At 48.0% G+C, this 60,948-nt stretch overlaps 2 protein-coding genes and 3 long non-coding RNA genes across 13 annotated transcripts in view; 1 reads left to right on the top strand and 4 right to left on the bottom strand.

Annotated features, from left to right (window-relative positions):
- Positions 1-4,688: 4,688 nt before the first annotated feature.
- Positions 4,689-18,579, bottom strand: LOC307205848. Of its 2 annotated transcripts, XR_013834113.1 has the most exons (6): positions 18,055-18,579; positions 12,901-14,330; positions 11,379-12,652; positions 10,019-10,154; positions 6,971-7,053; positions 4,689-5,096 (listed from the first exon to the last, which is right to left on the bottom strand). It is a non-coding gene; the product is annotated as an uncharacterized lncRNA (long non-coding RNA). The 2 variants fall into 2 exon arrangements; XR_013834114.1 differs by lacking the exons at positions 4,689-5,096; positions 11,379-12,652 and having other exon boundaries at positions 5,978-7,053; positions 13,146-14,330.
- A 2,157-nt stretch (positions 18,580-20,736) lies between these two features.
- LOC307205830 lies at positions 20,737-32,211 on the bottom strand. Its single transcript, XR_013834090.1, has 2 exons — positions 32,163-32,211; positions 20,737-21,046 (listed from the first exon to the last, which is right to left on the bottom strand). It is a non-coding gene; the product is annotated as an uncharacterized lncRNA (long non-coding RNA).
- MUC1 (mucin 1, cell surface associated) lies at positions 20,970-43,670 on the top strand (the record flags this gene model as incomplete). 7 transcript variants are annotated; one of them, XM_079958077.1, is made up of 15 exons in its annotated part: positions 20,970-21,103; positions 21,470-21,546; positions 25,982-26,115; positions 27,294-27,484; positions 27,866-27,939; positions 28,305-28,438; positions 29,665-29,855; positions 30,244-30,317; positions 30,683-30,816; positions 32,029-32,219; positions 32,597-32,670; positions 33,036-33,169; positions 34,344-34,537; positions 35,563-35,638; positions 42,022-43,670. In XM_079958077.1, 15 exons carry the CDS (start codon positions 21,029-21,031, stop codon positions 42,039-42,041), a joined length of 1,773 nt encoding a protein of 590 aa, XP_079814203.1. In that variant the 3' UTR covers positions 42,042-43,670. The 7 variants fall into 7 exon arrangements, with proteins under 7 accessions (XP_079814203.1, XP_079814202.1, XP_079814205.1 ...); XM_079958076.1 differs by having other exon boundaries at positions 35,563-35,709; XM_079958079.1 differs by lacking the exons at positions 25,982-26,115; positions 27,294-27,484; positions 27,866-27,939 and having other exon boundaries at positions 35,563-35,709.
- LOC307205886 lies at positions 33,033-33,923 on the bottom strand. The gene is made up of 2 exons (XR_013834154.1): positions 33,798-33,923; positions 33,033-33,127 (listed from the first exon to the last, which is right to left on the bottom strand). It is a non-coding gene; the product is annotated as an uncharacterized lncRNA (long non-coding RNA).
- Positions 43,671-58,852: 15,182 nt separating the features above from the next.
- The window catches only part of TRIM46 (tripartite motif containing 46), a 29,703-nt gene continuing 27,607 nt past the window's right edge, over positions 58,853-60,948 (bottom strand). For both annotated transcript variants that reach the window (XM_079958018.1, XM_079958019.1), the window contains exon 10: positions 58,853-60,228. In XM_079958018.1, the coding sequence (XP_079814144.1) occupies positions 59,853-60,228 (376 nt within the window). In that variant the 3' untranslated portion in view covers positions 58,853-59,852. The remainder of the gene's footprint in view (positions 60,229-60,948) is intronic.

Genomic DNA, 60,948 nt, shown 5'->3' with positions numbered 1-60,948 from the left:
GGCCTGACAACCATATATCAGGAGTGCTCGATGGCGTCTCCTGTCTGGCAAGGGGGGCTGGTGGCTGACTTAATTTCAGGATAGTTACAACTCTTACAACTATATGAAATAAGAATCTAGCATTTCTTAAATCCTTTGCATAATTATATTTAAGCTAATATATTTAATACATAAATAACCTTTTAAAAGGAAAAGAAATCTTAAAAGGATCTTAGTTTAAGAAAGAAACAGCTTTAGAAAAGACTTCCCAAAAATGTTCTGTTTCTGCCAGCCAGACCAGTTGCTTTTTCACTGCTCTTGACCTTTTTAACCTTAGGAAGAAGATATGGCTCATTTTACTATTTATCCACCCTTAATTTGTAGGGTCAGTGTAACCTTGGCTGTCAGCCTGTAATTCCCTTTTTACGACTTTGAGAATTGTTTTCTGCTATAAATCAGGGGGGCCCCTTGTCTAGGAGAAAAACATTTTGCCAAGGTTCTTAGGCAGCTGGTCTTCTGCCTGGCATAAAACATTTGAAGATCTTTAAGCTCATTTTAAAATACAAGCCCTGATTAAACATATAAGCTTTAATAAAAATGCAAGCTTATGATTAGATGCCTCATTAGAAATGCAATAAAATAAATAAGACACAGGGGAGCAGAGTCTTCTGATTTAGTCCCGGAATGTCCCTATTTGCCCTGCCGGTGCTGCTGCCGCCGAATTTGGAGAGGAGGGTGAGCCAGACTTTGTCCTGAGCAGCGGTGATGATGGAGCATCCCATTGCCTCTACATGGCCGCTGCTGCCGGCCTCCTCCCTTGGCCCCTGGAGACCAGGTGAGAAGGAGGAGAGGTTGATGCTGCCACCCAGGCCCAGGCCCACGTGAAGCACTGGCTCTGAGGGGCATGCAGAGGGCAGGGCCACCCTGAGCAGGAAGAAAGGAGGCGCAGAGCGGAATGCAAGGAGTCAGTGTGGTGTAGTGGTTAAGAGCGGTAGTCTCGTAATCTGGTGAACCGGGTTCGCATCTCCGCTCCTCCACATGCAGCTGCTGGGTGACCTTGGGCCAGTCACACTTCTCTGAAGTCTCTCAGCCTCACTCACCTTACAGAGTGTTTGTTGTGGGGGAGGAAGGGAAAGGAGAATGTTAGCCACTTTGAGACTCCTTAGGGTAGTGATAAAGCGGGATATCAAATCCAAACTCCTCTTCTTGATTTTTTTAAAAAACGCTTTGCGCATCCGCATCTAATCTTGCCCCTTTCTAAAAAAGATTTACAGTGGTACCTCGGGTTACAGACGCTTCAGGTTACAGACACTTCAGGTTACAGACTCCGCTAACCCAGAAATAGTACCTTGGGTTAAGAACTTTGCTTCAGGATGAGAACAGAGATCGCACGACAGCAGCAGGAGGCCCCATTAGTTAAAGTGGTACCTCAGTTTAAGAACAGTTTCAGGTTAAGAACGAACCTCCAGAATGAATTAAGTTCTTAACCTGAGGTACCACTGTATTGGTGTGTGCTTTTCTTTGTATAAATCTACTGAAGTAAAAAAATAACTAATACTGGGATTAAGCGGGTCTTTCTCTAGGACGGCAGAGGGAGTCTGTGCTGTGCCCCATTGGCGCAGTGGCGCTGGCACTTGCCCATCTTCTGATAGGAAATGTTCTGCAGGGAGCTGGGGGGGGGCAAAAATTGGGGGTTGAGGAGGGTCAGTCGGTGGGGAGTGAGAAATGTCACTATTTTAATCTGAGGAATTTTGGAGGGTATGCTGTTCTCTCACCAGAGGCTGCCTTTTCCTTAGAGGTGTGGGAAGTATGGTTCTTGCCAGCGGCGGAGCTTGCCGCTAGGACACCCTGAACAGCACACATGCTGTGCACCCGGGGGCAGGGCGAGCCACCCATGGGGCTGGCCAATCCGCCGGGGGGGCCGATCCCAGCGTGGCGACGTGATCCGCCAGGGGGATTTTGTCACCCCACTCAGGGATGACACCTGGGGCAGACCGCCCCCACCACACACCCCTTCCTATGCCCCTGGTTCTTACATGTTGTTATGTACTGAGTTGAATAGGATCCAAAATGCAGCAGTCTGATTGGTCCTAGAACAATAGGATCCAAAATGCAGCAGTCTGATTGGTCCTAGAACAATAGGATCCAAAATGCAGCAGTCTGATTGGTCCTAGGACAATAGGATTCAGAATGCAGCAGTCTGATTGGTCCTAAAACAATGCAGCAGTATGATTGGTCTGCAGGAGTCATCCAATCCAGCTCCAGATGGAAGTGAATCCACAACCTGATTGGCCTACAGGAGAATTCCAGAATTAGCCAATCATGTGCAGCCCATTGTGTAAATAATGTATATAAAGCAGATACTTTGGGGGGACTTTCATTCCTCCTCACTACTATGAGCTGAATAAAGAGCATGAAATCCACTCTTGACTCCGAGTATATTTCACATGTCATCATCGTACAGTTGGTGCGAGAAAGGGGTGAGGGGCCTCAGGCCTGGGAGGCAAATGTGGCCCTCCAGGCCTTTCCACCTGGCCCTCAGGATTCTCCCCAGGCCACACCCTTCAGCAGCCCTGCTTTTCATCCTCCGTGAGTGTTTCTGCCTGGCTGGAATGTGCCTCTAAACCCCTATCGTGCCACTTTGCTTGCCAGGATGCAGGGCAGAGAGCGCTATGTGGCCTGTTGTATGAAGAGAAAAGTTTGCATTTGATGCAGCTCTCAGGAGGGCTGTCCAGCATGGGCTGCAGCTTGAAGAAAAGATTCACCACCCCGATGCAAAGGAAAAGGCTTTCTGATTGGGTGCTGGACCAATTCAGTTACCTGCGAAGGGACGTTGCTTTGAAATTCTGAACAGAGCAGAGGGTGGATGGTTACTGGTAGCCCAGAAAATTCTATCAAGGTGTGGCAACAGCTACACAAAGCAACACAGATATTTTATCTAGGTGATAGGGAAATAGAAAAAGTGTCCAAAATTCTTCCATGGGGCGTGCCGGCCACAAAGCCATGAAAGACATTTTACACCACCTGTTCCCAGCAATGCTATAAGGAGCTACTGTGTCACATGAACAATAACCTCCCCCCTCCCACAAATGTACCTTTTTGCATGCTCCGTAGAGGCCGGATGAGCAAATAAGGGCCACGCAGCCACAAGGAGGCCTGAGAGCTTTGCCTCAGGTGCCAAATCTGGGCACGATTTAGAGGGGCACCTTTTGGGCAAGGTCACCCGAGGACAGATAGAGGTTGTCAGTGCCAGGCCACCCTCAGCCCAACATGGTCAATGCTGCCCTCGTCCAGTAGCAGTGAAACACTTCCATAAGGACATAAGAAGAGTTTGCTGGATCAGGCCCATCTAGTCCAACATCCTGCTCTCAGAGTGGCCAGCCAGATGCCTGTGGGTAACCCATAAGCAGGATTCGAAGAAAAAAGCCCTCTGCCCTAATGTGGTTTCCAGGAACTGGTACTGAGAAGCATTACTGCCTCTGGCCATCAATAACTATTCCCTCCATGAATTTGTCCAGTCCTCTTTAAGCCCCCCTAGCTGGTGGTTATCACTGCAGTGGCGTAGCAAGCCCAGGTGGTACCCGGTGCGAAAATTTTTTTGTTACCCCGCCCCCACGTCAACAGCTCGGGATAGGCTTGGGAATCACAGGTGGGCGCCAAATGTCCGCCCCCCCTTCCTACGCCTCTGCACACACACACCCCCCGTGATTCCCATGTACCCCAAGCCGTCGGGGGAAGGGGGGGAGCTATGCCACTTTGCTGGGGCGCTGGCAAAGCTGCGTCCTCTCGGGAGCCATGCCTCCCGTCCGTCCCCCTCCCTCCCTCCCCAGCTCGCTGTAAAGCGACAAAGCGGGAGCTGCTTACAGTGAGCCAGGGAGGGAGGGAAGCTGGGAGGAGGGGCCCCGGCTCCTGTCCACCCTTCCTTGGCTCGCTGTGAAGCAGCAAAGCAGGAGCAACCCATCCCGGCTCGCCGTAAGCGGCTCCTGCCGGTGGTGGAGGGATCCCACCGCCATCCATACGGCTCTCAGGCAGTATCAGTATAGCGCATGTGTGGCATTGCTACACACAGCGCATACGTGCGACACTGTGCATGCGTTGTATGTAATGATTTGCTGTCGGCGCCGCTCAAACGCCGTACAGACGGTGGTGGGATCCTCTGCTCACGGCTGCAGCCGCGAATGGAGGCTCCTCCATATGCGGCTGCGGTGGCGCAGTGGCTGCTTGGGCCGTCGTGCCCGGGTGGCAGGGCAAGCACGCCGCGGGGTGCCTTTTTGTCACCCTCCCAAACATGGAACCTGGGGCACACCGCCCCCCCTTGCAACGCCACTGTATCACTGCCTCCTGTGGGAGTGAGTTCCATAGTTTAACTCTCTGCTGCGTGAAGGAGGACTCCAGGAATCTCAGATAAAGATGTGAGTTTGTACATTTAAACAAAGGGGACTTCAACCTCCCCAGGTTGTGACGTGGGAAGCTGTTGGCCCTGCAGTGTCTTGGTATTCATGCACAAACATTTGCATCAGGTCATGTAGAGCTGCCCTTATCCATTTCCCATTTTTGTCCTAGTCCTAGTTTCCCATCACATTCATTATTTTTTTTTAAAGTCCTCATGAAGTCGTATCAGTTTTGTACCAGTGAGATCCCTTTATACTTGCTGTACTTTCAATTTATATTCCTGTAGGGTGGGGTTTAACGGCAGAAGAACGAAAAAGGATTTTGCGTGCCTTTATGGCAGCCAAGGGACTTGTACTTGGAGCCTGGAAGAATAAACATCAACACCTATGAATTTGCAATTAAAAAATCCTCATGAAAATTCATAAGTACCTTGAGTTCCATTGTGCCCGATAAACACCCCCCCCCCTTTTTAGCAAAGTCATTTCTGCATAATATATGGCATTTTGTAGGTTATATTCATTAAGATATATTTTTTTTAATCAACTAATACATGCATGTTTTCTCCTAACATATTCATCTTCATATGCATTACTCGGCTTTGCATTGCAAAATTTCAGAGGAGTGTGGATTTCGAAGAGGGGCTGCATTGCGGTTCGCATCTTGTGTCAAAAAGTATGACTTAAGCAGGTTTGCTTTTAAATGCAGACTAAATTTCTTCCCCGTCCCTAGCAAAGGGACAGGAACTTGCAGGAAATAAGCAATGGTACGAAGGCATACAGGTGTTATGACACTCTTCCAAGAAAACTCCTCCCCACTCCATAAAATTACATTAGTCCATAATTATGTTTATAGCTCAGATTTTCATGGTTGGGCAGTGGTGGGGCATGGGGGTGGGGCAGACATGCCCTTCTTAAATCTCAGCCAGTCTGTAAGCTCCTTATGCAGCCACACTGTTTTCTTTAGGTGCCTCCCAATTTTATTTCTTGTTGGAATTCTCTGCATTTGTGACTTCAATATTTCACCTTTAAGAAACTCCCCTCCATCTTGGGCTCCCTTCTCTTTTGAGTATTTGTGACCATGGGTTCTCACCCTGTACAGTGGTACGTCTGGTTACGTACTTAATTCGTTCCGGAGGTCCGTTCTTAACCTGAAACTGTTCTTAACCTGAAGCACCACTTTAGCTAATGGGGCCTCCTGCTGCCGCTGTGCCGCTGGAGCACGATTTCTGTTCTCATCCTGAAGCAAAGTTCTTAACCTGAGATACTATTTCTGGGTTAGCGGAGTCTGTAACCTGAAGTGTATGTAACCCAAGGTACCACTGTAGTTCCTTAAGCTTTTTTGAAATTGGCCTTCTTAAAGCCCAGAGTGCATGTCTGACCACACTCAGCGTTCCCTTGCCTCTGTAACATGAAACCCAAGAGGACATGAGAGTCCCCTCTTGCGAGGCCCAGAAAACAGGGTGTTTCCCTTATAAGACGGGAGATTTGAAGCACATAGGAGTCTCCTGTTGCGATTTAGGTTCCAGCCAGGGCCGTCTTTAGCAGATGCGGTGCTGGGGTGCAAATATCTGCCCTGCACCCCCAAATTACCATGGATGGGAGGGGGAGTGAAGCTGCACACTGCCAGCCATGGGGGAGGCAAGTCTCCCCCATGCCGCTGCAGGAGAGCAATCCCCACAGAGGCTTGGGAGAGAAGCTGCATACCGGCCAGCAATATGGTTGGCGGGGCGCAGCTTCCATACTAAGAAGAAGAAGAAGAGTTTGGATTTGATATCCCGCTTTATCACTACCCGAAGGAGTCTCAAAGCGGCTAACATTCTCCTTTCCCCTCCTCCCCCACAACAAACACTCTGTGAGGTGAGTGGGGCTGAGAGACTTCAGAGAAGTGTGACTGGCCCAAGGTCACCCAGCAGCTGCATGTGGAGGAGCGGGGACGCGAACCCGGTTCACCAGATTACGAGTCCACCGCTCTTAACCACTACACCACACTGGCTCTCTGCAGGGATTGCTCTCCTCTCACGGAGGCTTGGGAAGGAAGCTGCATGCCCACCAGCCATATGGTTGACGGGGCGCAGCTGGCAGGTGTGCGGGGAAAGGGGAGGCCACTGGCAAAGCCACGCAGCTCCCCCATTCGCTGGGCGCCCCTGAGAGGCCGGCGCCCTGGCGCAATGCACCACTAAGCCCTATGGGAAAGACGGCTCTGGTTCCAACAAAGAATATAAAGGGCATCCCTAAACTGGGACATTTGGAGTGTGTGGGGGGGGGGTCCCTGTTGCAATTTGGGGTTAGAGCAATGCCCTGGCTGCAATGAGGGCGAAGGCTATCGCATTGCAACATTCAGCAGCTCCCGGAGACGCAAGGCAATGGGGAAAGAGTCTCGACAAGGCTTGGACATTGGAACAAAACCACACTGAACTAAAAACACCTACAAACAGCAAGCTGTACTCTGCTTATCAACGTACAGAGAGGCCCTTTGCAGTCTCCAGTTCTGACTTCTGAGATCCCATCACCTTAACCCCCACTGTCAGGGTCAGACACACATGCAGCCCTTGGTTGTTTGGGCTGGGAGTGATAAAGAGTGTGGAATTGACACAACTTACCTGCAGGGCTGAAGCGCAGTTCCCAAGACCAAGGGAGGTTAATGAAGATCTTTCCAAAACGGAGACCAGGATCATTTCCCCCGCTGGCCAAACAGAAAGGGCAGAAAATGAAAAATCCTACTGAGTCCAGCATCCCATTTCATTTCTTTTCAATTTAATCATTTGACAATTATAAGAACAATCAAGAAAGCTGTTCCAGAAGAAGTTACTTCTGCTCATGGTATTCTGCTAGAAAATAAATCCCACTGGAATTTGCTTTCACAGGAGGCAATAATTTTCTTGGCAATATTGTGTAAGAGCCCACCAGTTTCTTCAGAATTATTATTATTATTATTATTATTATTATTATTTGTATACCATGCTTCATCCGTAGATCTCAAGGCGGTATCTATAGTCACTTGCTATTCTTACTCTTAGATGTTACTTTTGCCATTATAGCCAAGTCCAATACTTTATGAAGCCATTTATTCCAATAAGGGAGTGATGCAACTTTCCAGTTTTGAGCCCGTAACATTCTTGCAGGTGTTTACAGATAAGATGTAACTTCCTTATATTCTGTTTATGATAGGTGACATGTACTTCAGTAATGCTTTATTTATTTTTATTATGTATTTTGTATTACTGTATACTTTGTATACTGTAACTTTGAGTTGTGAACCACCCTGAGACCTGCAGGTATCGGGTGGTATAATCATAATCATAATCGATCCAAGGAAACTTCCTACTTTGATATTTTTGCTCTGACTGTCATAAGCATCTTCCAATATTTTAGTGCAGAACTACAGGTCCACCACATAGGATAATTGCAGCAATTGTTAGCAGGCATAGGCAAACTCCAGCCCTCCAGATGTTTCGGACTACAATTCCCATCATCCCTGACCACTGGTCCTGTTAGCTAGGCATGATGGGAATTGTAGTTCCAAACATCTGGAGGGCTGGAGTTTGCCTATGCCTGGTTAAAGGCATTGTGCCTCTGAATACCAGTTGCTGGAAACCGCAGCTGGGGAGAGTTGCTGTCGGGCTCAGGTCCTGCTTTTGGGATTCCCGTTGGTTGGCCATGGTGAGAACAGGATGTGGACTAGATGGGCCACTAGCCTGATCCAACAGGCCCCTCTTCCATTTTCATGTTCCATTGAGCTTTTTGCATCTTTGGCATACTTTCAAATATGATTTATCTGTCGCCCCAAATGTTACATGGCCGTAATCCCATTTCAAACTGCAGCTGGGAATATGCCTTCAAAAAGCCAACAGTCAGGGGAACAAAATATGGTACTAGACGTATGCTTGATGTTTTATTATGCTTTTATATTTGTTGGCAGCCACCCTGAGTGGCTGGGGCAACCCAGTCAGATGGGTGGGGTACAAATAATAAAATTATTCTTCTTCTTCTTCTTCTTCTTCTTCTTCTTAGCTTAGTCAGCAAACCTTTTCAGCAGGGGGCCGGTCCACTGTCCCTCAGACCTTGGGGGGGGGGGCGGACTGTATTTTTTTAAAAAAATAATGAATTAATTCCTATGCCTCACAAATAACCCAGTGATGTATTTTAAATAAAAGGACACATTCTACTTGTGTAAAAACACTCTGATTCCTGGACCGTCCATGGGCCAGATTGAGAAGGCAATTGGGCTGGATCTGACCCCCGGGCCTTAATTTGCCTACCCATGGCTTAGAGGATGATTGCCTTAAAGGGAGACTAGAGAAGTTCACAGGGATGGGCAAATCTGTCTGTTTCAGGTTTTCTAAGTTTCTCATTTTTCCCAATCTCATATTCGGTTCTCCACGTTGCAGCAGAAGTTTGTGGGATTTCGCTTTTTAAAGCAAAATGAAGATCCGTCAGCGTTTCAGTGCTAACTTCTCCTAATATGGACATGGATCACTAGCTTGGCCTTTGGCCTGATCTAGGAAGCCTCTTCTCATGTTCTTATGGGTAACGACATACCCTCCAACATTTCTCCGATGAAAACAGGGACGCCCTAGTCAATAATAATAATAATAATAATAATAATAATAATAATAATAATAACAACAACAACAACAACAACACACCCATCTGACTGGGTTGCGCCAGCCACTCTGGGTAACTTCAAACAAATATTAAAACATAATAAAACATTAAACATTTAAAAAATACTTCAGATGTCTTATAAAGGTTTCATAGTTTCTTATCTCCTTGGCTCAGGGGTTGCATAACCTCATACACTCCAACATTTCTCCGAAGAAAACAGATGTCCTAAGGAAAAGCTGGACATTCCAGTATCAAATTGGAAACTAGGACGGCTTCTGTAAATCCGGGTCTGTCCCTGGAAAATAGGGACACTTGGAGGGTCTGTAACGGTGACGGATGGCTGCTGCTTCCACGCCCGGCCTGTGGAATCTGATTGGCCGCTGTGAGGACAGGATGATGGACTAGCCAGGCCTTTGGGTTTGATCTAGCAGGTCCTTACGTTAATCCCTTCTACAATGAAATGAGATACCGCAGACGGTAAACATTTTGTTGGCCCATCTCTCTTTAAGATTCAGGCCAAGTCCTTTTCATTTCGCTGACCTTTCAGGGTGCGTCAAATGTTCTGTCTGCCCCCGTGGTTGTTTTGTAACTGAGGGCTTAGCCACACTCACCTTTCCTCTTTCAAGGAACAATCCGCCATTGAAAGCTCTGTGTCCGAGTGGCCTTTTATTTCTTTTATTTCTCGAAAAAACCCGCTCTTTAAAGCCCAAAGCTTTGTTGGAGGGGTTGTGGGAACCTTGGGACATATTTTCATGCTTGGTGGGAATGCAAAATTCTGGCCCTCCAACTGCCCCTCTTTTTCCAGGGATAGTCCTGGATTTACAGAGGCTGTCCTGGAGGGTCTTGGTCAAAATGCTTGGGGAGGGGAAACAGGCAAGCAAATGTGAATAATAAGAAACAAGAACTGTTTAATGTGACAGCTTGTTGCGGATCCAATTCAACGCCATTGGTTCAGTTCCCATCAAGAGGCAATAGACAACCAGTGTGTTTTCGGGTGGGTTTGATTCCCTGTCTGCTAAGCCTGCTCTGCAGGCCTGAGGCACCTCTTTGCTTTAATCCAAGGTACCCTGGCAACAGCATCCCTTCCCTGGTTACACCCTCCGCGGCGACAGTGATGTCACCAGCTCCACCTGCTCTGGCATCCTTCTCCTCTCCCTCTTAGCAAACAGGGGTGGTGACCTGATGGGGGGAGAGAGAAAGAGGGAGAAAGAGAAAGAGAGAGAAGGGGATGTTCCTCTTTGGCTTGTCAGGCCTAATGAAAAGGGTGGCATGCCAAAAAAAAAAACTTTCGAGATGGATGAATCTATCAGTTTCAGTTTCTCTCACGCCACGTTCATTCCATACATTTAAAGCGCTACAATATGCTTTAAATGGCCCCCAAAGAAGCCTGGGAGCTGTACAGTGGTACCTCGGGTTACATACGCTTCAGGTTACAGACTCCGCTAACCAAGAAATAGTGCTTCAGGTTAAGAACTTTGCTTCAGGATGAGAACAGAAATTGTGCTCCGGTGGCGTGGCAGCAGCAGGAGGCCCCATTAGCTAAAGTGGTGCTTCAGGTTAAGAACAGTTTCAGGTTAAGTAGGGACCTCCGGAACAAGTTAAGTACTTAACCTGAGGTACCACTGTAGTTTGCTAAAGGTGCTGGCAGTTGTTAGGAGACCCCTCCTTCCCCTCACAGGGCTGCAGTTCTCAGGAGTTTCCTTTGAAGAAAGATTGACTGTTAAAACCAGTGCTATTTTTTGAGAAAAAGAGGTGCCAGAAGTCACAATGAAACCCCCCATGTTCTCTTTTAATGGCAATGGTGCCCACCTGAGAGGTGCCAGAACTGAGTTCTGGTGAGTTCTGGCTAAGCCCTGGTTAAAACCACTCAGCAAATTGTAGCTCTGAGTGTGGAACAGGGGCTTCTGAACAACTCTAAGCACCCTTAACAGCAATCAGGGGTGCCAATTTGAATAAAATATAGGGGTAGTGGGGTTCTTAACCCGAGGTACCACTGTCATTTGTTACAGGTGCTGAGAGTTGTTAGGAAACCCCACCTCCACCTCATTCACCTCACATTTACAGTTCTCTGTTTCCCGCGAAGAGAGATTGGTTGTTAACCTGCTCTCTGCCTGGCTGGACTAAGCTCTTGAACTTTGACTGTCTACTTCAGCTCTTGCTTGCCTGGTTGGAGTCCAGCTGGACGTGCCCTTTTCCAAGATACTCCATTGAGTTTCCCTTCCCTCTTGGTTTTCCATTCCCGGACACCTGCCCCCTCCAACAGCCAGCCACCACTTCATGTCCACTGAGTAGGATCAACTCTGCTGGTTGAGCTCTTTTGAGGCTTCCCGCCCCACCCACCCATAGGATCCCCCCCCCTCCCCGCTGCAAAGTTGCTTTTGTAATCCCCACCCACCCTTGTACCTGGGTCTTGCTTGCCACATCCACAGCAGACATTAAAAGAGCCAGTGTGGTGTAGTGGTTAAGAGCAGTGGACTCGTAATCTGGTGAACCGGGTTTGATTCCCCGCTCCTCCACATGCAGCTGCTGGGTGACCTTGTGCCAGTCACACTTCTCTGAAGTCTCTCAGCCCCACTCACCCCACAGAGTGTTTGTTGTGGGGGAGGAAGGGAAAGGAGAATGTTAGCCACTTTGAGACTCCTTAAAGGGAGTGAAAGGCGGGATATCAAATCCAAACTCTTCTTCTTCTTCTAAAAGGTGATACATCTTTTTTAAACAGTCATGGCTTCCCCCAAGAACCATGGGAACTGTAGTGAGTTAAGGGTGCTGAGGGTGGCTGGGAGACACACCTATTCTCCTCACAGAGATCCCGGGTTCTCCCAAGCACTTTCATGTGTTACAGTGGTACCTCGGGTTAAGAACTTAATTTGTTCTGGAGGTTCGTTCTTAACCTGAAACTGTTTTTAACCTGAAGCACCACTTTAGCTAATGGGGCCTCCTGCTGCCACCGCGCCACCGCTGCACAATTTCTGTTCTCATCCTGAAGCAAAGTTCTTAAACCGAGGTACTATTTCTGGATTAGCGGAGTCTGTAACCTGAAGCATCTGTAACCTGAGGTACCACTGTATTTTCACAAAGATATACATTCTTATGCACACTTTCCCCTAGCATGTACATTCTTTGCACACATTACTTGGCTGGGGAACTGCGCTTCAAGAGAAGTGTGAATTCTGATGGAAGACTGTATTTTAGTTGTTTTGGGAAGTATGAACTGAGAACTCTGCTTTAAATAAGAACAGAGCTGGAATTCTCCCCCACCCGTTAGGAATACAGGAAACTTCTTTCTACCCTGTTAGACCACTGGTCCATCCAGCTAGGTGTTTTCTACACTGACTGGCAGCAGCCTCTCCGGGATTTCAGGCAAATGCTCTGTTGCTGAGCTCTGGTCTTCCCCCTTAAAATAAAGCAATATTCTAGTCCTCAAGGTATGGAGAAGAGGGTTGATTTAAAGCTGATTTATAGCAGGACCACAGGGACATCTAGCTAACCACAGGTATTCAGGCATTCAGGCATCTCCAGCCCTCCCTGGGACTGAAACTTCAACATGCAAAACAGATGCTCTCCCACTGATCTATGTCCCTTTCTATTCTAGAATAATGACATGGAATTGGGATCTAACACTTTGCAGGGTCGCTTTAGTATTCAAATTAAGCTCCCAGCGTGCTGCAGCTCTTGACCTCTCCCGTATTTTATTTTATTTTTTTTAATAAATTTTTATTAAGGTTTTAAAAATTAAATAACAATCAAAGTAAAGAAAAAAGAAAAAACAATACACCCTCAAAAAACAGAAAAAAAGAATAAAGAATAAAGAACAAATCAAACCTATACATCACTTGCTTACATTCACTTATTTCCTTGACCTCCTCACACCTCCCATTTTTGTATTCTAATTCAATTTGTTATTTCAGCAAATCCTTCCAATGACCTCTCCCGTATTTTAGCTCCCCTATGACTCCCCCACAAGGCACCCCCAAATTGAAAGCAAAACTTCCCTTCCCCAGTGCGAAAACAGGTGAGGCAGGAAAGGAGCAGCCTATTCTCTCTTCAAGGAAACAGCTCCCCAGGGGGCCCGTGTTTCCTTCTGAGTGCTCAGCCCAGCCAGTCCTGTGGGAGGTGGCCTCCCTCCCCGCCCCTTACCTGTGCTCAGGTGCTTCGGTTATAAATTCTTACCTGGAGGCGCTCGCTGGCAATCCCTGATCGCCCTGCTGCTCGGTCGACCTGCCTTGGGAGTTTACAAAGCCCGTGACGAAGTGTGCCTCGGACACCTGTCCACCCCACACCCCCAGATCTTCGCCATGGAACGGGATATCCTGCGGACGGTCGCCCTGGCCTTGATGCTCCTGGCATTGTGCCCAGGTGAGCAGATGGCAAAGTGGGTGGCTTGGAGCTTCGGGTGGGGGGGCAAATGGGGAGGGAGATCAGCCCCACAGATATTGTCGGGCAGGGGCAAAACCCCGTGGCAAATCTTGTGCTGGACTTTTGTCAGGCAAGGTGATAACAAAGGGGTGTTGGGCACCTTTTGCAGGTGTGTCAAAAGGGAGAATGGCAGACGGGTGTGGCTGGAGAAGGTGGAAGGAAGGAGAGTCGTTATTCTAGGGAACGGCGTGCTCTTTCTCTGTGGAGGTGGGCTGGATGTTGTGGGGGCCTCGGGGTTAAGACCTGAGGCTCCTTCAGGCTGGGGGGGGGCGTGTTTCGGTGGATGTATCCTGCTACATGTCATTGCCGCAATAATAATTCATTAGCTGTGGATTTATACTGGGCTGTCCGGACATCATTCTGCTTAGTTGTTTTGCAATGCTTGCCCCAGTGCTGGTAGCAGTGCTGGGTTACTTAGGGCACCAGCAAATCAGGGGCACCTCAGAAAAGGAGGGATTTTGGGGGGAAAGAATTTGACATTTGAAGAAGTCACCACGGGAAAAATCAAGACTTGGTTAGACTTCTTTACATTTCCTTCCCTCTTTTTTTCTGCATTTTTCTGCTCTCTTTTGATTACTTATTTCTCACAAAACCAGGGGGGTGTCCTACTACCAGCAATCGAAATACTGCGAGGAAATCAAATCGTAAATCTGTGTTTTGTTTTGCGTCATTTTGCAGATTTTATTTTACGGTTTAGCATTGTTTGTATTTTGAACCGCATATGGTGAGGGGGCACCATAATCATTTCAGTGCTTGGGGCCTCTAAGTGTTTTCATCCCTTCCTGGTTAACATGGGATTGCTGTCCAGAGGGGCTCTAGGCAGAATCATGAAATCCTAGAGTTGGAAGGGACCCCGAGGGTCATCTAGTCCAACCCCCTGCAGTGCGGGAATCTCTTGCCCAAAGTGAGGCCGAAACCCATGACCCTGAGATTAAGAGCCTCATAAAAGAGAGCGAGAGAGAGATTAAGACTGAGCTATTCCACCAATAAAATAAATGCAGACATCTGTGGTATAAAAAGTTTCAGGATTTCAGCAGGTGAAGTTACAGGATGTGTACAAATGGGGGAATGAAGCAGTCTGTCTGCTCAGAAACTCTTCCAGGCGCAGCCGGGACTGGGAGTGGAATCCCGTATAACAGCCGTGTACCAACATAATCATAAACGTACAATTTTTAAAAAATGAGATCTGGAGAGGGTCCAGTTTTGTAAGGAGATCACTTTAATCTCCAGCTCATTTGTTATCGTTCCTGAGCACAGGAATGTAGATGAAAGGAAAACAAATCAGGGGCATGGGAGAGTGGGCAGAGGCCTTTTGAAGTATTGGCCTCTTTTCCAGGAAAACTGATCCTACAATAAATCTGTTGGCCTTCAGGTGCCAACGCTTTAAAGTGTCTCTTTGTTGCTTAGGTTAGGTGGGGTTTTTTTTACATATATATATATATATGGAGGCATAATTCGGGTTCCTTAAGGAATCTGATCTTAGGAAGCAGGTCTTTCTAGCTTGGTGTTGCCTACACGGCTGGCAGCAGCTCTCCAGGTTTGTAGGCAGGAGAGGTTTCCAGCCCTACCTGAAGATTAAATATGGGGTGTTCTGCAGGCAAAGCATGTGCTCTGCCACTGACCTGGAGCGCTTCTTTTAAATAGAATAGTATGATTCTAGTCCTCATGGTTTTGAACAAATTGCTGCTTTTAAACAGGAACATATGAAGCTGCCTTGTACCATCTAGCTCAGCAATGCCTACACTGATTGGCAGCAGTTCTCCAGGGTTTCAGGCAGGAGAGATTCCCAGCCAATGCCGGGAACTTGGGTCCTTCTGCATGCAAAGTAAATACTCTGCTCCTGAGCTATGGGTGCTTGCCAGCTCTAATGCACATCCCTAAGGCACATGAGGAGCGGAACATAGCGATCCATCAAGTTTCGCACTTCCCTGAATGTGGGCATGCAGGTTTCGGCTAAAAAAAGAGTCATTTAAAAATGCTATTTGGAAAGAAAATGTATTTAGAAATGTGGAAGTTGAGATGGTTGTAGCCAATGCTAAATCCTAATCAGAGTAAGCCCATTAAAGTTAATAAACAGGAATGACTTAGGTTGGTTAATTTAAACATGTCTAGTGTGAGAAAATTAGGGTTGCCATATATCCTCTTTTTCCAGGACACACCCTCTTTTTCATGGGTAGAGTTGTCATAGTGATCCATAGTTAAAAGTGGAAGTCGGCAAATACGTCTTCTTTTTTGCTCTTCAAAATATGGCAACGCTAGGCGGAATCTACTTGGATGCAACCCAACATATGTTTAAAAGAAAAATGCATTTCAAACATATCTAAATGTGGATTTTCATCCATTTTAAAACACACAAACACACACACACACACTGTAGATTAATGCAAAAGCAGGAGTGCAGGGATGTCTATGGAGACACCAGAGAAAGGGCTGTAAATCAGACCAATCCCAAGGCCAAACAGATTTTCCTGCTGCAACAAGGAGGAAGGCTTTTCGATAAGGAGAACTGTCCTCCCTTTAGAAGCGGGGGGGGGGGGGGGGGATGGGACACAAATTCTGACTCAACCCAAACTGGGAGTGTGATGGGATTGTCAATAACAAACCTTGTTAAGACAAACAAGCTTTTCTCTGGTACAGTACTCCTGGACGTGGAAGCTCTACCAGCTGGTTGTCTATTAGGGCTGTAATAAAGCAAAGCAAAGGCTGCTTTTTGTGGGGCTGTGGGGAGATTTCCCCTTCCCACTGCTTTCTTCAGAGCCTCCCTAGTGCCCCCTACAGGTGTCCTTTTTTGTGTATTGATGATGATCACCAGGGCCGTTATGCGTGCAGGGGCAGAGGAAGGGGGCGGTGGGGGCGGTCCGCCCCAGGTGTCATCACTTTGGGGGGTGACATTCGACGTGCCGCCCACCTGCGACTCCCAAGCCTACCCTGAGCTGTCGGGGGAGGGGGGAGCTGCACCGCCTAGCTGGAGGCCTTCCCTCCTTCCCCCTTCGTTTTGACAGCTCAGGGGAGGCTTGGGAGTCGCGGGCGGGTGGAACAAATGTCACCCCCCTCAGGGATGACACCCGGGGCAGACCGCCCCTCCATGATGACACCCGGGCTGCTTTCTGGGCGGGGGGAGCCTCCCCTGAGCTGTCAAAAAGAAGAGGGAAGGGAGGAAGGCTATTGGCAAAGCAGCGCAGCCCCCACCCTCCAGGAAGCAGCCTGCCACGGGCGTCTTGCCCCCGGGACGTTGGCCGTGGTGCCCCCCGGGACACTCACCCTGTCGCCATGTGCGACACTTCAGGTGCCAGAGCAGCTAGCTCCGCCTCTTTATGCGTGACCCTGTTTTCTGTCCTGTTTTTTAAGCCTGCAAAGGTTTCGGGGCAGACATCGTCCTTCATTTCCAATCAGTGCATGCCCCTTAAACTTCCTGCTGAAAGCCTGTCACCATGATTGTTTTCCTCTCGGAGTGATGCTGGATGAATTTTTTTTAAAAAACCCCAAAAATCCAGGATTCTTTGTGTGGGGGAGGAAGGGGGGAATGACAAAGGCCCAGGAGGCTGATTCAGAACGTGGGTTCATCTGGCTCAGCCCTGTCAACACAGACTGGCAGCCTCTCTCCAGGGCTTTAGACTGGGGGGTCTTGCATACCTTCCAACATTTCTATGGTGAAAATAGGGACACCCTATTCAACAACACTCCTGCCCATCTAGCAGTTTGAAAGCACGTCAAAGTGCAAGTAGATAAATAGGTACCGCTCCGGCGAGAAGGTAAACGCCGTTTCTGTACACTGCTCTGGTTCGCCAGAAGCAGCTTAGTCATGCTGGCCACATGACCCGGAAGCTGTACGCCGGCTCCCTCGGCCAATAAAGCGAGATGAGCGCCGCAACCCCAGAGTCGGTCACGACTGGACCTAATGGTCAGGGGTCCCTTTACCTTTTATTCAACAACAGTGTGGGACATTCTGCATGCTAAGGCTAAGCAGGTGCTCTGTCACTAATCCACAGCCCATTTCGAACCCAGATTGACAGGTTCTGGCCATTTCCTGCCCTGACGCTGCAAACATGCATGCCAGAATCCCTCCCAATCAAGCCAATTCTGTGGTTTCTTGGCCCCCAAACCACACTTCTGGCAGATGCTCCACATTTGAAGAGGGATTGGGAGAGGCTGGCAATGGTTTTCAGCAGACAGAACCAACTGCGGCCATCTGAGGTTTGATCCATCCTGCTCCCAGACGTGTTGCTGCAATGTGCTGTGCTGAGATGGAAGAACTCTGGAAAGGAAATTGCACAATCCTTGGGTCATTCTCGCCATCAAGGGTATGCCCAGGCCTCTGCCAGAGAGACCAAGCTGACTGCTCTGGACCGGTCTAAGGGTGTAGGTTCCAGAAGAGGCCAGCAAGCAGAAACTGCTTACGTTTCACACTGGAATAGGTACAGTTTCGGTTTCCTATCCAGTTCTCATTTTTCCAATCTTTCATTTGATTTGTTGTATCTCTAGGCCACTTTTCAATCGAGTGAATCTAAAGAGGTTCACAAGCAATAAATAGCAACAACATAATAAGACATAACAAATCATCACGAATACAGCATGAATCATATAAAATAATGAACAAATCATCAATCAAACCAGCACTGTTTTTCTGGAAAGGGAGGTGCTAGAACTCACCATGAACACCTACCTCGTTCTCTTAGTTAGAATGGCAATGACGCCCACCTGAGAGGTGTCTGAACTGAGTTCCAGCAGGTTCCAGCTGGAAAAAAGCCTAGAATAAAACAATTTGAATTTATAAAACACTATTAACAAAACAGCAACTAAAAAATAAGGTAAACATCAAAATTCAGTTCTCTACATTCTTACAACAGTCTTTTTTTTTAAAAAAAAAAGGTCCTGATGAAAATTCATTAGCATTTTAGTGCAAATTTCTCCCAACTTAAACTTTGCCTAAAGTACACATTTTTGCAAAGCAATTTGCTTTTCATACATTTTTCGATTTATTTGCACTAACAGATGCATTTTTATGCAGACCTGATCCTAGTACATGCACTTTTATGCCTATTACTTGCACGGAGATCTGCAAAACTTGAAGAACTACGAATTTCAAAAAGACTCTGGGTTTCGGTTTGCCAATTACTGTGGAAAGTGTGGATTACAAAACTTCACTTTTGAATGCAAACTGAATTTGCATTGCTTGGCCATCCCTTTATGGGAGCATTTAGGGAGCATTCACACGCACACCTACTGTCAGGGACTCAGCGGGAGCGCAGGGAGGAGAGGAGATGGAGAGCGAGGGGGAGCAATCCGAGGGCAGCGTAGGAGAATATGATAGCAGCCCGATAGATTCCATGAGCCTCTCCAGCGAATCGGAAGATTCACAGAAGGGGGCGCCGATGGGCAGGGCAAGGGGCGAGCCAAGGGGGACACCCCAGAAGCAAGGGGCCAGCGGGGACTCCCAGAGCAGCAGTTGGAAATCAGGACCAGCTTCCCCACCAGAGCGCAGTGGCGGGGAGGAGTCCCAGGTGTCAGAGCCCACATATGCACCACCAGCGAGAGAAGATGAGTCAGGGTTGACCACGCCTCCATCGGAGAGCGAGTTAACGGTCAAGAGGAAAGTTGCAGGCTGGGCGCGCGCGCCAAGTTCAAAGGTACAGGCGAGCGGCACAGAAGGTAGCCCGGATAGGGAACCAGGTCCTAAAGCCCGCCGGAAGGAGGGGCAAGAATCGTCAGGGTCAGCGTCAGAGGAGTCCAGGAAGGATGAGACCCTAGCGGGCAGGAGGGCCCAGAGGAGAAAGGAACTTAGGAAGAGGTGGAGCAAGGCGAGAGTCTTAAACTGGTGTGGAAGGGGAGGAGACTCAGACGGGACTTCGCCGGTCTAAGGTCGAGACGTAGAGCTGCACGCTGCGGCTTTAAAATGGAAACTGAATCTCAATAAAGACTTTTATACATAACTACAGCCTAGCGTTGGTCCTCTGTGAGCTGGGACCTGGAGGCAGCTCTGACACCTACGATTGCGCCCGCGGACTGAGGGAACGTGTTTGGCTCCTGCCGGCCTCCACTTGACGCCCCACAGCCTCGACGTTCACGTGGGGCTTTGCGGGCCCGCTCACCTCAGGCAGGTCTGTGGGAAGCCTGTGGGCCCCTCAGGCTGTTCGTGGACTACAACTCCCATCAGCCCCCACCAGCGCAACCTGGTAGCAGTGAATGATGGGAGATGGAGTCTACGAACAGCCCAAGGGCCGCTGGTTCGGCTCCCCAGGGTAGGGGCCGGGATGCTGAAGCAAGGCTTTGTTTGCTGGTTGGATTTTGGGTTCTAGCTAGGCAGGTCTAGCTGGTGGATTGTCGTTTTGGGGAAGGGCTCAGTATGGGCTGTTTTAGCTTTTCGCAGAAAACAAGCAGAAGTGGGGCCTTCTCAGGATTACAATGGGGAAGACAGCACTAAAGGAAAAAGGAGAGGGAGGAGGTAGAAAACCAAACCTATTTCTTCATGACTGAGTTCTTGTAATGAGCAGGTGGAACGAGCCAAAAGCTGCTTGCATCACTCGCTACGACTAGCAGTGACAAATACTGGCCATCTCATTAGCCAAAAGCAGGCCCATACTTCCCATTGAAATACTTATAAGTTTATGTTGATTAAAACTGTTCTTCATTTTAAATATTGCATTGTTTTCCCTGTTTGTTGTTCACCACAAATAAAATATGTGCAGTGTGCATAGGAATTCTTTCATATTTTTTTCAAACTATAGTCTGGTCCCCAACAGTGTCTGAAGGACAGTGAACCCGTTTAAAAAGTTTGAGGACCCCTGGTCTAGGAGATGGGTAGCGATAACAGGCAGGCCTCTTCAGCAGCCACAAATCCCTCAGGTGTTTCCCCAAAGTAGGTTATTAATGAGATTTTTTGCTATCTTCTCTGTGACCTCAAAATCGATCCAGCAAAAGAATCCTCCGCAACAGCAACCACCTTACAGCCAACCACGGAAAGCTCCACAACAATTTCCACATCTGGAATCAAAACAGGAACACCCTCCACAGAATCCTCCCCAACAACAACCCCCTTACAGCCAACCACGGAAAGCTCCACAACAATTTCCACATCTGGAATCACAACAGGAACATCCTCCACAGAATCCTCCCCAACAACAACCACCCCTGGGGGAACCACGGAATCCCCTGAGACGGAAATCTCCACCGCTTCCACGGAACACTACACATCCTCTGGAGAAACGAAAAGCTCCACAACAATTTCCACATCTGGAATCCTAACAGGAACACCCCCCACAGAATCCTCCTCAACAACAACCACCCCTGGGGGAACCACGAATTCCCATGAGACAGAAACCTCCACCACCTCTACAGAAGGATTGAGTGAAATCTCCACATCCACAGAAGAAACGACAAGGTCCACAACAATTTCCACATCTGGAATCCCAACAGGAACATCCCCCACAGAATCCTCCCCAATAACAACCACCTTTGAGGGAACCACGGAATCCCATGAGACGGAAACCTCCACCGCCTCTACAGAGGGACCCGGGGAACATTCCACATCCTCAGGAGAAAATGAACGCTCCACAGCAACTTCCCCACCTGGGACCACCCCAACAGCAGCCCCGACTAAGCCCCCTTTGACAAATTTCAATATCACTTTCCACATCGCAATGGATTTTACTGACGACCTGAATAATCGGTCCTCCGAAGCGTACCAGAACCTGGAGGCGAAAATCAGGAAGATGGTAAGTTTTACAACCTTTCCACCCCCCTGGGGGAGGGGGCACAGGGGAGGGGGAGTGCTGCCCCCCCAGCCTCTCAGTATGGTGAAGGGGTGGGGCCTGCTCATCTGTAAAGAGTAAGGCAGGTATCTCTCCCCTTCCCCGGAGCTATGAAGGAGTCGGGGAGCTGCATCCAAGGTCCCTCTAGACTTTGGCTTAATGGTGATTGTAAACCCCTTTTCGTGCGCGATCTCCTCTAGCTATGGCTGCCCCACACTTTTCCCTCTGTGACTCTGTATCACAGGGGAGGGCAGAACCAGTCAAGGATTGGGCCCTAGAAACTGAGTTTATCTCCTAATACAAAATGCATACCTCCCCTTTCTTCCACAGTATGATGACATTTACAACTGCTCTACGTGCGCTGCTGAATATGGGACATATCTTGGATTCACTGTGAACGGATTCAGGTATGGAAGGTGGATTAAATGAGGGCTGGTGAAAAGTGTCATGTTGGGTTTTCTGGTTCTCACATAAACAAGAGCAGCATAACTGCACCCACCTGCTCCCAACCCTATGTTGACTGCAAGGGTCTCATTCAGAACAGCTTGTCCTCTTTCTGTAGTGCTGCAAAATACAGCCCTTGCTTCTGAAAGCTTAAGAAATACCTTCACCATGCTCTTCAATATCCTTTAGTGTTGCCCAATTACCTGTAAAGTACTTCACAGCCACATGGAAACATGAAAGCAAGCTGCCAGGGCTAGGTTGGTAGCTCTGTTCATTGAAGGCAAGAGCAGTAAAGGGGTCCCAATGCCAACCAAGTGTAAACTGTTTAATTATTACATTTAATTTTACTGTTTACTATTAGATTTGAATGAATTATTGAATATTGCTTTATTTGATATAAGTTGTTTATTTTAAAGTTATTTTGAGTTTTTTGTATTGGATCAGATTGCTTTATTATTAATGTTTGATGTTTTATTATTATTTTTATGTGTTGGAAGCCACCCAGAGTGGCTGGGGCAACCCAACCAGGTGGGCCAGGTATTTTATATATATATATATATATATATATATATATATATATATATATATATATATATACACACACACACACACACCACATGCATGCTGAGGCATAGAGCTGAAGAGAAGTAGCATCACAATCCTCAGACTGGGGTGTGCACTTCTGCACATGAATCCCAACTGCACTCTTTTCAAATCCACATCTTCCATTTAAAGTGTTATTATGTCACTTTAAACTGTCATGGCTTCCTCCAAAGAATCCTGGGAGCTGTAGTTTGTTACAGGTCCTGAGAGCTGTTTGGAAGTCCCTTTTCTCCTCCCAGAGCTACAATTCCCAGATTTTCTTGGGGAGAGGGATTGGATGTTAAATCACACTGGAAATTTTAGCTTTGGGAAGGAAACAGGAGCCGCCTAAAAATTCTTGGCACCCTTAAGAACCTGCAACTCCCAGGATTCTTGGGGGGCGAATCTACATCTCTTCAGTGTGGTATAAGTTTGCTGTAAATGGATGATGTGGAGAGATAGGTAGATAGATAGATAAGTTGTGTACCTTCCTCCTAGGATTACAGGGTGGTTTACAATATAAAACCACAAAAATACATAAACAAAATAAAAAAATTCCTTCCAGTAGCACCTTAAAGACCAACTAAGTTAGTTCTTGGTATGAGCTTTCGTGTGCATGCACACTTCTTCAGATACACTGAAACAGTAGTCACCAGACCCTTCTATATAGTGAGAAGGTGGGGAGGGGTATTACTCAGAAGGGTGGTGGGATTGGGTGATTGGCAGATAGCTGTGATGAGCCTGTTGACGACTCTTAACGACTGCAATAGGTCTTACAGGAAAAAGCAAGGGGTGAGAAGGTGAAAAATGGCTTTGTCATGTATAATGAGATAAGAATCCAATGTCTTTGTTCAGACCAGGTCTCTCCATGGTTTTAAGTTTGGTGATAAATTGCAATTCAGCAGCTTCTCTTTCCAGTCTATTTCTGAAATTCCTTTGTAATAGAACAGCTACTTTGAGATCTTGTATAGAATGTCCTGGGAGATTGAAGTGTTCTCCTACTGGTTTCTCTGTCTTGTGGTTCCTGATGTCGGATTTATGTCCGTTTATTCTTTGGCGTAAGGTTTGGCCTGCTCTCTCGCCTCAACCGTCGCTCCCGCGCTTCCTCCCGCGTTCAAGCTCTGGGAGGAAGACCTTTCATTGCCTACAGACAGCCACCCAATCTTAAACAACTCCTAACCCACAGTCAAAACAAAATAAAAAAATTCCTTCCAGTAGCACCTTAAAGACCAACTAAGTTAGTTCTTGGTATGAGCTTTCGTGTGCATGCACACTTCTTCAGATACCCACAATAATACTACAACCAGACTTAACACGGACACTGGCACCAGAGCCTGCAATAAACCCAGATGCCAACTTTGCTGCCACATACACCCGGACAACACCATTACTGGCCCCAACAACATCACACATACCATCTCGGGACTATTTAATTGCTCATCGTCTAACATTGTGTATGCCATCAAATGCCAACAGTGTCCTTCAGCTCTCTATATTGGACAAACAGGCCAAACCTTACGCCAAAGAATAAACGGACATAAATCCGACATCAGGAACCACACACGAAAAGCATGCACACGAAAGCTCATACCAAGAACTAACTTAGTTGGTCTTTAAGGTGCTACTGGAAGGAATTTTTTTATTTTGTTTCAAGTGTAAACTGTTTAATTATTACATTTAATTTTACTGTTTACTATTAGATTTGAATGAATTATTGAATATTGCTTTATTTGATATAAGTTGTTTATTTTAAAATTATTTTGAGTTTTTTGTATTGGATCAGATTGATTTATTATTAATGTTTGATGTTTTATTATTATTTTTATATGTGTTGGAAGCCACCCAGAGTGGCTGGGGCAACCCAACCGGGTGGGCCGGGTATTTTTATATATATATATATATATATATATATATATATATACACCACATGCATGCTGAGGCTGAGGCATAGAGCTGAAGAGAAGTAGCATCACAATCCTCAGACTGGGGTGTGCACTTCTGCACATGAATCCCAACCACACTCTTTTCAAATCCACATCTTCCATTTAAAGTGTTATTATGTCACTTTAAACTGTCATGGCTTCCTCCAAAGAATCCTGGGAGCTGTAATTTGTTACAGGTCCTGAGAGCTGTTTGGAAGTCCCTTTTCTCCTCCCAGAGCTACAATTCCCAGATTTTCTTGGGGAGAGGGATTGGATGTTAAACCACACTGGAAATTTTAGCTCTGGGAAGGAAACAGGAGCCGCCTAAAAATTCTTGGCACCCTTAAGAACCTGCAACTCCCAGGATTCTTGGGAGGGAATCTACATCTCTTCAGTGTGGTATAGGTTTGCTGTAAATGGATGATGTGGAGAGATAGGTAGATAGATAGATAAGTTGTGTACCTTCCTCCTAGGATTACAGGGTGGTTTACAATATAAAACCACAAAATACATAACATACTAACAAACAAAAGCAATAGAAAAATTGAAAAGGTGAGATAGATGGTTTAATTCAGTGTTTCCCAACCTTGAGTCTCCAGCTGTTTTCAAACTACACTTCCCATCATCCCTGACCACTGGTCCTGCTAGCTAGGGATTATGGGAGTTGTAGTTCAAAAACAGCTGGAGCATCAAGCTTGGGAAATACCGGTTAACCAAAGGCCCAAGATAAGGGGCATATTGTTGCCTGGCGCTTAAATATATGTAATGAAGGTGTCAGGTGAACCTCCTTGGAGAAAACATCCCACAAAGCCTACTGAACCTCTCACAGAGGAAGGGCCTCAGATGATGATCAAAGGGTCCAGGTTGGTTCCTATGGGAAGAGGCAATCCTTGAGATACTGTGGTCTTGAGCCATTCTCTATATAAGAGACAAAGACCTGTTGTGTCCTTATTTTCTTACATTAATCATGCTTCTTAATATACAAACATGCCATGGAATAATTTCAGCTCAAAATTTATTGGATATGGCATCTGTGTACACCCACTCGTACACAATTTGGTCTGAAACATACAGTTTCTCCACTCACATTTGGACGGTCACATTTCAAATCCAACATTTCCACTTTGAATATGAATTCTCTGCACCACCACCGGTACAAATCATAGTGATGCGAGGGAACTGAAAAGTCACCTAGTGCAACCCCATGCCAATGTGCAGTAAATCCACGGCCACAGCATTGTTGATAGGTGGCACTCTCCACAATAACCCTAACAAAGAGGGGTGAAACAGTTTCCGAATCAGCAAGTTCCACTATTGAAAGACTTTCAGGGTTGTTTCTTTCGGGCCAGGTACTGAAGACATATTTCCACAAAACGTTGTACAACATTGAAGTGCCTTGGCGTGCTCAACACAGCCAAGCGCTACATTCAAGGGCCAGAATGCAGAATGCTCAGTGGCAGAGGATCTGCTTGGCATGCAGAAGGTCCCAGGATCAACCCCCAGCTTCTCCAGTTAAGGCTGGGAAAGACCCTGGAGAGCTGCTTCCAGTCAGTGCAGATGATACTGAACTGAGTGGACCAATGGTGCAGCTCACCATATAGCAATGTCTTCTTTTCCTCTATTTCTGCAAAGCATGCGTGTTCCTCCACTGCAGGGGGAAGGAATAAAAGGCCCTTGAGGTCCCTTCTACCTCTACAATTCTGATTTCATGCCAATTTATGCTCAGGCAAAAAACAATCCTCTCTGGCTGCGTTCCCTGGGAAAGCCAGAGATTTAAACCGAGGACCTTCTGCATTCAAAGCAGTTGCTCTTCTGCTGAGTGATGGGAATGTGGGGCTGTCAAGCTGCAGTTCCAGATCCGCCAACGCTTCTCTTTTCCCTTTCCAACGTACAGAAGTGGTTCAGTGCTGGCAGATACAACAGTACAGTTCGAGAAAAGCGCAGGTGTTTCCACCGAAGTGATCAGAACAGCTCTGAGCAACGCAACAGAAGACCAACTGCAGGGTCTCAACCTGACTCAGATTGAAGGTGAAGGACTGAAGGATGAATAGTGGGAGGCTATATACCACAGCAAGGCATCCCTCGGGCTGTGTCTGCGACACAACACTCAGAGCCCCTCATGCAGCTCCAGGCACAGAATTCCCTTCCTGGAAGTTTAGGCAGGTTTCCGGCCCTCATTGCTGAAACTGGGATGATTTCTGTAGATTAATATGCACACAGCAAATTGCATTTTGCAAAACAACAGTGCGACGCTCAGGCAGGAAACACACCAAATATTTAAGGCCTTTGGTTGGACAACAAAGTAGCACTAAAGCTCTCCATCTATTGGCACAAGGATTTCTCTCTGCACAGGAGAATGCTCTCCTCTCACCACACCCCTCCTGAAACTGCTCTGGGGGTTCTCCCCAGCCCTCTGGAGCAGATTTGGAGGGAGGGAGGAGAGGGGGAAATGTCCCATTGAGCAAGCAGCAAGCCTTGCGAGGACAGGACGCAACAGCTGCATGCCGCCCACTTCAGTTTGCCCCCAAGTATCCTGGGAATAGTGCTTGAGCGCTCACAGAGCCATGATTCCCAGCATCCTTAGCGAACCGCTTCCCATGATCCTTGCGGATAACCTATGCATTTAAACATATGGTAGGTACAGAGCATGAGGAATGTAGTGAGGTTGCAGAATCCAACTTATTTCACCACAGATGATCTACCCAGTGAGCTATGGGTCTTCCCCACAGATTTCCTCCACAAAGGGAGAGGAGTAAATGGACATGGAGGGGACTCCCACCGGAGACTCCTACCTACACATTCCTTCCATCACGGGGTGATGGTGGGCTGGAACGCTTGACTGTGGAGGCAGCTTCCGGGTCTCCTTCCAGGGGCTCCTCCTGCTCCAGCTGGGGGGCCCCTCTTGCCCCATTGATCTGCTTCCTGCTTAGGTGGTGCCCATAGAAAGAGCAGAAAGAGATGCTCAAACTTCAACAACACTCGCAGGTGACTATGGGGATGGAGATCAATGGAGCTGAAAAGGGCTGGGAGAGGGACAAACGCAAAGAAGGGGGCTTCCCCTAATCCTGAAACTAAGACTCCAGCCCAAGCTTGAGCACCTCTAGGCACAATCCCTGAGCAGGGCAGCAGGCCTGCCTCTTCTTCCTCCGCCACAAATCTTTTCCTTCAGGGAGGGGTCCTAATGAGATCGTTTCCTTTCACCTCAGTGACCGAGCAGGAGACGCCAACGATGCCTTCTCCCACCACGACTAGCACCACCTCAAAGACAAGCACACCTAAGCCCCCCAAAGAGAAAACGTTCACCATCACTTACCACATCACAATGAATTATACTGAGGACTTGTCGAATCCGTCCTCCGAAGCATACCTCAGCCTGACTAAGAGAATCGAGAAGATGGTAAGTTCTTTGGCCTTTCCACCCCCCTGGGGGAGGGTGCGCAGGGGAGGGAATGCTGCCCCCCAGCTTCTCAGTCCGGGGGTGGGGTGGGGCCCACTCATCTGTAAAGAATGGGGCAGATATCTCTGTGCCACTGCAGAGCTATGGGGCTTCCAGGTTTTCGATGCAGTTTCCTGGGGATTGTCAGCCCCTATATGCAGTCTTCAATTCCCCCTAGTCCCTGCTGCCCCACACATTCTCCTCTGTTCCTCTCTTTTCCTGTGGGGTGGGGTGGGGCAAACAGAAAGTGAGAACGCTGACTTCATCCCAGCCATGTCACAAGCCTCAGAGAAAGAATTAATAGCATAATACAACATACGTACTACCCTTTTCTTTCCACAGTATGAGGACGTTTTCAACTGCTCGGGATGCCCTGCTGAGGGGAAATATATGGGATACACGCTGAATTCTTTCAGGTACGGAAGGGGGATTAAATGAGGGCACCCACCTGAGCTAGGTGGGTCGTGGGTCCAGCTGAGTATAGGGCAGCTTCCTGTGTCTCTCTGTGTTTCTGCTAAGCATGTACATGACTCCACTGCAGGGGGGTGGAATAGATGGCCCTTGAGGTCCCCTCCACCTCTACAATTCTGGTTTCATGCCAGTTGATGCTCAGGCAGAAAACAATCCTCTCTGGCTGTGTTCCCTGGCAAAGCCAGAGATTTAAAACAAGGACCTTCTGCATGCAAAGCAGCTGCTCTTCTGCAGAGTGATGGGAGTGAGGGGCTGTCAAGCTGCAGTTCCAGATCCACCAACGCTTCTCTTTTCCCTTTCTAACGTACAGAAGCGGTTCAGTGCTGGCAGATACAACGGTACGCTTCCAGGAAAGTGCAGATGTTTCCGCCGATAAGCTCCGCACTGCTCTGAGCGACGCACCTGAAGACAAACGGCAGGGTCTCAACCTGACTCAGATTGAAGGTGAAGGGCTGAAGGATGAACAGTGGGGGCTGGGTACTACAGCAAGGCATCCCTCGGGCTGTGTCTGCGACACAACACTCAGAGCCCCTCGTGCAGTTCGAGACACATAATTCCCTTCCTGGAAGTCTAGGCAGGTTTCTAGCACTCAGTGCTGAAACTGGGATGATTTCTGTAGATTAATATGCACACCGCAGATTGCATTATGAAAAACAACAGCATGACACTCAGGCAGGAAACACACCAAATATTTAAGGCCTTTTGGTTTGACACCAAAGTAGCACTCAACCTCTCCATCTGTTGGCACAAGAATTTCTCCCTGCACAGGAGGACACTCTCCTCACACCGCACCCCTCCTGAAACTGCTCTGAGGGTTCCCCCCCCCCAGCCCTCTGGAGCAGATCTGGAGAGGGCACAGGCTTCACTTGGGTGGGGAGGGAGGAGAGGGGGAAATGTCCCATTGAGCAAGCAGCAAGCCTTGCAAGGACAGGACGCAATAGCTGCATGCCGCCCACTTCAGCTTGCCCCCAAGTATCCTGGGAACATTGTTTGAGCGCTCACAGAGCCATGATTCCCTGCATCCTTAGCAACCTGGTTCCCAGGATCCTTGCGGATAACCCATGCATTTAAACGTATGGTGGGTATAGAGCTTGAGGGATGTAGTGAGGTTGCAGAATGCAGCTTATTTTACCACAGATGATTTACCGAGTGAGCTATGGGTCTTCCCCACAGATTTCCCATTCCTCCCCAAAGGGAGAGGAGTAAATGGACGTGGAGGGGACTCCCACCGAAAACACCCTTTCCTACCTACACATTCCTTCCATCACGGGGTGATGGTGGGCTGGAACGCTTGACTGTGGAGTCAGCTTCTGGGTCTGCTTCCAGGGGCTCCTCCTGCTCCAGCTGGGGGGCACCTCTCGCCCCATTGGCCTGCTTCCTGCTTAGGTGGTGCCCATAGAAAGAGCAGAAAGAGATGCTCAAACTTCAACAACCCCCGCAGGTGACTATGGGGATGGAGGTGACTATGGGAATGGAACTGAAAAGGGCTGGGAGTGGGACAAATGGAAAGAAGGGAGCTTCCCGTAATCCTGAAACTAAGACTCCAGCCCAAGCTTGAGCACCTCTAGGCACAATCCCTGAGCAGGGCACCAGGCCTGCCTCTTCTTCCTCCGCCACAAATCTTTTCCTTCAGGGAGGGGTCCTAATGAGATCGTTTCCTTTCACCTCAGTGACCGAGCAGGAGACGCCAACGACGCCTTCTCCCACCACGACTAGCACCACCTCAAAGACAAGCACACCTAAGCCCCCCAAAGAGAAAATGTTCACCATCACTTACCACATCACAATGAATTATACTGAGGATTTGTCGAATCCGTCCTCCAAAGCATACCTCGACCTGGCTAAGAGAATCGAGAAGATGGTAAGTTCTTTGGCCTTTCCACCCCGCTGGGGGAGGGGGCGCAGGGGAGGGAATGCTGCCCCCCCCCCAGCCTCTCAGTTCAGGGGTGGGGTGGGGCCCGCTCATCTGTAAAGAATGGGGCAGATATCTCTGTGCCACTGCAGAGCTATGGGCTTCCAGGTTTTCGATGCAGTTTCCTGGGGATTGTCAGCCCCTATATGCAGTCTTCAATTCCCCCTCGTCCCTCTGCCCCACACGTTCTCCTCTGTGCCTCTGTTTTCTGGTGGGGTGGGGTGGGGTGGGGCAAACAGAAAGTGAGAACGCTGACTTCATCCCAGCCATGTCACAAGCCTCAGAAAAAGAATTAATAGCATAATAATAGCTTCGTACTACCCTTTTCTTTCCACAGTATGAGGACGTTTTCAACTGCACAGGATGCTCTGCTGAGGGGAAATATTTAGGATACACGGTGAATTCTTTCAGGTATGGATGGGGGATTTAATGAGGACACCCACCTGAGCTAGGTGGGTTGTGGGTCCAGTTGAGTCTAGGGCAGCTTCCTGTGTCTCTCTGTGTTTCTGCTAAGCATGTACATGACTCCACTGCAGGGGGGTGGAATAGATGGCCCTTGAGGTCCCCTCCACCTCTACAATTCTGGTTTCATGCCAGTTGATGCTCAGGCAGAAAACAATCCTCTCTGGCTGCGTTCCCTGGCAAAGCCAGAGATTTAAAACAAGGACCTTCTGCATGCAAAGCAGCTGCTCTTCTGCTGAGTGATGGGAGTGAGGGGCTGTCAAGCTGCAGTTCCAGATCCGCCAACGCTTCTCTTTTCCCTTTCTAACGTACAGAAGCGGTTCAGTGCTGGCAGATACAACGGTACGCTTCCAGGAAAGTGCAGATGTTTCCGCCGATAAGCTCCGCACTGCTCTGAGCGACGCACCTGAAGACAAACGGCAGGGTCTCAACCTGACTCAGATTGAAGGTGAAGGGCTGAAGGATGAATAGTGGGGGCTGGGTACTACAGCAAGGCATCCCTCGGGCTGTGTCTGCAACACAAACTCAGAGCCCCTCGTGCAGTTCGAGACACATAATTCCCTTCCTGGAAGTCTAGGCAGGTTTCTAGCACTCAGTGCTGAAACTGGGATTATTTCTGTAGATTAATATGCACACCGCAGATTGCAATATGCAAAACAACAGCATGACGCTCAGGCAGGAAACACACCAAATATTTAAGGCCTTTTGGTTTGACACCAAAGTAGCACTCAACCTCTCCATCTGTTGGCACAAGAATTTCTCCCTGCACAGGAGGACACTCTCCTCTCACCGCACCCCTCCTTAAACTGCTCTGAGGGTTCCCCCCCCCAGCCCTCTGGAGCAGATCTGGAGAGGGCACAGGCTTCACTTGGGTGGGGAGGGAGGAGAGGGGGAAATGTCCCATTGAGCAAGCAGCAAGCCTTGCAAGGACAGGACGCAATAGCTGCATGCCGCCAACTTCAGCTTGCCCCCAAGTATCCTGGGAACATTGTTTGAGCGCTCACAGAGCCATGATTCCCTGCATCCTTAGCAACCTGGTTCCCAGGATCCTTGCGGATAACCCATGCATTTAAACGTATGGTGGGTATAGAGCTTGAGGGATGTAGTGAGGTTGCAGAATCCAGCTTATTTTACCACAGATGATTTACCCAGTGAGCTATGGGTCTTCCCCACAGATTTCCTCCCCAAAGGGAGAGGAGTAAATGGACATGGAGGGGACTCCCACCGGAGACTCCTACCTACACATTCCTTCCATTGCGGGGTGATGGTGGGCTGGAACGCTTGACAGTGGAGGCAGCTTCCGGGTCTCCTTCCAGGGCCTCCTCCTGCTCCAGCTGGGGGGCCCCTCTCGCCCCATTGATCTGCTTCCTGCTCAGGTGGTGCCCATAGAAAGAGCAGAAAGAGATGCTCAAACTTCAACAACCCTCGCAGGTGACTATGGGGATGGAGGTGACTATGGGAATGGAACTGAAAAGGGCTGGGAGTGGGACAAATGGAAAGAAGGGGGCTTCCCGTAATCCTGAAACTAAGACTCCAGCCCAAGCTTGAGCCCCTCTAGGCACAATCCCTGAGCAGGGCACCAGGCCTGCCTCTTCTTCCTCCGCCACAAATCTTTTCCTTCAGGGAGGGGTCCTAATGAGATCGTTTCCTTTCACCTCAGTGACCGAGCAGGAGACGCCAACGACGCCTTCTCCCACCACGACTAGCACCACCTCAAAGACAAGCACGCCTAAGCCCCCCAAAGAGAAAACATTCACCATCACTTACCACATCACAATGAATTATACTGAGGACTTGTCGAATCCGTCCTCCGAAGCATACCTCAACCTGACTAAGAGAATCGAGAAGATGGTAAGTTCTTTGGCCTTTCCACCCCGCTGGGGGAGGGGGCGCAAGGGGAGGGAATGCTGCCCCCCAGCTTCTCAGTCCGGGGGTGGGGTGGGGCCCACTCATCTGTAAAGAATGGGGCAGATATCTCTGTGTCACTGCAGAGCTATGGGGCTTCCAGGTTTGTGACGCAGTTTCCTGGGGATTGTCAGCCCCTATATGCAGTCTTCAATTCCCCCTCGTCCCTGCTGCCCCACACATTCTCCTCTGTTCCTCTCTTTTCCTGTGGGGTGGGGCAAATAGAAAGTGAGGAGGCTGACTTCATCCCAGCCACGTCTCAAGCCTCAGAAAAAGAGTTAATAGCATAATACAACATTCGTACTACCCTTTTCTTTCCGCAGTATGAGGACATTTTCAACTGCACAGGATGCCCTGATGAGGGGAAATATCTAGGATACACGGTGAATTCTTTCAGGTACGGAAGGGGGATTAAATGAGGGCACCCACCTCAGCTAGGTGGGTTGTGGGTCCAGCTGAGTATAGGGCAGCTTCCTGTGTCTCTCTGTGTTTCTGCTAAGCATGTACATGACTCCACTGCAGGGGGGTGGAATAGATGGCCCTTGAGGTCCCCTCCACCTCTACAATTCCGGTTTCATGCGATGATATGCCCAGGCAGAAAAGAATCCTCTCTGGCCGCATTCCCTGGCAAAGCCAGAGATTTAAACCAAGGACCTTCTGCATGCAAAGCAGCTGCTCTTCTGCTGAGTGATGGGAATGTGGGGCTGTCAAGCTGCAGTTCCAGATCCGCCAACGCTTCTCTTTTCCCTTTCTAACATACAGAAGCGGTTCAGTGCTGGCAGATACAACGGTACGCTTCCAGGAAAGTGCAGATGTTTCCGCCGATAAGCTCCGCACTGCTCTGAGCGACGCACCTGAAGACAAACGGCAGGGTCTCAACCTGACTCAGATTAAAGGTGAAGGGCTGAAGGATGAACAGTGGGGGGCTATATACCACAGCAAGGCATCCCTCGGGCTGTGTCTGCGACACAAGACTCAGAGCCCCTCGTGCAGTTCGAGACACATAATTCCCTTCCTGGAAGTTTAGGCAGGTTTCTAGCACTCAGTGTTGCTTCTACAGATTAGTATGCTCATTGCACATTGCATTATTCAATACAATGGCATGGTGTTCAAAGCAGAGAATGCACCCTACATTTCAAGGACGTTGGGTGGACTCAAGCATAGCGCTAGATCTCTTCCTCCATCAGCATGAGGATTTCTCCTTGTGCAGGGGGACACTCTCCTCTCCTTACATCCCTCCTGAAACTGTTCTCGGGTTCCCATGGCCTTCTGGAGCAGATCTGGAGGGAGCATAGGGTTCACTTTGGAAGGTGGGAGGAGAGCGAGGACTGTCTCATTCACAGGCATAAATCCTTGTTAATGGTTAAACACCAAACATTTAAGCAAACTTCCCCCACCTCGTCCCTGGATCCTGGGAACTGTACTTTACCACAGGGAGCTACAATTCCCAGCACCTTTAGAAAAGTACAATTCCCATAATCCTTCAGGGTATTCCATTCAGACAGGGGTCTTTCCCAGCCTTACCTGAAGATGCCAGGGGCTGAACTTGGAACCATCTGCACGCAACGCAGATGAGCCATGGATCTTCCCCACAAATTTTCCATTCTTCCCAAAATGGTCATGGAGGGGACTCCCATTTGAGACGCCTATTCATACCCATTCCTGCAGGTTTAAGGTTGGCTTAGCTGCTTCACTGGGCTTCTCCAGAGGCTGATTCTGCCGCAACTGGGGAGGGCACCTCTCCCCCCACGGATCTGCAGTGTCCAAAGAAATAGCAGAAAGGGACAATAAAACAGGGGGTGTGACATCAACAACACCCTCAGATAGCTAGGAGGACAGAGATCAACAAACTGCTCTTAAATGAAATGGAAAATGGCTGATGGTGAAATGCAGTGAAGGGGGCTTTCGGTTACAAAGGCGTATGGAATCCTGAAAATTGAATCAAATCTTGCTCACCTCTAGTACCAATCCCTGAAGAGGACCACAGGCATGTCTCTTTTTCATCAGCCACAAATCCCTCAGGTGTTTCCCTAAAGTGGGTTATTAATGGGATTCTTTGCTATCTTCCAGTGACCTCAGACGCCACGGAACCCCCCAGCCCCCCGCCCTCAACAGCAACTTCCCCCCCAGCAACCACCCCAACAACAACCTCAACTACAACCACCCCAACCACTCACCCAGAGACTGTCCCAGGCTGGGGCATTGCTCTCCTCGTTTTAGTTTGCATCCTTCTTCTCCTGGCGCTCATCGCCTTCCTGATCCTGGTAAGTCTCTCAGCCTTCTTTCTCAAAATCAAGCTGGTGGAGGTGCAGACCCACTGGGCCCAAAACAACAGCTCCGCCACCAGCTACATCAACCTGCCAGGTGGCTGGAGACTCAGGGGGCTGGCTCTATATAGACTCAGAGCCAGAGGTGCAAGACTAGTGGGTGTGGTTGGGCAGAGCCAATGGACCACCTGGCAGACATGGGGAACATAAGAAAGAACCTGCAGGATCAGGCCTCGTGTCTATCTAGCTTAGCATCCTATTTATTACTCAGTAGTGAATCAGACGTGCCTGGCGATTTCTAGTCCTCATTGCCATAACAAGAATAAATGAGGCAAATTAGTGTGCATGTTGCAAATTCCACTGCACAGAACAATAGTTTGATTGCCAGGCTGCGTATGCATTGGGTAAAATGAAACATAGAGCTAAATCTCTTGTCCCGTCAACCCTCCTGTCTTCCTTGCCACCCCAGTATATGCCCTTTGGAGGTACTGCCATGGAGCATGGAAGTGCCATTGAGCTGCTGTGGCTAAAGAGCCTTAAGAAGAGCCTTGCTGGATCAGGCCACAAAGACCCATTTAATCCAGCCTCCTGTTTTCCACTACAGCAGCCAAGCGCCTGCCTCCAAAAAAACTCACAAACAGGGCAACAATAGCAGCAGCTGTTACTTTTTCCCAACTGGCATTCAGAGGTAGAGTGCCTCTGGAGCTGGAGGCTTCCTTTAGCTACCCTAGCTAATACCCTTTGATTGCTAATAGCTCTTTGGACCCACCTACCAGCGGCATGTCACCCTTGGAAGGTTGCCCAAAAGCGAATGCAGCCCGCTGATGAAAATAGGCTCCCCATTTCTGTCATACGTTGTTACTCAGAAGTAGAACTTGGAATCCTAGAACTGTAGAGTTGGAAGGGACCAACGGGTCATCTAGTCCAACCCCCTCCTCTCAGAGCTCTCTCTCACCTTCCCAATCCATCTCTCCCAGCAACATGACCTTTCCTTACACTTACTCTTCTTCACTCCCTCCCAGATCATCTACTGGTGTCGACGGAATCACCGAGGGAAACTTGATTTGCTCAGCAACCAAGACTCCTACCACGTCATGAGTGAGTACCCGACGTACCACACACACGGGCGATACGTTGCCCCCGGAAGCAAGCCTAACCCATACAGCGAGGTGAGCAAGAGTCACTCACCCAACCCAAATCCTGGGGTGCTCTTTAGTGACCCAGGACATAGTACATAGGAATGTTAGAAACTGCCATGCCCCCGAATAAGCCCATTGGTCCATCTAGCCTAATATTGTCTTCACTGACTGGCAGCGGCTCTCCATGATTTCAGACAGGGGGTCTGGAGATGCGAAGCAAATGCTCTCCCCTGAGCTATGGCCTTTCTCCCTTAAGAGAAAGATTCTAGTCCTCAAGTTTCTGAATGAAGGGCTGATTAAAACAGGATGCTGCTTTATACCGACTCAGATCGTTGGTCCATCTAGCTAAGTGTTGTTTGCACTGACTGGCAGCCCTACCTAGAGATGCAGGGAATTGAACCTGGCACCTTCTGCATGCAAAGTAGATGCTCTATCCCTGAGCTACATCCCTTCCCTCAAAAAGAAAGGCCTCATGATTCTAAACTCAGTCGGTATAACATGAGACCCTTAACCTGAAGTTCATGGGTTCGAGCCCCATGTTGGTTGAAAGATTTCTGCATTGCAGGGGGTTGGACTAGATGACCCTCGTGGTCCCTTCTAATTCTACAGTTCTATGAAATAGGAATGGAGGAAGCTGCCTTATACAGAGTCAGGCCCTTGGTCAATCGAGCTCAGTTTCTGTTTCCATTCCTAGTGCCTCCCCCACCTATACCCTTCTAATCTAATTCCTCTCCTCCTCCCCCCCCAAAAAAAAGAAGCCCCATAGAAATAGTTAATCGTTTCATGCAGGCAGGCATGAATTTGCCACATGGCACCTACTTGTCACCAGTGTTATTTATGTGGGGCTCTGGGGAGGTGCGCCTGGTAGCTTTCAGGAACAATTTAAAAGCATTCCTGTTCACCCAGGCATTTGATGGCTGAAAGACATTGTTCCTGGCAACCCTGGGTTCACTGTCTGAGGGACTGTTTGTAAATGCTGTTAGAAAGTTTTAACTGTTTTTAGAATTATTATTAATAATATTATGCTGTACATCTGACTGGGCTACCCCAGCAACTCTGGGCAGCGTCCGACACATTAAAAGACATCAAACATTAAAAACTTCCCTGTACAGGGTTGCCTTCAGATGTCTTCAGAATGGTGTGTGTATTATTATTATTATTATTATTATTATTATTATTATTATTATTATTCTCCTCACCCTGGGCACCTTCAGGAGGACACCTTCAGCAGGAAGGGCGAGATATAAATTGAAATAATAATATTTTTAAAAACCACCCACATTGACATTAGAGAGATTCCAGGAGTTCAGGCCCCTGCCCCTTAGGTGCTTAAAATCTGAAAAATTGGGCAGAAGAAGGTAAACAAACGCAGACTTCCAGTCAGGCCTTAAGAATTGGAGGGGTTGGGGCATAATGGGAACTATCCCAAGCCCCACCATGTTTGCAGGCGAGATAGGGCCGCAAGTCAGTTGTTTGCCTCTAAATACCCCTGCCTGTCCTACCCATTTCCCTACCCTGTATTACTCCCCCTATGTCAGCCTTTCCCTTGCGGGCAGAGGCCCTGCTTGCTGAGCGACGTCAAGGGGTTTTCCCTGCAGCCAGCATCTCTGCCCGTCATGATGGAGGACACCCTGAAGCCCCTGCCTCTCATCCTTCATGACACAACGGTTTCACCGCTGCCCTCGAACCCCACAGCGGGTTTCCCTGCCCTCCACCTCCGCCCCAGAGTTAATCTTTAATGGGGCAGCTGGTGCGAAAGGCCGCAGCTGTGGTCACCGTGGCAACGGCCAACGGCTGCTTCGGCCAAGGCTTCGGCCTAGCGCACCTGAGGCAGCCTTCGGCCTGTTGCCATGGAAACCTTTTTCCTTCCTCCAAGGCCGAGGCCTGGGGAACTTCCACAGACAACACCCACCCACCCTGCTTCCTGACAGGCCGCTGACCCTTGAGAACGGTCAGCGTGACCGTCATGGCTGGGTAGGCCATGTTGCCAAGGCGACCTGCGCCAACTGACCCCAGCAGGGCCTCTTGGGTGTTAGGTGGCTCTCAGGAAGGGGTGGGTGCCATTGCGCATGGGGCAGGGAGAGGCCTGCTAAAGTCACCTCGGCCATGCGCCGTGCCCCGCTCGCTCCCCACAGAGCCGGGTGCATCTGTCCTGTTCCCTAGGCGGCTCCGCTGAGCAAACATGGAGACGTTGAGCAAATATTTAGCTCGGCACCCTGGGACTGTTTGCAAATCTAGGAGGAGGGGAGAAAGAAAGAGGGAGCAGGGTCAAGCCTGGCACCTCAGGTCCCTGGAATGGCTTCACCCTCCTCCCTCCCGCCCTGTCCCCTTGCTGCAAATGAATACAGTGGGACTGAGCCCCTTTGCCCTTGGTGTGGTTGCCTGGGGGTACGTGGCCAGCACCTCAGCTGGCCTGGCCGCTCCCCAGCCTCGTGACTGGGCAATGTTTACACATGACACTGAGCTGCTTGTGATGTTTCTGGCCGCCGTCCAAAGCTCTTTCCTCAGCAGCTGGCTGCTGCTCCCAATGTTTTTAACCCCTCTGGGGGAGCGACACTCAGTGAGGTCGATCTGGGCCCCCTGGACGTTGGGGCAATTGCATGCGCACGGCCCTTCAGCTTGCTCCACCTTGGCTTTTCCCTTCTCAAAATGGGATAAGCAAGGCGCTAGCCCTCAGTGTTCCACAGGGAAAGGTGGAAATGCACCCGAGCTCTTTGCTTCTCTCCGTTTCCTCAGCGTATCAGGCTGGAGAGAAACAGTGGGAAGTGAAGAACATGGAAGGCTGTGTCCAGTGTCTGTGCTACTCAGAGCAAACCCATTGCAATGGGTGGCGGTGGCAAACATAGCTCCCCAACGGGTCAACTTTAAGGAGAACTTAGCACTTTAAACAGTTATGGCTTCCCCCTCAAAAAATAATTGTGGGAGCTGTAGTTTGTTTGGGGAGCTAAGAGTTGTTAGGACACCCTCCATTTGTCTCCTGGAGCGACAGTTTCCAGAGTTTTCTGGGACTGACTGTTAAACCACTCTATTGATGACTATATTCTACCTCCCCTGGTGGAGGCAGAACTGCTGATGTGCTCAGGTCCCACTTTAATAATAATAATAATAATAATAATAATAATAAATTTTATTTATACCCCACCCTCCCCAGCCAAGACCGGGCTCAGGGCGGCTAACACCAAATATAAAAACAATTGATTAGAATACAGCTTAAAAAACAAAATTAAAATACATTAAAATGCAGCCTCATTTCAGTGGAACTCAATGAAAAACTTTTTTTGGGATAAAAACGCCAAGTCTTCACCAAGGCTAACTATCCAAACTGGTCCTACATGGGCCAGAAAAAAGCCAGGGAAGTCCCCAAATAGGAGTTCCAACACAGAAGGAGAAAAGAAAAAAGAAAGAAAGGGGGGGAGGGAATCAAACTGATTCCAAGCCAAAGGCCAGGCGGAACAACTCTGTCTTACAGGCCCTGCGGAAAGAAATCAGATCCCGCAGGGTCCTGGTCTCATGAGACAGAGCGTTCCACCAGGCCAGAGCCAGTGTTGAAAAGGCCCTGGCTCTGGTTGAGGCTAATCTGACTTCAGTAGGGCCCAGGACCTCTAGAGTGTTGCTATTAATGGACCTTAAGGTCCTCCATGGGGCATATCGGGCTTCCTATGGCGGCATCTGCTTGGCCACTGTGAAGACAGGGCCACTGGTCGGATCTTGGAGGCCCCTTCTGATGCTCTTATGGGTTACTGTGAGGGAAGGGTCTGGGGTCCATGCCCTCCCAGTGGACTTCCTCCATGGGGCATATCGGGCTTCCTATGGCGGCATCTGCTTGGCCACTGTGAAGACAGGGCCACTGGTCGGATCTTGGAGGCCACTTCTGATGCTCTTATGGGTTACAGTGAGGGAAGGGTCTGGGGTCCATGCCCTCCCAGTGGACTTCCTTTTCTGATGGACCGCTGTGGGGAAAAGGATGCTGGGTTAAATTGGCCTTTGGCCTGATCCAGCAGGGCGTTCTTTTGTTCCACCAATGGCAATCAGACCATCCTGTGAAGCTCATGACCCACAGCCGGGACAGAGCCACCCCTGTGGGGAATATTCCCCCCCCCCCGATGCTGTTGAACTACAACTCCCATCAGTCCCAGCAAGCATGACCCACGGCCAGCAATGATGAGAGTTGCCATTCATCAATTTCTTGAGGACCAAAGGTTCCCCACACTTACACAAGATGGGGGCACTGGCAACCTTAGGGAGACCCTTGAGGTTTGCAGAAGTGCAAAGAAAATATTTAGAAGGGGGGAACCTAAAGAGTGGGGGTCCCAAAAACAACCAGGTAAAGACAGAGCATGTTCAGTGAACCTTAGTGCCTTTTGTTTGGGGTGGGTGGAATGGTAAAAGGTAAAGGGACCCCTGACCGTCTCTGGGGTTGCGGCGCTCATCTCGCTTTATTGGCAGAGGGAGCCGGCATACAGCTTCCAGGTCATGTGGCCAGCATGAATAAGCCGCTTTTGGCGAACCAGAGCAGCACACGGAAACGCCGTTTACCTTCCCGCTGGAGTGGTACCTATTTATCTACTTGCACTTTGACGTGCTTTTGAACTGCTAGGTTGGCAGGAGCAGGGACTGAGCAACATGAGCTCACCCCGTCGCGGGGATTTGAACCGCCGACCTTCTGATCGGCAAGTCCTAACCCACAGGGCCACCCGCGTCCCTTCTGGGTGGAATGGAGAATGCTGCAAAAGGGCAGGGCTGGCGGGCGGGCTGCAGCCTCAGCACTCTGTGTTGCAACTGGGCCCACCTGGTTTAAATGTACAACCCTTGGTTCAAGGTCGCTCACAAAGATGTTTTCAAAAGCAAGGCTAAGGGATGTTAACAATGTTCCAGGAAGCCTTCACACATGCCGGCCCTGACCAAGGCAAAGCTGTCCACAGGTGGTGTCATCCAAAATCTGCCTCCCCACCCTGCAATAGTACCCTATTTTTGCCACTTGCCTCACCTGTACACCTTGCAGCTGATCTGCCCTTATTTGCTCATATCCTCCAAGTTCCAACCTTTTCAGCATGCAAACAGGCATATTTGTTTGCTTTTCAATGTTACGTGATAAAATAACTCCTCGTGCCTTTGCTGGGAACAGGAGGCATAATACGTCTTTTATGGGGCCTGATGACTGGCACGCCTCACAAAAGAATTTTGGACATTTTCGCTTCTGAACTTCCCTGTTGCCAAGGTAAAGGTCTCAGTGGCCTTCTGTGTAAATAGAATTAGCACAGGATATTCCAATATTCAGAATTTTAAAACCTATGTTTGTCCATGCGTAAGTTATTCAGTCCAGTGTCAAATCAGGAAGGAGCAAGTTTAACATGGCCAGAAGGCTTTGTTGCCGCCAAGCTATAAACCCACGAGTCTGTGAATGGGTCAAGATTTGGACCCACGTCTCCCAGTTTAAACCCTTTCAGATAAGCAGTTTGCTGTTGAATGTTCACAGGATCAGAGCGTGTAAAACTGTTGGCAAGCCTGTACAGATCACTCTACTTTTTCTCTATGCTGTATCCAGTTTTACTCAAAACTAAATCAGCTGAAATGCCCGTTAGCCATTAATGGCCATTCATGTCAATGGATCTGCTCTAAGTAGGGATGAATGGTCCTGCCCATTTTGAGTCTCTCATTTTCTTATTTTTCCAAGCTTAGTTTCAGTTATCTACGTACCTTCCTACTGTGGTTTGTGATTTTTTTTTTGGGGGGGGGAGTAGGGAGGCGGGATCCTCATGAAAACTTCATCAGCTTATTAGTACAAATTTCTCCTTTAAAAACCCACGTTTTTGTATGCCGTTTTGACTTAACATACATATTTTTGCAAATAATTTATTCTAATATAATGCATTTTGTATGTTTTATATCCCTACAATATAGGCATTTTTAGTAAACGTTATCTGGAGAATTGCATCTCAGAATTCAAAGTACAGATTTCAAAGAATGGCTGTGTTTCCATTCTTGTACTGTTTTGGAAAGTCCAAATTCAGTAGGTTCTGCTTGAAATGCAAACTGAATCAATTTTCTCTCCCGTCCTTCAATCTGAGTTTGAATAATATTGAATAAACACACTGGACAGATGGAAATACCATTGGTGGAACCTTTTCTTGCACAGCAATGCAAGAAGCATTACATCTCCTGTTCCATTTCTCTCTTACTAATGGCAGAGGAGCAAGGCCGGTAGAGAGAAGATGGCAACCCTGGAGCCAAATATGTGAATATGGTTAGTCGCTCAGCAGGGGATGTTTAGCGCCAAAGCACAACTTCCTACATGTTTTAGGTGATTGTACTAACCATTTCCTTTCTGTGTTTTTCCCACAGAATCTTCCCAGGAATGGTAATGCTCCCTTCTCCTACACCAACCCCACAATGGCCAATGATGAACTGTAGGCGGAGCACACCCTACAGCTGGACTTGGCAAGGGGGGGTTTAGCCAGAACCTGGCTGAGCCAGGTAAATTCAGGGATACTGTTGGGCTTCGATGTGAATGTGGGAAGGATGAGTTCTGCAAACAACCTTGGAAATAGCCACTCGCCTACTCACCTGTGGTGAGTTTCAAATTGCCTGAAGGCGAACAAGCAGCACAATTTCAACAACTGAAAGAATCTCTTCTATAGATGTGCCAAAAAAATCCACCCCTTGCAAATGTGTGGTGAGCGAGCAACCCTCTCCAAAGCAGTGAGGACAACTAGGGAATGCTTTGCAAAGCTAGCTGTGTCCCTCAAGCCTGGAATGTTATGCTCTATCCAGCAGAACTCCCTGTCACAAGATCTCAGCAGGGCTCAAAAGATCAATGGGAGATTCTCTTGCACTGGACAAATTAACTAAGAAGATGAGGACGAAAGGAAACCACCTAAGCTGCTGAACTGTAAATTCTGAGTTTCCAGACTATTTCCCCCATCACCACTACGAAAAAGTTGAACTTTTTTGCTTTTACTTTTACTAATTAATTTTATTTTTATTAATATTAATATTCTATTAGTGATTTTTGTAAAAAAAATTCAAACTGCAATATAGGAGATCAACATGTACATAAATATGCAGGTCCTGCTTTCCAAACGCTCACTCTGCAAGAATTCACTTATCCAAACATGAGGAATTACTACCCAAACCTCGCTATACACATTGCAAATTCAGATATGCAAACATAGAGCATTTTTTTTACTTCCTTGTTTGCCTTTTGCTGGTTGGCTGCAGAACAGAACTGAATTGTAGCGATCTGTATTTTAGTAAGGTTTCAGAGGGTTTTCCTAAGGGGTGGGTTTGATTTGTATTTATTTCTTATGGCTTTTAGAGGCCAAACTTCCATGGCTGGGAACGCATTAGAAATTCCCCCATAGGAATCAATGGAAATCGTCGACTCCTTATATGAACTCTTGCCTCCCAAACGATTTCCAGGGGACGCATTGTGTTCAGATAGTGGGACCTGAATGTACTGCCTTTTGGGGGAGTTTTGTCTGATTAGGATGCAAAATCTCAACCCCCGTGAAACCTGGGAGAGGGCAGAGTGCAATAATCAAAATAGCCGTGCTCCAATCTTTTCTCCCCCATAATCCTGCTCCACACATGGAACAATCCTTGCTCCAGACAACCTTGCCATCTCTGAATACTAGTTGCCAGGAATCACAGGTGAGGAGAATCGCTGTTGTGCTCAGATCCTGCTTGTTGAGGCATCTGCTTGGCCACTGTGAGAACAGGATACAGGATTAGGTGGGCCATTGCCCTGATGCAGCCGGGCTTTGCTTAAGCTACAGCATGTTCCCCCAAAGTGAGAATGCAGAGGGGCGACGTGCTTCTTGACCTTATTTCCTCCACCTCAGCAAGCAAGAATTCCAGAGGAGTCAAACCCAGATGCATGAAGGAACAAGATTAACCCGAAATATTTATTTAAGGTGGAGAGGAAAAGAGTGTGCCCTTTCTTGCCAACCCAGGATCCTTAAGTTTCAATGCTGGGGTTACCTCTCCCCTCCCCTCCAAAAATCCTATGCTTCCATAGGGATGCTGTCGTTCCAGATCTGCATTGTACAGGAGAAAGTCCACAGTCCTCTCCACACAGATTTCTAATCAGTCAGCATTGTAATGGTAAATGCTTTGGAGGGGAGGTTTTTGAAAGCCAAATTTGGCAACTGCCTTATCTGCAAATCCTGGTGCTCATGGGGGTGTCTCAGTGGACAGTTTTGTACAACAGCAAACCTCAAAATTCTTGGGTGAAGGGTTTTGGATTTGTGGGGGGAGGCAAACAGGGCATGGGAAGGAAGAGGAAGTGCCGTGGCTTCTGTGAAAAATTCTATATTTATAACATTTCACAATAAACGGATCTACGTTGGTATTGAGGGTGTGTTGCTTTCTTTGCTTTTGGGGTAGGGACCAGGAACTTCAGAGAGAATTGGGTTTCTTTTTATCACCTGGCTAAGGCTGCAAAGTTTTTTACTGGCTTGGCTGACACACACAAAGCAATGGAAGATGCATCTGAACCCATGTTTTCTCTGGGCCCGTGTCACTGACTTTTTGGCTGCAGAGGAATGGGAGGAACGCGCTGGAAAACCACCAAAGGAGGAAGGCTCAGAGCCCTGGGATTGGTGGTGGGGCGACGATGCAAGTGGTCAGAGAGAGAAGACTAGGAAGAGGAGGTTTCGGAAGAGGAAAAGGTCACAGGGTTTAGTGAGCTGGGAGAGTCGGTGGCAGAGAGGAGTCCAGAATCGGAGGCAGGAGAGTGGGATGAGGGAGGCCAAGAGGCATAGCTGTCAACTTACAGATTTGAAAATAAGGGACCAGCAGCCTTGAAAATAAGGGGCCAGCAGCCAAAATAAGGGACCTGCAGCCTCACCTGTTCCAGGCACTCCAGTCTTCCTGTCCTCCTGCAGTCTGGTCAAACTCATGCTGGTAGCTTCGAGAACAATGTCCAACCAACTTTGTAACCAGAGGTTCAACTGAATAGAATCTGAATCACATGCACCACAAGGCCTATGCAGCCTCAACTTAAGATGGCTCCCCGGCCTGGCTTTGCACTGCAAAGTTTGCAGCAGCACGTGCACCAAAATGGCGTCCAGCATTCAAAACCCCCCTCAGCTTGCATTAACTAGCCACACACAAGGCATGCAAGCTCCACCCCCCAGTCGTTCTTAGACTTCTTATTGGGTGAGCAACACAGCCAAGCAACACAGTTGGAGCCTCCCTCCTCCCTGGCCGGCAGGGAGGGAGGGAGAGGAGCTGCTTCCTTTGAAATTTAAGGGACATCATTTAAGGGACATCTATCAATAAGGGACAGCAGCGGGACATGGCGCTGGAATAAGGGACTGTCCCTTCAAATAAGGGACACTAGACAGCTATGCCAAGAGGCGGAGATAAGTCAGGCTGGTGAAGAGTCACAGGTGTCTCTCCCACCCGCTGTGACAAGCTCCCTTCTCCACTTGTCTCCCAGAACCAGAAGAGGCATGAAAAGAGTGGAGCAGAGGCTGGCTGCACACAGGCGCAGTCTCTGATTGTTTGGAAAAAGCCCTGGGGAGTAGGAGACTTAACTGACGGCTGTGGAAAGGCAGGGATTTCAGTCCCAGCAACTGATTTTCACAGGGTAAGGCTACCGGAAATAAGCTGCTCTGCTTATTAGACCTGACACTCAACCACATCTGTGGCGATCATGCTTTTGCTAATAAAGAGATAACTCCAACTTTGAACGGGACGCGGGTGGCGCTGTGGGTTAAACCACAGAGCCTTGGACTTGCCGATCAGAAGGTTGGCGGTTCGAATCCCCACGACGAGGTGAGCTCCCGCTGCTCGGTCCCTGTTCCTGCCAACCTAGCAGTTGAAAAGCACCCCAAAGTGCAAGTAGATAAATAGGTACCGCTCCAGCGGGAAGGTAAACGGTGTTTCCGTGCGCTGCTCTAGTTCGCCAGAAGTGGCTTAGTCATGCTGGCCACATGACCCGGAAGCTGTACGCCGGCTCCCTTGGCCAATAAAGCAAGATGAGCGCCACAACCCCAGAGTCGGTCATGACTGGACCTAATGGTCAGGGGTCCCTTTACCTTTACCTTCCAACTTTGAACAATGTGATTACTGACCAGCACACTCCTGTAAGTGGAGCAAGAACTGGGTGGGATGGGGTGGCAGAAACAGAAACATTCTCAGTGCCCAGAGATCCCCGAGTATCTGTGGGGCAGAAGGGAATGGAAAGCTGAAGGGGAATGGAATGGAGAATTGCCCTCAGACCAGCCCCTGTCTACCTCACAGGGTTGTTGGGAGGATGGCAGGTTGAAGACCACGTTGGCCATTTTGAGCTCCTTAGTGGAAAAGTCTGATGTGCTTGTAAGTAAAAAAAACCTTTCTGACGCAGTGGAAGCCTGCGGACCACATTTCTGTCCCATACAACCACCCCTTGCCATTTCAAAAGGAATTACATAGCAAATTGCGGGTCATAAGATCATAAAGTAATAAGATCATACTGAGATGATAAAAAACGGTGAATGATCAAAAGGCTTCCAACAACTGGTGTGTAACAAGGCAACTGTCCTATATGTGCCAGGAAAAGTTTTCTTGGCAGGCTCCCAAATCACCACGAAGGAGCCGCGAATGACGCAGCCACGTTGCGCAGGGCTGCAAATACTCTATCCACTGGCTAACTTTGCAAAATGTCTTCACAACCTTTTGCACAAAATCTGTACCCAGGAGCATGTGAAATAAATTCTGAAATCAGTATTTTTTTTACAGATTTGGCACCTTTGCCTGGTGTTCTGCTTAGCTTGCACAATTTATTCCCAGTCACAGAGAGCGGCAATGAGCAGCGATGAGCAGAGAAATCGAGGGTGGGGTGGGGTCCCCCTTCCTCCAGCAGGAAACCTGTTTCAAATCTCTGACTTCTAAGATTTTGACTGGCGTCACCCACGCACTTTCCGAACCTATATTCCTCTCCATAAGGACTAGAAACCTGCTTGGGAAAAGTTAAAAGAAAGCCGGCCTTTTCAGAAAGCTGGTTATTGTGGGGTTCCCCCCCCCCACCAGTGCCCCAGACCTCCAAGCTGGATAAAGTGCAATAGAATTAAAGCCTGTTTTGCCATGCAAACGTTACAGGCATTTAAAAATACTAATATGATAATAACAACAGTGGTCATAAAGTGTTTTAGAAACTACCCTGTCCTCTCTTACTTGCCTTTTCTCTAAACTAAAAAGTCTCAAATGCTACAACCTTTCCTCATTGGGCTTAGGCATCTCTCCTGAGAAAAGGAACCTAGGGACTTGCTTTCAATCCCCATCATCTTGAGGTAGAATGATGAGGACTAGAATCTTGCTTTATTTTTAGGGGAAGGACCATATCTCAGTGTGTGTGAGAGAGAGCACATGATTCATACATCGAAGGTCCCACCTTCAACTCCTGGCAACTAGGGTTGGGAGAAACCTTTGCCTGGAGAGCTGCTGCCAATCAGTGTAAGCATTACTCAGCTCAATGGACCAGTGGTCTGACTGCATAAGACAGCTTCTGACGCTGATTTGTGGAATAGCAGGGGAGGAGGGGAAATGCCTCCAGTTTGCCTCTTGCAACGTGGTATGAGGCGTTTTTTCTTCCCTCAGTCAACCGTTCCAAGGCAGGGTCCTCGAGAATCTGCTGGGCAAACAATAAACGGAGGAAAAATGAGGAAACGAAACTTAATATTTCAACTGACTGCAAAAGTGATGGATGACACTTTGGAAAGAAAAGAATAAGATAGGTTTGTGTGCACAGAGAGAGATGGGAAGGGAACTGGCAGTGAGCCTCTCATTTACACACACACACACCAATTTCCACTTTCTTTTCAGTCACGACTTGAGGAGCCAACTTCCTTTGATCCACACAATTCAGCCCTTGAGCCAGTTTTGGGCTGTGTACACACCATACATTTAAAGCCCAGTTCTCCCCGCCTTGAAAAAAGAAATCACAAAGAAAATTTTTCATAATTTGAGATTGCGACATGGACTACAACCTACAGACCCTTTTTACATGAGTTGGCATTCCTTTATACAGCGGAACCGTCATTTCCAAGAAAAGTCTGGCAGATCTGGAACGACGCTTGACAGTTGAATAACACTCATGTTCTTTATTTGGACCTCATTCTTTTAACCCTTGTGCAACTCCTACTCACCCTACAGGCCTATTTTATAGTTTGCCTTTCCTCTTTCGATTTTTGTCTGTTGTCATAACTGTTCTCCCTGTTTTATATACGTGGCACTGTGGGTAAAACCTCAGCGCCTAGGACTTGCCGATCGCATGGTCGGCGGTTCGAATCCCCACGGCGGGATGAGCTCCCGTCTTTCGGTCCCAGCTCCTGCCCACCTAGCAATTCGAAAGCACCCCTAAGTGCAAGTAGATAAATAGGTACCGCTTTATAGCGGGAAGGTAAACGGCGTTTCCGTGTGTTGCGCTGGTGCTGGCTCGCCAGAGCAGCTTCGTCACGCTGGCCACGTGGCCCGGAAGTGTCCTCAGACAGCGCCGGCTCACAGCCTCTTAAGCGAGATGGGCGCACAACCCTAGAGTCGGACACGACTGGCCCGTACGGGCAGGAGTACCTTTACCTTTACTAAAATGAAATTAAAAATCCTCACCCCAAAAAAGAATGAGAGTAAAAAAAAGCGCTTCTGATACTCATTTTTCACCCTATCAAATTTCTCCCCACAAAATCCTGCCAGTGCCTGGTGGAATCGGGGGCAAAGAGGAGCAAGCAGGAACCATCAAGACTGGAATCCCAGTCAAATCCAGCCTGTGCGTAACTGGGTGAGACGGCCAAGGAGTCCATTAAACACAGAAAATGTGGGCTGGGAGGGCAATTAATTGAGTGCCAAGGGCTGGGTCTGTGGTGCAAAAATCACTGCCAGGAATTGGGGTAGGACAGGGTAAACAAGAATGTGAGCCCTTCTGGGAAATGCTCAAACAGATGTGCCAACGTGACTGTCCCTGCAGTATATTTTACATCGTCCTGCTTCCTTGAGTACCAGAGATGGGTGGTGCTGCCTCGTTAAGCTTTCTTTGGTAAAGAGAACACTGGAGGAATTTTTGAGGACTTTGCATTATTTGCTTTAGAATCATGGAATTGTAGAGTTGGAGGGGACCGTAAGGATCATCTAGTCTATATACCATATGTGGTGGGGGTGTAAGGTGGTAAGACAATTTTGGAACGAGATACATGAGATCAAAAAGATCCTCGGGAGCTCTATTTCCAAAAATACCAGAGTCATACTTACTGAGTTTATTGACAAACGACATACCCAGGGACAAAAGGAATATATATTTATATATAACCGCAGCCGCAATAATTTTTTGTTGTTGTTGTGTAGCACCCTGCTTGTGGTTAACGCTTAGCTGGAATGAAATATTCAACGCAGCAATAGAGAAATTAAAATAATAATTTATTTGTCAGACAAATAAATATGAGGCACAGTGGTATATGGTTACCAAGCTCTGGCCTGGCCTCTTGCCATTCTGGCCAGCACTTATATTTCCTTAATCCAGCCCCCTTGCTCCTCCTGTGGCTGCCTCTGTCCAATCAGCCTGGTTGAAATTCCTATTGGCTGTTTGCTAGAACCAATCACAAAAGATACACCCATTTCCTTCTGTCCTTTTATGGGAATCAAAAAGCTATATATTCTTCTATCTATAAATGACAAATAAGTAGTAATATATCTTACATGTGTCTCAACAAGGAACCTTAATTACCAGCTCACCTCGCCCTATTGCCCTCCAAAACAGATGGTTAATCTTAAATTTTTATCTTAAACAGATGTCAAGGATCATCATTGAAAGATCTCCTTCCTTTGGAGGTCTCTAAACAAAAGCTTGACAAATGCTCTAATGATGTTTCCTGCTTGGCAGGGGGGGCTGGGCTGGTGGCTGATGGCCCCTGTGATCTCTTCCAACTATATGAAATAAGAATCTGGCATAAGGATTTAACATTTCTTAGTTTCTAATTCCTTTGCATAATTACATTTAAGCCAATATATTTAATACATAACATAAATAACCTTTTAAAAGGAAAAGAAATCTTAAAAGGATCTCAGTTTAAGAAAGAAACAACTTTAGAAAAAGACTTCCCAAAATACTCTCTTCCTTTCTGCCAGCTAGATGCTTTTCCATTGCTCTTGACCTTTGAACCTTAGGAAAATATGGCTCAAGTTTAATGGGAGGCACATGGTTTTATTTTACTATTTACCCACTCTTAATTATGTTTATCTCTTTTTTTATCTTCTGTAATATGTAGGGTCAGTGTAACCTTGGCTGTCAGCCTGTAATTCCCTTTTTACGACTTTGAGAATTGTTTTCTGCTATAAATCAGGGGGGCCCCTTGTATAGGAGGAAAAACATTTTGCCAAGGTTCTTAGGCAGCTGGTCTTCTGCCTGGCATGAACATTTGAAAATCTTTAAGCTCATTTTAAAATACAGGCCCTGATCAAGCCTCAATAAAAATGCAGGCTTATGATTAGATGCCTCAGTTGTTTAGTCGTTTAGTCGTGTCCGACTCTTCGTGACCCCCTGGACCAGAGCACGCCAGGCACCCCTATCTTCCACTGCCTGCCAAACTCATGTTCACAGCTTCGAGAACATTGTCCAACCATCTCGTCCTCTGTCGTCCCCTTCTCCTTGTGCCCTCCATCTTTCCCAACATCAGGGTCTTTTCCAGGGAGTCTTCTCTGCTCATGAGGTGGCCAAAGTATTGGAGCCTCAGCTTCAGGATCTGTCCTTCCAGTGAGCACTCAGGGCTGATTTCCTTCAGAATGGAGAGGTTTGATCTTCTTGCAGTCCATGGGACTCTCAAGAGTCTCCTCCAGCACCATAATTCAAGCCGCAAGAATACTTATGGCAAAATATCGGAAAACAGAAAAAGTACCACAAATGACAGCATGGCAAGTTAAGATTTGTGAGTTTGCCGAGATGGCAAAAAATGACTGCAGCAATCAGGGGCTGCTCCAGTCAAAAATTCTATGCAGAATGGGAATGCATAGGGGAACAGATGAAGAAATATGGTGTTAAAGCAGAACCCAAAATAGGCAATTGTTAAGCGTGTAAAGACAAAAGAAGTAATTATAATTTAACAGTTTTCAAGTTACTCTATTTTATCAAAGCAACTAGAAAAAAATATATATTATGATGGGAAGATCTCACACAGGTGAAGGGAAGCAGTGGAGAGGAGGGGAGGGTTAGATTGAATTTGGGAATAAAATAATATATGGGACAGCAAAGGATATGACAGATTCTTATAGAATAGTAATATATTGTAACCAGAATAGAAGTTTAAAAGGGGGAGTAAAGGTACTTTTAGTATTTTCATTATTGTAAATTATTATTATTTCTTATTGGTAGAAGGCAATGTTAATTTAGACTTCTTTGTTTTGCTGTCTGTATAATTTGTTTTTCTTTTTTAAGCCAATAAAAATGGGGGGGAGGATCATCTAGTCTAACCCGCTGGAATGCAGGAATCTTTCTGCCCAACATGAGGCTGGAACCGCAAGCTCTACTGCCTGAGCTATCTCAGTAGAAGAAGAGAGGAAGCAAACAGACCATCCTCCGAAGCCAGACTCCCCCCCCCCCAAAAAAAAAAGTGATGGGGAGAACTGTAGCCTTTCAAATGTCGGTTGACTCCAACTCCCATTGTTCATGACGCCTGGCCAGTGCTGGCTGGGGGCTGATGAGAGTTGTAGTCTGACAGCACATGGATGGCTGCAGGTTCTTCATCCCTGCTCTAGGTAAGAGAATATTACACCTCTGCATTTGGTGTGCGATCCCTGCTTGGTTGGGACATGTATCTAGGGCAGGGCTGGAGACCCTGTAGCCTCGGAGATGTTGGTAGACTACAACTCCCATGATCCCTGACCACCGGCCAATGCTGGCTGGGGGATGATGGGAGTTGCAGTACAGCAGCATCGAGAGGAGAGGGCCCACTGGTTCCGCCTGCTTTGGATTCTTCCAGCTCCCCTTCCCTAGCACAGCCTCTCACGTTCTCCAAACCCAGGTGCGTATTGCATTCGAAAACACAGAGAGGCCCCCCAGCTATCAACAGATCACTGGCCCATTAGACTCAGTATTGTCAACACTGACTGGTAGCAAGCTGACACAACTCATGACAGGCCTAGGGAAACCTTCTTCATATATATATATATATATATAATACATTTTTATTAGTTTTTTTTTTTAACATACCATTTTCAACAGTAATTAAACATATTTTTACATCTTATTCAATTTTTTTGAATAAAAAAGTCCTGTCTGAAAATGCCAGTCCTATCTGAAAATTTTCCAATCTAGTCTCTTAGTATACATTTCTTCTTGTTACATTTAAAACTCATAACCAATATCTCTACTTTGTAGCACTTTATATATTCCTCACAAAAGTTCTTGTAGTCCTACTAGCGTAATTTGTTGGTTACAATTGCTTTTCAAATAGTTCATATACTTCTTCCAATCTTCTGTAAATCTCTGGTCCCACAGGTTTCGAAGCCTTCCTGTCGTTTTGTCCAATTCTGCATAGTCCATTAATTTCGTCTGCCATTCTTCTTGTTTCCATTTCTGGGCTAACAATACTCTTGCCACAGTTGTTGCATATAAAAACAAATTAACATCTTGCCTATTAATGTCCTGACCTATAATACCAAGAAAAAATGCTTCCGCTTTTTTTTAAAATGTATATTTCAACATCTTTTTCATCTCATTATATATCATTTCCCAGAAGTTCTTTACTTTTTTACATTCCCACCACATATGATAAATTGTTCCTTCTTTTTCTTTACATTTCCAGCATTTATTATTTGTCTTATACATTTTAGCTAATTTCACTGGTGTAATATACCATCTATACATCAATTTCATCATATTCTCTTTCAAAGCATTGCAGGCTGTAAATTTTATCCTTTCATTCCACAACCTTTCCCATTCTTCAAGCTGTATATTACCGTATTTTTCGCTCCATAAGACACACTTTTTTCTTCCTAAAAAGTAAGGGGAAATGTCTGTGCATCTTATGGAACGAATGTGTGGTCCCTGGAGCCGAATTGCTCAGGGGCAGAAAGCAGATCATGCTTTTTTGGGGGGGGAGAGGGAAGTGGGTGTTGAAACAAAGCCACTGATCGCAAACAATCGGAAGTGAGATAAGGGACGCTAGCAATAAAGGAGGCTGCCTGGGAGGGGGGAGGTAAAGACAGCAAACTTGCAAGGAGAGGAGACAGGAAGACTAAAGCAATGAGGAGAGAAATTAGAAGAAAAGGAGGAGCAAAAAACTGCTCCAGCTAAGGAAAAGACACTAAGACAAACAAGAGGGAAGGGAGTGTTGAAAGGAAGCAGCTGATCGGTAGGATCGGGAGAGAGATAAGGGAGGCTAGCGATAAAGAAGGCTGCCTGAGAGCGGGAAGGCCCATGGATCCTCAGGATTTTTACATTGGATCACCCCAAATTCACCATCAGATCACACAGCATATCCATGGCTACAGCCTGCACCAAAAAATCACACACCCACTGTTTCCTGGGGCTGCAGTGGTGCAAAAACGTAGTTACAAAGCACGGATCCACATGGATCCTCAGGATTTTTGCACTGGGCTACCCCAAACTCACCATCAAATTACATGTCTGTGGCCACAGCATGAACCACAAAAATCATAAATCCACTGTTTTGTTCAGAATATTTTTTTTCTTGTTTTCCTCCTCTAAAAACTAGGTGAGTCTTATGGTTAGGTGTGAAAAATACGGTATATATTAAACCTTCTTCCAATGCCATTGGACTCCAGATCCTATCAGTCCCAGCCAGCATGGCCAATGGTCAGCGATGATGGGAGTTGCAACAACCATAGGAAAGGCAGAGCTATGCTCCATCAAGCCATGCTCCCTGTTTCCAACAGAGGACAGCTGGATGTTTCTAGGCTACTCGCAAACAAGGCATGAAGGCCACAGCCCTCCCTCTGTCGTTTGTTCATTCTGCCGCCTCCAACTTTACTTGCAAGGTAGACTGTCTCTGTTGCTGGAGGTTCCTGGGTGAACAACCTGCTAAGATGTCCTGCGCTTCCTAATTGGGCGATATTTTTATTTCTTCCTTAAAGCAGTCCTTGGGGATAAGAAAACACAGTAGCCAGTATTGTATAGACAAGGAAACGGGAACGAAAAATGCTCAGGGTGGGAAGAAGCGAGATCCGGGGCTGGCTGGCTTTCGTTCCGCAGTTTCCCAAGGCAACAATGAAAGCAAACATTCCCTTTTTTTTATTATGTAAGCAATGGGGGCGGGGGCAGCAGTTTGGCAGTAGGAAAGTATATTTGTGTAAAGTAAATAATAATGAACAATAGGGTTGCCAATTTGCTTATTTGGCATGAGTGCTGATGCATTAAATCGACCGGTGGTTGGTTAGGGTCAAGGGGAAAAGCAAGCAACTGACTTCTTGAATTCTTTCATGGGAAGGACTGCAGCTGAGCAGCGGAACATCTACTTGGCATGCAGACGGTCCCAGGTTCAAATCCTGACATATTGTGGCTAGGTATAAGGCAGCTTCCTGTTTCGGCCAGCCCTTTAATCCAGAGTCATGAGGACTAGAATCTGACTTTATTTCTCACTTTGCAGCTCAGTGGCAGAGAACCAGTTTTGCATGTAGGGAGTTCCAGGCTCAACCACTGACATCCCCAGTTTTAAAAGGATAGGGCAGACTTCTTTCTGCCCATCACTCTGCAGAGGTGCTGCCAGTCAGTGTAAGCAATACTAGGCTTGATGGGCAATTGGTTAAACCTGATACAAAGCAGCTGCCTCAGTTCTTCCCTCACCCCCCTGGCCTTGATCTTGCTGTTAACAGAGTGACTGGAATAAAGCAGATGGGAGTCAAGAGAGAAAGAAAACGGATTACACTTTACTGAAGTAAAGTGAACAAAGCAGTATATAAATATGCAGGAGGGGTATTCTTTCTTAGGGTTCAGGCCTAGTCCAGTCCAGGGCAGGGTTAGTAGCCAATCAGAGCTTGAGCACAGCATTCTGGCTGGTTGTTAGGAAACACCTCCTCCTCCTCCTTCACCACCCCTCTTGGCTAACTGTCTGTCAACAGAATTAACCCTTTAGTTGCTGACCGCAGGATCCCTGCTGTTATATTTCCAACACCTGCAACCTTAGCAACAATCCAATTAACAGGAAGGATTCGAAACCTGCGGGACCAGAGATTCTTGGAAGACTGGAGTAAAGATACGAACTCTTTGAAAAGTAATTGTAAAGAACAGATTACGCTAGTAGGACTGCAAGAAGTTATGTAAGGAGGACTATCTGAAATATGGCAAGAAAGACTATGAGGAGAATTATTAGTTTAAGGATACTTAAGAGTAATAGAGAAATTAAGAAATGCAGAATAAGTGATAAAGAAGGGGAAATCATCAGAGGTGTTGACGGAAGTCTAAAACATTGTATAAAATAAGAAGTTACGTTAAATTATTGTTGGCAATGATGTTAAAAAAACCAATAAATGTGTGTGTGTGTGTGTGTGTGTGTGTGTGTGTGTGTGTATAAACAACCTTAGCAACAAGCCTTGCTGCACCCACTCAAGAATCAAACCAGCCACGAGTGCCTGCCTCTCTCGACACTCAAAAAAACATACAAAGGGCTGAGGCACTCAACACCAGGAAGATGAAGTGCACTCAAGTCATTCTTTTCAGCGATACCCTCTTGAAATTGTGTTCTTTTTTTTAAATGTTTGCAAAATCAGACTTCCCTGGTTTGTTTAATCCAGGGTGGGGAGGCTTTTTTGGTCCTAATTCACTGTTGCTTACACTGACTGGCAGAGGCTTTCCTGGATTGGGACGCTGGTGGCGCTGTGGGTTAAACCGCAGAGCCTAGGACTTGCTGATCAGAAGGTCAGCGGTTCGAATCCCCGCGACGGGGTGAGCTCCCGTTGCTCGGTCCCTGCTCCTGCCAACCTAGCAGTTTGAAAGCACGTCAAAGTGCAAGTAGATAAATAGGTACCGCTCTGGCGGGAAGGTAAACGGTGTTTCCGTGCGCTGCTATGGTTCGCCAGAAGTGGCTTAGTCATGCTGGCCACATGAGCCAGAAGCTGTATGCCGACTCCCTCAGCCAATAAAGTGAGATGAGCGCCGCAACCCCAGAGTCGGCCACGACTAGACCTAATGGTCAAGGGGGGGGGGTCCCTTTTTTTACCTGGAAATACCATCAGGGATCCAAAATGGGACCTTCTGCATGCCAAGCAAGTGTCCTGTCACCAAGCTTCGGCCATCTCTCCAGAAATAAAGAGCCCAGTCTTCATGCCTGTTATGTACTGAAGTTGTTAATTGACTCCCCCTCTGCCTGGTTCCGGTGGTAGAACGCATGGCGGGCAGCAATCTTGGATGGCTTTGGCACTTAGTGGTTGCGGAGCTTCTCTTGGATCGTGTCCCATGGTGTTGCCTGGACTGCTACAGGCACCACCAATGCTCAGGCCGTCTCAAACACCTCAGGCCCACAGAAGCTGAGGAATAGGCCCCGCTTCCGCTCCTGTGATACTTCTGTCAGCTCGTTGGCTTGGAGGTAGCAGTCCCATGATTCAGAGGCTGGCGCAAACGGCGGTAGAGGCACAAGTGAAGCCATGATTCCGATGCTGGCGTGAAGGGCGATGGATGGAACACAGTGCTCTAGCCAGAACAGTCAGCTCTGAATTGGTTCTGTTCAGTGATTTCGCTCGGTGTTTCAGCTCAGTGATTCAGCTCAGTTCAGAGGGTGGCTGCATCTGGCTGTGCTCTGATGTCCATCGATCCCATCCTCGTCGCCAGTGTTAAGTTGTGGGTGAACATATCAGACGACACAGTGATTCTTCAAACAGCTCTTGTTTATTCATAGGCCAGAACAGAACTAAACTGAAGGGTTCAGCCAGCCTGCTTATATAGAGCTCCACTACAACACAACAGTAACAACTTTCTGTAACTATCCAATCACTGAACGTCACTTTCGATCCCTTATTTGCATATGTGGACCTGAACTATCTACAGTATCCCCCTGCTGGCCTAGGGTGAGAACTTCAGTACATAACAATGCCCTTGGACAAACGGCTGGTTTTAAATAGGGCGCTAGGGAGCTGCCTTACAAAGAACCAGACCTCTGGGTCTATCTTAGCTCAGTACTGTCCGCACCAACTGGCAGCTGCTGCTCTCCAGGGTTTCATGAAGGGGTCAATCCCCAGCCCTACCGGGAGATGCGAGCGGTTGAACCTGGGGCCTTCTGTTTGTCCCCCCCCCCCCATAATTTTTATTATTTTTTTTCAAATATCTTAAACACAATACAGCTTAACAGTATTATTCTCCTTTCAATCTATATCTTATCCAAATTAACTTCCCTCCACCCCTCTTCTGGCTTCTCTACATTGCTCTTACTTAAGCGTGATTACTATATATACATTCTGTAAGGTAAAGGTAAAGGGACCCCTGACCATTAGGTCCAGTTGTGACCGACTCTGGGGTTGCGGCGCTCATCTCGCTTTATTGGCCGAGGGAGCCGGCGTTTGTCTGCAGACAGTTTCCAGGTCATGTGACCAGCAGGACTAAGCCACTTCTGGCGAACCAGAGCAGCGCACGGAAACGCCATTTACCTTCCCGCCGGAGTGGTACCTATTTATCTACTTGCACTTTGACGTGCTTTCGAACTGCTAGGTTGGCAGGAGCAGGGACCGAGCAACGGGAGCTCACCCCATCATGGGGATTCGAACCGCCGACCTTCTGATCGGCAAGTCCTAGACTCTGTGGTTTAACCCACAGTGCCACCCGCGTCCCTATATACATTCTATAAAGGTCTATAATTCCTTAATAATTTTTTGTATTATACTTTAGACATACATTCCTTATTATATTACAGCATTATACCTTGTGATCTAACCAAATGTTTACAAGAAACGTTATGAGTTTTATTTCAGTCCTGTGAGTGTCTTTATTTATGTACAGTTTTCTCTAAGTATAACATAAATTTGGACCATTCTTTTTTGGAATTTCTCATCGTCCTGCTGTCGGATTCTTCCAGTTAGTCTTGCTATTTCCGCATACTCCAGTACTTTCTGTTGCCATTCGTCAATTGTCAGAATATCCTGTTGTTTCCATCTCTGTACAAGGAGTCATCTTCCTGCTGTTCTGGCATACAGGAAGAATTTCTGATCTTGAACCTGGGACCTTCTGCATGCAAAGCAAGTGTTCTACCCCTGAACTACAGACTTTCCACGCTACTACATCGGAGCATAAGGGACGTGGGTGGCGCTGTGGGCCAGATCATGGATGAGGCAGACTCTAGCAAATGAAAGCGCATGCCATAATAATGGATCCTATCCCTTAAGATGTTACCAGACTTCCTTCTTTCGTTGTTGCATTTGCAAACAGAAAACACTGCAAAAATGCCATGACCTCTCTGCAACCCTCACTCTGCAGGTACGAGCCTGCAAAAGGCTGCCCTGTGGAAACTCCCTCAAGTCACAACAAAACTAGCAATTAATTATTGGCTGGAACAGCATAAACTTAAATATTTCTGTTCCTAGTGCTGCAGTGCCCTCTGCTGGCTATTGCCAGAACCAAACACCTGTTGAAAGAACCAAGCGGCCCGGGGACAGTTCTGAGGGCCGCATAGAGAGGCACAGAGGGCCTTGCTCCCTCCCAACTTACATGCCCTTTTATTCTCTGACATGTGCAGGAGAAGGACCCACTAGATCACGTCTGCATATGCCAGAAGGATCTGCCCATCTCTACCTAGGCGGCCCTTAAACGGTGGCTGAAAGTGACACACCTTCCTTTCTTTTGGGGGGTGGGTAGTAGCTATCAGGGAGTGGGGGTGTCCGTTCTCCTTACACACTGACAAGCAAAAGAAAACCAGGCACTGCAACTTAGAATCATAGAAAGTAATAGTGGAGACTGTAGTGTCATGTTCTGGGTGCAAAATGAGGCTTCCTTAGGGAACAGTGAGGAGATCTCAGGTGTGTGAAGGATCCATTTTAGGGACCTTCATGGAGAAGCAACATCCAGAAAACAAATGCAGTCCATCAGAAGAGAGCCGGGTGCGATTCACGGTTCCGTTTAATGTTTTTTTCTTTTTTAATATCACAACAATCCTGAAGTGAACAGGCAGATCTACACTATAAAATCTTAAACCTGCACGAAAACAGTTTTAGTTTTGCCTTAGTTCACCCCTGCCCACCCCCCCTCTGTCCCACCCACCTCCCTTTCTCCCTTGGAGGGGGACACTCAATTCCCCCCCCCAACAGGGGTGACTTATTCATCCCGTTGCCCTTTCACACCCTTTGCCAAAAATCCAGAAATCCACGGTTTGCAAAACCCAAGACAGATTGGAAAAAACAGACTTTGACATCATGTAGACAAGATAAGAGATGGGACTCGATCCAAAAATGAGGAGGCTGAGGCACCTGCGAGGCCTTGCAAGACTTGCAAAGTTGGGGAGGGGGCTCTTTGGAAGGGGGGAGCTTTAAAAAACATTCAGTTCAAAATTGGAGTCAGAGCAGGAGAGACGCGACAGGTGCCAATCACCCCGTCGCTGGTGGTGGGGTGTCGATGGAAAGATGTAGGGGGAAGAGCACAGATGGATTACAGAGTTTAAAAAAGGGAGATTGTATGTGATTAAAAACATCCCTAATTCGTCCATGCATCAAACGAAACATCCTTACCTCCTCCACAGATGAAAATTCCTGCCCCACAGGGAGCTAGGTTCCTTCAGAGTCTTTGGGGCAAGCATCCCAACTGGGAAAGCGCCCCCCACCCCAAGGCACAAGGACACAGAGGGACCAGAAAAGATGTTGGGGCATAGCGGGGGTAGGAAAAACAAAGGACCTGATGAAACAGAAAGACATTCCTGCCCCCCACAAGCACACACAGTGCAGCTTATGGGGGCAGCACCCCGCTCTGTCCCGTCCCTGTCCCCCACAAAATTATCTCCACAGCAAACGTTCTACGAGGGGAGGTCTACGACAGGATTGCGGTCTTTCGAAAGGCAGAGTCTCTTCTATCCGCTGGAAGGTCCATCAGCCCGCCATCAGTATAGCCCGCGAGCGGAAGGGCGGCCATTTTGTTGTAGGCCCCGGGCATCCTCCGCCGCTTTCAACAGGCGCTCAGAGGCCCGTTTAGTGGGAGGGATGACTGTTCTCGTGCACCGGAGGCAGCCTCCCGCTCGGTTTCCGCCTCCCTCGCGCCAAGAGATGCCAAGAGACGCTCAGTCCATCTTGGAGAAGCCGCCGATGGTGACCTTCCGCTCCTGTCGGTTGGCCACCAGCTCCTGGAGGTGCAGGGCGCCGCCGCCGATGAAGCAGAAGGCGGGGCAGACAGGTCCCGAGCAGTCGATGCCGCACTCCCAGAGGCTGCGGAAGGAGACGGCGTCAAAGAATGTCACCTTGCCCCGCTCATAGTCCAGGCAGATGCCCACGCGGGGAGGCAGCGGCACAGTGCAGTTGCCGGGGTCCCGCGAGGTCAGCGCCACGCCGTGCGAGAGGAGGATCTTGCCCATGCCGATGGTCAGGAAGGCGAAAGGCGGCGCCGTGTCCAGGGTCGTGTCTTCGGCACCACTGTCATGGCCGCTGTCAGGGTCGTATCTGAGCCGCAGGAAACGAGGAGGCAAGGAGGCAGAGGAGTTAGGCCTCGGAGCAACAGGTCTGGTGGCGCATGAGTGTAGGAAGCTGGCTTTCACCGTGGTCAAGGCCCCAGCCCCCTGGGAACCTCAGGGTCTTCCTTACCATGGGAGCTGGAGTCCAAGAACTACAGCTCCCACCAGCTCCGAGCCAGCCATGGCCGAGGTGTTTTCAGACTCCAGCTCCCATCAGCCCCCAGCCAGCCTGGGCCGAAAGATAAGCCTTCGCAAGAAGCGACTGACGGTTAATCGTCGTCATCATTTATTTCTTATACGCTGCCCATCTGGCTGGGTTGCCAGTCAGATCAGACAGCTCCCAACAAGACATAAAGGGACAAAGCAAACATTTAAAAACTTTGCCTTCAGATGATTCTAAAAGTTGTACAGTTATTTATCTCCTTGAAGGAGCGTCTCCACCCTCATCATTCAGTCCGGACACTGAGGTCCAGCTCCGGGGGTCTTCTGGTGGTTCCCTCCCTGCGAGAAGTGAAGTTACAGGGAACCAGGCAGAGGGCCTTCTCGGCAGTGGCACCCAGCCTGTGGAACGCCCTCCCATCAGATGTCAAGGAGATAAAGAACTATACAACTTTTAGAAGACATCTGAAGGCAGCCCTGTATCAGGAAGCTTTTAATGTTTGATGTTTTGCAGTGTTTTTATTATGCTGGAAGCCACCCAGAGTGGCTG

This window comes from Podarcis cretensis, assembly GCF_951804945.1.
Source record: "Podarcis cretensis genome assembly, chromosome: 16".
NCBI classification, from domain to species: Eukaryota; Metazoa; Chordata; class Lepidosauria; order Squamata; family Lacertidae; genus Podarcis; species Podarcis cretensis.
This window is presented reverse-complemented; position numbering and strand designations above follow the sequence as displayed.